The sequence below is a fragment of the Pinus tabuliformis genome, chromosome 8 (assembly GCF_031772625.1).
Source record: "Pinus tabuliformis cultivar Carrire ecotype Pingquan chromosome 8, CPIR1, whole genome shotgun sequence".
NCBI classification, from domain to species: Eukaryota; Viridiplantae; Streptophyta; class Pinopsida; order Pinales; family Pinaceae; genus Pinus; species Pinus tabuliformis.
This window is the reverse complement of record NC_142294.1, coordinates 1,122,469,094-1,122,541,182: the sequence shown is the minus strand read 5'-3', so window position 1 is coordinate 1,122,541,182 and position 72,089 is coordinate 1,122,469,094. Positions and strand designations below refer to the sequence as shown.

At 38.1% G+C, this 72,089-nt stretch overlaps 1 protein-coding gene and 1 pseudogene across 1 annotated transcript; one reads left to right on the top strand and one right to left on the bottom strand.

Annotated features, from left to right (window-relative positions):
* Nucleotides 1–32,045: 32,045 nt before the first annotated feature.
* On the bottom strand, nt 32,046–37,159 carry LOC149239287 (small ribosomal subunit protein eS21y). Its single transcript, XM_089373384.1, has 3 exons — nt 36,926–37,159; nt 36,687–36,819; nt 32,046–32,466 (listed from the first exon to the last, which is right to left on the bottom strand). The coding sequence occupies exons 1-3, from the start codon at nt 36,973–36,975 to the stop codon at nt 32,404–32,406; spliced, it is 246 nt and encodes an 81-aa protein (XP_089229510.1). The 5' UTR covers nt 36,976–37,159; the 3' UTR covers nt 32,046–32,403.
* Nucleotides 37,160–59,552: 22,393 nt separating this feature from the next.
* LOC149239286 (uncharacterized) lies at nt 59,553–60,058 on the top strand (annotated as a pseudogene).
* The last annotated feature ends 12,031 nt before the right edge of the window (nt 60,059–72,089 follow it).

Genomic DNA, 72,089 nt, shown 5'->3' with positions numbered 1-72,089 from the left:
GTAATGAAGTGAAATAAATCTCACAAAATTTTAGGAGGGAAATATTTTCGCGAAATTTTTTGGGTGGAAAATTTTTGGAGGGAAATATTTTTGCGAAATTTTTTGGGAGGGAAATTTTGGAAGGAAAATTTCATTCTCTAAGCTATATAATATCTTTAGGAGACTCTCCATTTGTATCATTCAACATCTTCTATTTGAAAGGGATGGATTGTCTTGATAGTGAAGTTTCGATTTATACAGCATCAACATCTTCATCGCGTAACAACTCTATTCATATGGATGAATATTGCGGGAATTCTTCCACTATGAATAGAAAGTCAATTCTTCCACTTAGTCCTGATCCTAAGGACTATGAGAGCAGCACTGATGAAAGAGGGGATGGAGAATTTCAAATAAATAAAGAGTCACAGATTCCACTTAGTCCGAATTCAAAGGACTATGAAAGCAGTAGTGATGATTAGCTTAATGACAAATTTCAAAATAATGGAGTCTCACTGTGTCCACTTAGTCCTAATTCTTTGGACTATGAAAGCAACAATGATGAAGAGTAAGATGGTGAAGTTCAAAAGAATGGAGTGTCACGATGTCCACTCAGTCCTAATTCTAAGGACTATGAGAGTAGCAGTGATGAAGAGTGTGATAACGAATTTGAAAAGAATGGAGTGTCAAATTGTCCACTTAGTCCTAATTCTAAGGACTATGAGAGCAGCAGCGATGAAGTGCATGATGATGAATTTCAAAAGTATGGAGTGTCACGGTGTCCAGTTAGTCCTAATTCTAAGGACTATGAGAGCAGCTTTGATGAAGAGCGGGATGATGAATTTCAAAAGTATGGAGTGCCACAGTGTCCAGTTAGTCCTAATTCTAAGGACTATGAGAGCAAATTTGATGAAGAGCAGGATTATGAATTTCAAAAGTATGGAGTGCCACGGTGTCCAGTTAGTCCTAATTCTAAGGACTATGACAGCAATAGTGATGAAGAGCGGGATGATGAATTTCAAAATAATGGAGTGTCACGGTGTCCACTTAGTCCTAATTCTAAGGACTATGAGAGCAACAGTGATGAAGAGCGTGATGATGAATTTCAAAAGAATGGAATGTCACAATGTCCTCTTAGTCCTGATTCTAAGGACTATGAGAGCAGCAGTGATGAAGGACAGGATGATGCACTTAGTCCTAATTCTAATGAGTATAAAGGTAGCAGTGATGAAGGATAAGATGATACACGTAGTCCTAATTCTATGGACTGTGAGAGCAAAACTGAAAATGCACATGAGGAAGAATATCCAATAAACATCGAGTCAAAATTTCCATTGAGTCCGAATTCTATGGACTATGACAATAGCACTGAAGAAGGGGAAGATGAAGAATATCCTCCAAGTCAGTATTTGAAAAGCACAGTTGATCATAGTGTGGATAACATTCCTCTTAATGATGATGAAAATCCTTATACAAATGATGATCTAATGATGGAGATGTTGCCAAGAAATATTATATCGAGGAGTAGGAGCAAACCTTTTCGTATCAATGCAAGATGTTCTAATTATACAAGGGATAGAGCAGAATATCTAACGAGAAGACGTTCTATCAGCGCACTCATTTCAAGTGAATGTTGCCAAAAAGATTGCTTGAAACATATGGATTTCAAATTTGCATTAGAGAGCAAGAAGAGATATTTGTCAATGAATAAAAGCATGCAAAATTCATATTTAGTTGGGTGCATGCAATCTATATTGTCAGGTTATGATTATCATATTAAGACTTTATTTATCTATAGAAAAGCTTTCAAAATGTTTCATTCGATTGGGAATTTTCGTCTCTCGAGAATTCAAGAAAATTTGGAAAAGGATCCCACATTTTATTCTTAAGTACGTCATAAAAGACAGTTTGGGCCATTATCAAACACTGCAATGTCATGGATGAAAGATTTCTTTTCAAAGCATGGAGAGTGTATGCCAAATAGAGAGACAATACATATTCTAGATAACTTTTCGAGACGTGAAATCTACAACTTATACAGAGAATATGCAGAAGGTGCTGAGGGACATGGCCGGTTTATTACATATCAATATTTTGTGAAGATATGGAAGAAAGAATTCAACAACGTCCGTATTCCTAAGAAGACAAGGATGGGGATTTGCAGTACATGTGCTTCTCTTAAATCAAAAAGGAACAAATGTGAAGGGTCCGAAAGAGGTAGGCATTCATAACTTTAACTTTTAAAATTGTATATTCATCAAGTATGAAAACATATTTCTTAATGGCTTTCTTTTATGTTGTGTAGATTCAATTGTTAAAGAACTTCAGGAGCATCGCAAACAACAAACAAATGAATGGAAAAAGTTGTACAAGCATCGAAAGAAGTGTTATGATAATCCGAATAAATATTTGGGTTTGATAATTGATGGTATGGACCAGAAGAAAACACTTTTACCACATTTTGTTCGCACACCCAAAAATTTACAAGAGGAAAATTTTATTTAGTATCACTTGGTCGGTTGTATGGTCTTCAACGGGAAAATGTTGCCAAAGGTGTACTTCACAGCTCCAAATATTCATAATGGTGCAAATCTGACCATAACCATAATTCACGATGTGCTTTCTCACTGGTCTGGTAATCTTCCTAAAGTTTTGTATCTACAATTGGACAACACTTGCCGTGAAAACAAAAATCAGGTTGTTTTTGGATATCTAAACATGCTTGTTGAATTGAGAATTTTTCAGAAGGTAAAGGTTGGTTTCCTTCTTGTTGAGCACACTCATGACCATATTGATCAGATGTTCAGTCGTTTTTCAGTCACAATGAGGAGGAAGGAAGCTGGGGGCTTGTCATCATTAATTGAATGTATTAAAAAATCATACATGCCAAAGCCTACTTTTGATGTGTTGGAAGAAATCGTTGACATGCGAAGGTTTATTATGGTATCATATGGTGAGGGGAAATGCATTGAACAACTTAATGACATTAGCTTCCAACATCAATTTCGTATCAAAAAAATTGATGGGAAAACACTAATATGGGGCAAGAAGTATTCAACTACTACAAAATGGGCACCATCATCAGGTTTGCAATTTTTGAAGTTCATTCCAGGTCATCCAATATTTGCATCGAATGTTGTTATTACAATCAGTTGGTGAAGTTCATAATGCACACAAACAAAACAGAGATATAAATTATTCTGATTGCCTAGAAGAAATTAAAAAATCTATTAGATATACATATGAGTACTTTGACATTGATGATTCAATTTGGTGGGAGTCATTTTTCAATAATCAAAGTGATATCATTTCAACAAGAACAAATGAAGATATACCTTTGAAAAATCCATTTATTTGGCCACAAAATGTGTTGAATGCACATGAGGAAATAAACATTGTTGAACAGCAACAATCTCAAGGTATCATTAATTCTTCACAGGCAGAGGAAAGAGAGATGTATATTGGTTCCAAAAGATCTCGTGCACAACGTGAAGCCATGGAAGACCTTTACAGGGGTTCAGTACAGGATATTAAGGAGGGTTGCATGATTGTAGTGCTAGCAGATGGAGATCTCAATGGCTATCCATTCTGGGTTGCTAAAGTTATAAAGGTCTTTACAGAAAATGAGGATGTTACAAGTGTTGAAGTACATTGGTATGCCACAAATACACACCCATTCAATGGTGTGTATAAGCCAGAGATGGTAGTTGACCAAAAAAAATGGCAAAAAGAGAAAAAGAAAGGGTACGAATATAAATCGTCGCCGCACAGACATATTGAAATTGGAGGATGTTGACATACTTGTTTATGACTTCAATTTAACAAAGAGGGGAACTCTTCGCTTCAAGACGATAGAGATTCTGAAAAGGTTGTTACCAGAAGGAACAGTATTGAGATGGGAGTCTGTTGAAACCAGTGGTAGATCTAGAAGAATTTTGAAACCTGAAATGATGGGCATGCATGTGGACTCAGATGGGGCACTAGTTGACGAAAGAGAAGAATATGGAACATTTTCATCAACATCCAGTCACTCATCTGAAGATGTGAATTTTGATGGCGTGCAAGAAAATATGAGTGATTTTGAATAATTGTTTAAGACAGTTTATCTAACTGATGTATGCGTCGTATCTTGAAATAAAATTTTTGATTTCCATATGGTGTTAAATGAGAAGTTATGAGTCATTTTTATGTTGTTAGGTCATTTTACTAGCATCTTTTTTAAATTTTGAAGATTGACCCTTAAAAAAAAAATCATCATTCCAGTATAATCACTTTTTCGTTTTCAAGCTATATTTTGCACGAAAATTTTGTTTTCACTGCCATTTTTAAAACATGTTCAAAATTGTCCCTAAAAAAAAACATCGTTCCAGTATACACACTTTTCATTTTTAGCACTGTTTTTTATGTTTTTTTGGCCTTTTTTTGCCAGAGTTCCCGTTTTAAGTTTATAGTTACCGTTTCAAAGTTTACATTGTTAAACCCTAAAACTTGCATGAAATGAAAAAAGAATGACTTGAAAAGAAAGAAGAGAGTTTTCGTTCCTACCTGGTCCGGACGGCTTGAGAAATGGTCCGCAGAATCTCTCGCAATTAGCTAGTGAAAGTCGAGGTAAAAACTAAGATCAGAGCACAAAACTGAATGGTAAGTTCCAAATGGTAAAATGTCATGGTAAAAACTTGTTTTATGTTTATTTCATGTTCATTAATCAATTAAACATTAGTACTTACCTATTTTTGCCTATGAAACAGATATTTTTAATCCATTTGCTGATGTCTTGAGCAGGTTTTGCAACTGACCTACAGAATTCAACGTGCTCGATTGTAAGTTGTACCTTTGATCACAAAGAACACTTTTATCTCTTTTCGAGCTCTGTTAAAAACGAAAAGAGAACCCCCTTGGAGTCCTCTTTAAGCTCTTTTCAGACTCTCTAAATATGAAAAGATTGTCGAGTGCTTATCCTTTCCAGCTCGTTAACGAATTGGAAATGATATCTCTCTTGTATTATCTTACGCTTTTTTGGGCTTGAGAGATTAACTTACGAAAAAAAACTTGTGGAGTTTTCTTTTTTTCCCTTTTCAAACTCTCTAAACATGAAAAGGACCGAATTATCTTTGTAGTTAAACTCGTTAAAACATCAAATAGCGACAAACTTGTTCATCTAGACAAGACTGAGTTTTACCTTCGTTAGACTCATTAAAACATCAAATAACGATGGATTCGCCCGAAGGGTGAAATTATACAACAAGCATATGTTATCCTCCTCAAGCTTGATAAAAATAAATAAGTATTGGTCAGCGATGACTGGGGAAAATGGGAAAAGGGGAAAACCACTTTATGGTAGCAGGTCGCTCTTGAACATGACACTTTCACTCCATCACCATGACTATTTGGGTTGAGTCATTAGCTTGATGGTTATCACACCGTTAGTCTATCATACCATCCATCACTTTATTTTGGGTCAATGCTACCAATTCACTTTAGTGTCAACGACATGTTCAAGAGAAATCATTTAGTCAAAATTCATCTTTTGCAATACCATAAACCTTCATTTTCATGACTGCCATTCCTGAATCTTGTGTCGTCAATCAAATTTCATCTCTAAAATCACTACACTCGTTTTGTGTCATTGATGTGGGATACATCTAGGCCCTCCTGCGACGAATCGCTTCTTGTTGACATCAGCTCATTATCCAAGAAGTTGACTTAGAAACACCCATTCAGTACCTTGAAGATTGCATACATCAATGGTAGTTTTCTCGCTTCCGACGATAGGCATATATCAATGGTCTTCGACCGAAAGACTTTGTATGGTGTTCGACATCAAATCATCTATTCACACCATGAAAAATATATTGCAGTACCTTGAGGATCATTATCATTATCTGTGATTTCTCTCGCATCTATTAACAACTCACATCATTGGCTGGTAATTAGATGGTGTCTTCCCATGTTCGACTTCAGATTACATATTCACATGGTTAGACTCGTACTTGAGTGAACGGTTGAATGAGATTGAAGACCTCGAATCTAGTTTCATCCATCCGGACTGCGATTTCAGGAGTACTAAATCATATGTACAATGGCTTTACATTGATAGTGATTCTGATCATGTGTCTATATTTGTAGACGACTATTTATGTACATGTAATGAGAGTTTATAAGTTGAGCATGGGTATGTCTTCCATCAGCAATTCATGAAAAATAAAATATCATGATATATGTATTGCAATTGATGCAGGTCACCTTCCACTTTGATACCTCCTCATCACATCTTAAAGCATTTCATTCGACATTGGCATTTTTTCGACTTCATGCTTTAGGGGGCAGTTGTTACAAATCCATTTGGCCGCATCAAATCCCAACATACAGATCAGTGTTTTAGGGCTCATCAAACCCTAATTTCAATTGCTTCATGCCCTAAACAAGTTACCCCTTTGAATGCCTCCTTCCCAGACAGTTTCATGACTTGAAGACATCCAGAAATAGTCTCTGAAGGGACCAGCGTAGGTAAGCCCTTATGAAGGTGCGTTGCAGAGCAGTTAATTCCACTGCCAGGGTGCTCTGCATAGCACTTAGGCTTCCTTTCACCTGCGCTGGGCGAGAATGAGTGAAATGCACATAAGGTTTGTGGAATATTCTTACATTTTGGAGTCATATAGAAGTTTCCCTCACTTATCAACTCCTATGAGCTCGAAAATGGATGAGGAATGAATTAAGGTGCATCTTATCCTCTCATCACTTCCTCCATGGAACTAATTCTAAGTATGGAAGGCCATTCAATGCCACCATTAATGACAAAACCTCCTTGATCTTCCTATAAATTAACCACTCATCTAAGTGATCAGGGGTTGGATTATTTCGCCAATAGGATTGCAATCTTACCGATACAATGCGAAATTTCATTGCTCAAACTCGCAATTGACCTATTACCCGACACTTATGAAGAAGAAGCACATTTCTTGAAATTAATCCATCTGAATGAAACCCGTTGTGATGTTGCATTAGCTAACAAAGCGCATAAGAAACGTATTAAGGCGCAATATGATAGAAATGTCAAGCCTTGTATCTTCTCAGAAGGAGACCTGGTCTTGCTTTACGATCAGGAAGCTGATAAACTTGGAGCAGGAAAATTTGAACCAATGTGGATGGGCCCTTATGTTGTCAAGCGTGTTCTGGCAAAAGGTGCCTACGAGTTAGTAGATTATGATGGGATTCCATTGTCGCAGCCCTAAAACGGGTTGTACCTCAAACGTTACTATGCTTAATTAAGTGTAGTAAAACTCACTGTATATATGCTTTCATTGCGTGTGTGTGTGTTTCTTTTAGAGATTTTTATTTGGTTAGTAATCCGCTTTGCATTTGTTGCAGATGTCGGAGTCTTTGGAACCTTTTGTTGGTTACACCGATGGTGTTAGTCGTAGTATGCAGAATTTGTCTTCTGCAACATGGGCTATTTTCGCTCCAACTGGCGAGTTAGTGAGTTTCCAAGAGATTTGTATCGGTTAATCAACAACAATATCACTAAGTATAGTGCGTTGATTGAACTACTCTCTGATGCCATTTCACTTGGCATTCGCCGAATCATCGTTAGGCTGGACTTGCAACTCGTTGTACTACAACTAACAAACATTCATACTGTCCTAAATCCAACAATTTTTCGTATGTTCCTTAGAGTTCGTATTTTGGAAATACGTTTTGAACACATCCAATATCAACATATTTCCAGAAATCTTAACACATTAATTGATTCTCTAGCAAATTATGTGTTAAATAGACATTTATTACACATGTAAAAGAAGTATTTTCAATTCACATCATCAATTGAATAGCATTGCATATAACCATAGAAAAACTCTAAAAGTAAAATAGATAGGTGTTTTAAAAAATTTTACAAAATTTGTGCCCAAGACACATTTGGTCATCTGACCAAAAAACTCAAAAATGCATACAAAACATCCTAAGTAGATCTAGTGGTGCTCATGGTAACAGGTCATAACCTATGCTATCATGTGCAAAAGCCTAGCCCAACGGTTAGGAACACCAATAGTATGGCGTTGCAGCTTCATAGGTAACTCCTCGATCCGGATATCCGGAATACCAAGGGTTAATCCCTCTATGTGATCCTGCAACTCTGCTAAGGTTTCGGCCAAATCCAAGTCCTGGAGAACTACTCTCCCGATGTTTCTTTGTGCTAGCCCACCTGCAACCTGTTGGTGTCCCGCAGGTCGAACGGCACCCACATCTGCATGCATAAGAGTAATTTTAGTTTAGTTTTGGAAACATTAAAAACACAAAAAACATGTAGAAACTTGAAAAAATCAAAAAACACTTTGGTCAAACAACTTACCCATAGCACCCCATTGTGCTCCAACTGATAAAATCAAATATAGATCTCCATGGAAATCCATCCCTAAGTATGGATGCTTCTCGATAACAAGATGTTGTCGCTCAAGCGCACTGAAGAATGCAGGGGAGAAAATGATTGTTGACTAACCCGCATTTCAAGCCATCAATTCAAACCACCTCTGCATACGTGGATCTCTAGGACCAGCCACACCCAGTGAAACATGTTGTGGTTGCATCAATGGGATTCTTTCTAAGGCAAAAGCAATTAAGATCGAACCATAGCAGAAATTCTTTGTCTTACCGCTTTTTACCTTAGTCAGTTGTTCTTTCAGCAAAAAAAACACAACCTCGCACCAGCTGAAAACTTTTGGTTCTAGACACTCTAGTGCATACTGCATATAAGATCTGTTCGCCAGATGGAGTGTCACACTGCCAGCCAATTTTGTGATTGTGAAGAGGATCGTTCTTAAAGGAAAATCACCTACATCCCTAATATTTATTTTCCCATCCTTGCTAGGCTGTGTACCTGGCCGACAAAACTGTCTAATATAATCTCTCACCGATTCACCTCCACGGGAAAATCCAGAAAGTGAGATGGGGGCACCTCGCCTCGACAGTCCGGTAAGAAAGTAGATATCCTCAATGGTAATAGGGACCATCTTGTCCCTAATGTGAAAAGTCTGATCTGTCGGATCCCATGCACAAACAAGGAACTGCAGTAGTTCTATTTGTTGCCTCATTCTGGACAACTTAAAGTATTTGAGTAACCCACAATTTTTTAGGGCCTCAACTGTACCCGGATTGTTTAGGGAAACCATGTCTTGTTCTTCATGCTCTCTTTCTCGCCATGTAATTGACATTTTGATCCGATGAAAGCCTGAAACACAATCATAAGCTAAATTAGGATCCTTTCCATGCAAAAAACAGGACAAATTTTGGAGCAAATAGCTAAAACAAACTTGGGAAATGCGCCCAGCGCAGCCTAGACACAGAGACAGTGCACTGCAGAGCATGCAGCCTTCTATCTGGGTGCTCTTTAGTGCAGTTTTCGATGTGAAATCCTGCATTGATCCCAGGGCAAAAAAATGAAACCCTAGGGGCCCCAAAAAACCCTAAAACTTAAATGAAATTACAAAAGAATGACTTGAAAGAAAGAAGAGAGGTTTAGTTCCTACTTGGTCCGGACGGCTCGAGAAATGGTCCGCAGAATCTCTTTCAATCGGCTAGTGAAAGTCAAGGTAGAAACTAATCTCAGAGAAAAAACTGAATGGTAAGTTCCAAATGGTAAAAATGTCATGGTAAAAACTTGTTTTATGTTTATTTCATGTTCATTAATCGATTAAACATTAGTACTTATCTATTTTTGCCTATGAAACAGAGATTTTTAATCCATTTGGTGATGCATTGAGCAGGTTTTGCAACTAATCTACAGAATTCAACGTGCTTGATTGTAAGTTGTACCTTCGACCACAGAGCACGCTTTTTTCTCTTTTTCGAGCTCTGTTAAAAACGAAAAAGGAACCCCCTTGGAGTCCTCTTTAAGCTATTTTCAGACTCTCTACATATGAAAAGATTGTTGAGCGCTTGTCCTTTCCATCTCATTAACGGATTGGAAATGATATCTTTCTTGTATTATTTTACGCTTTTTCGGGCTTGAAAGATTAATTTAGGAAAAAGAACTTGTGGAGTTTTCTTTTTGTCCCTTTTCAAACTCTCTAAACATGAAAAGGACCGAGATATCTTTGTCGTTAAACTCGTTAAAACATCAAATAGCAACAAACTTATCCATCTAGACAAGACCAAGTTTTACCTTCGCTAGACTTATTAAAACATCAAATAGTAGTGGATTCGCCCAAAGGGTGAAATTATACAACAAGCATATGTTATTCTCCTCAAGCTTGATAAAAATAAAGAGGTATTGGTCAGCAATGACTGGAGAAAATGGGAAAAGGGGAAACCACTTTATGGTAGCAGGTCGCTCTTGCACATGACACTTTCACTCCATCTCCGTGACTATTTGGGTTGGGTCATTAGCTTGATAGTTATCACACCGTTGGTCTATCATACCATCCATAAACCTTCATTTTCATGACTGTCATTCTTGAATATTTGTGTCGTCAGTCAAATTCCATCTCTAAAATCACTACACTTGTTTCATGTCGTTGATGTGGGATACATCAAGGCCCCCCTGCGATGAGTCGCTTCTTGTCGACATTAGCTCATTAACCAAGAAGTTGACTTAGAAACACCTATTCAGTACCTTGAAGCTTGCATACATCAATGGCAAGTTTCTCGCTTCCGACGATAGGCATACATCAATGGCCTTCAACCGAAAGACTTTGTATGGTGTTCGACATCAAATCATCTATTCACACCGTGCAAAATGTACTGTAGTACTTTGAGGATCATTATCATTATCGGTGATTTCTCTCGCATCTGTTAACAGCTCACATCATTGGCTAGTAATCAGATGGTGTCATCCCATGTTCAACTTCAGATCACATATTCACATGGTTATACTCACACTTGAGCGAACAGTTGAACGAAATTGAAGACCCCAGATCTAGTTTCATCCATCCAGGCTGCAATTTCAGGAGTACTAAATCATATGTACAATGGCTTTACATTGATAGTCATTCTGATCATGGGTCTATATCTGTAGACGACTGTTTATGTACATGTAATGAGAGTTTATAAGCTGAGCATGGGTATGCCTTCCCTCAGCAATTCATGAAAAATCAAATATCATGATATATGTATTATAATTTATGCAGGTCCCCTTCCACTTTGATACCTCCTCATCACATCGTAAAGCATTTCATTCGACATTGGCATTTTTCTGACTCCATGCTTTAGGGGGCAGTTGTTACAGATCCATTTGGGCACATCAAATATCAACATACAGATCAGTGTTTTAGGGCTCATCAAACCCTAATTTCAGTGGCTTCATGCTGTAAACAAGTCACCCCTTTGAATGCCTCCTTCCCAGATAGTTTCATGACTTGAAGACATCCAAAAATAGATTCTAAAGGGACCAATGCAGATAAGCCCTTATGAAGGTGCGTTGCAAAGCAGTTAAGTCCACTGCCAGGGTGCTCTGTAAAGCACTTAGACTTCATTTCACTGTGTTGGGCAAGAATGAGCGAAATTCACATAGGGTTTGGGGAATATTCTTATCTTTTGGAGTCATCTAGAAGTTTCCCTCACTTATCAACTCCTATGAGCTCGAAAAAGGATAAGAAATGAGTTAAGGTGCATCTTATCCTCTCATCCCTTCCTCCATGGAACACCTATCTATTTTACTTTCAAAGTTTTTCTATGGTTATATGCAATCCTATTCAATTGATGATGTGAATTGAAAATACTACTTTTACATGTGTCGCAAATGTTTATTTAACACATAATTTGCTAGAGAATCAGTTAATGTGTTAAGATTTCTGGAAATATGTTGATATTGAATGTGTTCAAAATGTCTTTCCAAAATACGAACTCTAAGGAACATACAAAAAATTGTTGGATTTCGAATAGTATAAATGTTTGTTAGTTGTAGTACAACGAGTTGCAAGTCCAGCGTAATGATGATTCGGCGAATGCCAAGTGAAATGGCATCAGAGAGTAGTTCAATCAACGCGCTATACTCAGCGATATTGTTTGTCGATCGACCGATACAAATCCCTTGGAAACTCACTAACTCGCCACTTGGAGTGAAAATAGCCCATGCTGCAGAAGACAAATTCTGTGTACTACAACTAGCACCATCGGCGTAACCAACAAAAGGTTCCAAAGACTCTGATATCTGCAACAAATGCAAAGCAAATTACTAACCAGATAAAAATCTCTAAAAGAAACACACAGTCACATGAAATAAAAGCATATATACAGTGAGTTTTACTACACTTAATCAAGCATAGTAACGTTTGAGGTACAGCCCGTTTCGACGCTGTGGAAATGGAATCCCATCATAATCTACTAACTCGTAGGCACCTTTTGCCAGAACACGCAAGACAACATAAGGGCCTATCCACATTGGTTCGAATTTTCCTGCTCCAAGTTTATCAACTTCCTGATCGTAAAGCAAGACCAGGTCTCCTTCTAAGAAGATACGAGGCTCGACATTTCTATCATATTGCGCCTTAAGACGTTTCTTATGCGCTTCATTAGCCAATGCGGCATCACGATGGGTTTCATATAAATGGATTAATTCCAAAAAATGCACTTCTTCTTCAGAAGTGTCGGGTAATAGGTCAATCGCGAGTTTGAGTGATGAAATTTTGCATTGTATCGGTAAGATTGCTTCCAAATCATACACCAACTAAAATTGTGTGAATCCAGTTGCATTTCTCATTGAGGTTCGATATGCCCACAAGGCCGAGTACAGGATTAAGTTCCAGTTTCTCTTATGAACCCCTATTATTCTTTGCAACATCCGCTTCAGGACTTTGTTGATGGCCTCAACTTGTCCATTCGCTTGCGGGTAATACGGGGTAGAACTATTATGTGACAGTCCTAACTTAGCAATTAATTCATCCATCGTGTGATTGCAAAAATGCAACCCATGATCTGTAACTATGGCTTGTGGTACACCAAATGGGGCAACCACATGGTTAAAAAAGAAAATAGCAGTCGTTTCGCCACTGTTGTTCAATGTTGGCATCGCTTCAGTCCATTTGGTAAAATAGTCAACAGCAACTATAATATACCCATGCCCCTCGGCCGAGGTGGGGTTACATGTCATAAAGTCAATGCCCCATTTGGCGAATGGGCCAACAGAAATGACTGGATGCAGTGGTGCAGGTGGTAATCTGGTTTTTCAGTCATATATCTAGCATGCATGACAGCTTCTGACAACAATAATACAATCTTTAAATATAGTTGGCCAGAAGTAACCAGCACGGAGAATTCTCTGTGCGGTCGCATAGCTTGATAAGTGTCCACCACATGCCCTAGAATGGAAATCATTCAATGCTTTCTTGGCTTCCTTGTGCGCGAGACACCTCCGTAAAACCGTATCGATACCACGACGGTAAAGTGTGTCACCAATGATTAGATAATCTTTGGCTTGGTAATGAATACGTCGTTGTTGCGAGCGAGAGGTATCTTGCCGGAAAGTTTGGGTCTGGAGATAGATCAGTATATCTCCATACCATGCGTCAGATGATGAAATTAGAAACAGAGACTCATCCAATATTGATGGTTCAGATGTTGAATCAATGGAGGTCGAGGGAAGGTCACACAGTAATTCAGCAAAAACTAGAGATTTCTTTGATTTGGACTTGATGAATTCCAAATTAAATTCTTGTAAATTAACTATCCATTTTGAGTATTTCCCCCCCAGAAATTGACGTGACAAAATGTATGTCATAGGGTTGAAATCTAAAATTAGACAGTTGTTTTTCGTAACAGGATATAATGGCGAAATCGTTAAATAGCTTGCACAGCTGCCAAAGCTAGTTTTTCGACAAAAGAGTACTTACTTTCTTTCTCATTGAGATTATAGCTCAAGTAAAAATCGAATGTTCAATCCCATTTTATTCCTAGATTAAAACCATGCCAATGGTTGTATCTGCAGCGGCAAGATACAGGTAATAGTCATTTTGGTAATTTTGAGAATACATTAATGAAGCTCTAATCCAGGTATCTTTAAAAGCATCAAAGGAAGCTTGCGCGACCTGATCCCAATGAAAGGGTATCCCTCTTTTCAAAAGACGTGTAAACCTTTAGCCATCTCAACATAATTAGGAATGAACCTCCTCAGAAAGTTTGCTTTCCCTTGGAGTCTCTATAACTATAAAATATTTGAAGGTAGAGGCAAATCCAAAATTGCCTTAACCTTTAATGGATCGAGTCGAATCCCCTCTCTAGACACTACAAATCAAAGCAATTGACCAGAACCAACACAAAACACACACTTATGCGGATTGAGTCGTATCTTGTAGTGTCGACACCGTAAAAATATTGCTCTCAAATGTTGCAGGTGATCAGTGCGCTTTTATGAATGAGCAGGTAAATCGTCAAGGTACGGTTGAACAATGTGCTTGATGTCATGGAAGGCATAATTCATTGCCCTCTGAAAAGTGCCCCGGCGTTCTTCAAACCAAATGGGAGTTTCCTATAGGCGAATGTGCCCCATGGACAAATAAAAGTCGTTTTCAATTGGTCCTGTGGGCGTATATTGATTTTATTGTAGCTGGAAAAACCATCCATAAACGAAAATATTTCGCATCCAGCACATTCGTCAATAATTTGGTCGATAAAAGGAGTAAGATAATTTTCTTTTGGACATGCCTGATTTACATCCCTATAATCGACGCACACTCATATTGTTCCTTGTTTTTTCATGACAGGAACAATATTAGAAACCCAATCAGTAAGAGGAACAGGGTAAATAAAACCAGCCCGCAAAAGTTCCTCAACTTCCACTTTAATTACAGCGGTTTTCTTTGGATGAACGGGTCAAAGCCATTGTCGAACTGGCTTGACATCAGGGTACATTTTGTTTTCGTGTTCAACAATACTAGAGTCAATCCCTGGCATCTCCTCATAAGACCATGCAAAGATATCTCTAAATTCACGAAAGAGAGTACGATAATTATCAAGTTCTGATGGAGAACAAGATTTGCCGACATGAATATTCTCTACAATATTAAGCTTGGTCGAAATATTAATAGAAATAGTTTCTTCAATATTTGACAGGTTTCGCTCAGATTCTATTGTGTCTATGAAAACTGAATTCGATAGGAAATCAACGACTGACAGGTGTTTTAGTTTGTTTGAATAATCTTCGATGTCATCTAGAAGATGGGAACGATGATGATAATTTTCCCATGGTTCTTCTCCTATCATCATTGATTGGATGATTCCTTCATCCATAGAATATATACGTGACAAATGATCCGAGGAAGTACCATATTCTAATGAACGGTCTACCCATACAATTGTTGAGTGCGGATTTGGGTTTGCCGCACAAGCCCGAAAAATTGATTGCTATGATGATTCAATGGGGCTTAACGACATCACCTCAATATTACTATCAACTTCAACCTTGTTGGTAATCCTCCTTAAATTAGATGAGGTGGAGGAAATCATATTACAAGTCTCTACTCTTGCCACTTCCGCCAAATCAGATGGTGATGGTAGGGTAAAAGTACCCATTAGGGAAGGATCTTTAAAGAGACCTACTCCAACACTTTGAAGTGACAGCAAGGGTCCGTGAACCAACAGAATGCTTCCCGTAGCCTGTGAACTATTGGCAAAGAAGGCTAGCTGATCAATCACTGTGATTCCCCCCTTAAAAGCAATAGTACAAAAGTACGTGGAAACCAAAGTAGCCATAGCATATACCCATGGCCTTCCCAATAAAATGTTGTAATCGAGGGGTCCGTCAACTACCTCAACTTCAACAGTAATTGTTTTTCCCCCTAGTTCGATTTGCAGGTTACTCAAAATCCCACAAGGAGTATATGTTCTTCCATCAAAAGCTTTCAACGTGGTTGGTGATCGTGACAACGACGGTGAACCAAATGTTTTCCAGCAACTCATTGACATAATGCAAGTAGATGCCCCCTCATCAATAATAGTTCGGTGAACATTCTTATTAAGAGCTTTTACTTGAATTAGGAAGTCTAACTATGCCAGTAACTGTGGTGTATATGCCGCACGGTTAAAAACCACAAGATTAGAATCTGTAAGATCTACTCTGCCTATTAATGACAGTAAACCCTGCTTCTAGGAGGGACAATTTTGTAACACCTCGAGTGTCAACATAGTAGAAGGTGATTGAGCAAGATCTTCCACTATGTTATAATTCTGAGTTGCTCGAGCCCGAGGGTTAAATGTCGATTTGTGCACAACTCCCTTTGGTGGTTTTATTGTCAATTCTAGTACAATAGGTGGAATATTTTCAGATGAAGTCGAAGTCAAAGGATGAGGTTGATCAGTGGCCTGATTATTCGACGATGACGGTGGATTTCCATAATCTTTGTTTCTCGTTGACACCAAAGCTTCGTTTTGTGGCTTTGTGATGGATAACATGAGTACTTGGGATGTGGAAGCATGGTCTATTGCAACCAAATGTGTCTCCAGGTTTGGAAACGGATCAGTCAACACTGTCGATGTATTTGAAGTCTTTAAAAGTTTAGAGACCTCGGAGCGGTGTGGACAATCTCTCGTAAAATGCTCGTCATTACAGATTAGACATGGATAACAAAGTTTCCTTTCCGAAGCAGAGGAATCAGAGGATTTCTCTGGAGAGGAATTCTCTTGTTTCTTTTTATTTTTCCCCTTTTTCTTGCTCCCTAGTTGCTTTGGATTTTTTCTTTTGTCAGATGACACTGCATTAATTTCGGAAGCAAGAGTATTTTTTGATGCATTGGTAATTTGATTGGTAATGGAAAGGGTTTAACCAGATGGTCTTCCCGCCGTTTGCATGCTCGAAGAACCGATCACACCATCGCCAACATGAGAGTCCTTACTCGATTGTGGAGGAGGAGGAACAGTGAAATCTAGTCGGGGTGTATTGGGAATTTTATCATAAAACGTGCCGGATTGTGTGTAAATCAAATCCACGTATTGGGCACGAGCAATTCCTTGATTTTCTGTGACAACTCCACCTTTTGCCACATCCTTGGTGATTGATGGCAACAAGGATTTTATGAACCACTCAGCTAAAAGCTAATCGAGAACATATGTCTTAACCATTCGACAACAACGTCACCACTCATGAATATGATCTGATATATGGGTAGTAGTCATCTATTTGAAGTTGGTTAGGAGTTCCATTCCAGTCTCGTATCTAATGGATAACTGGAAGTGGGTCAAAAATGTAGTGGCTAAAGTGGTGAAATTGTCGAAAAAAGCTCTTGGTAACTCAATGTACCATTTAGTAGCCGAACCAGTAAGTGTCCTTTGGAAAAGATGAAGTCTAACCGAATCATCATTTAAGGAGTTTTATGAACACCACAAATGAAAGGTCATGACATGATTTGATGGGTTTTCTCCAGGATTTCCGTTAAATATCGGAATGTCAGATGGTAGCTTATGCGGAATTATTGGCCACCAAGGTGCATATAAGATTGGATCATTAGTGAGCCAATTTAAATCTAGTAATTCTAAAGTTGCTACAAATGGCAACTGTTGATTCAAGTCAGGTTGAGCATACCCAGGATATGATGGAATTACCTGAGCAATAGGTCTTTGCATACCGACATAGGGCATCTGCATTTGGTAACCTTGGTATGGTTGTTGTTGAACAAAACTAGCATAAGGTGGTTGTTGATAACCAAGTTGACTGTGTGGTTGTCCATAACCAGCAAAGCCTTGTTGACCAGGACCTTGGTAAACTTGATATTGACCAAATCCAAGTTGAGCCTGTTGAGCAAGTCCAAATTGGGGTTGGAATTGCTGTCTTGGGATTGTTGAAATTGAGGCTGCCACGGCTGTTGAATCAACTGTTGTTGTTGTTGGTACAATTGTTATTGATTTAACGGTTGTTGTTGCCTAGCAATGAAAGGTTGGCCAAGTTGTGAATAAAATATACCAGTGTAAGCTTGGGTCAGTCCAAATAAGGGTATATTAATTTGAAGTTGTTGTTAAACCCCAGAAACAAGTGGTTGTTGTATGGAAACTTGAGGAATTTGAACTTCTTGACCTGAAACTTGTGGTTGCAAGGTAGAAGGATCAGTTTGTACTAGTTGAGATACAACAGTTTGAACTTGTGACTGTGGTATAGTAGTAACAATAGGTGTAGTAGGAATAACTGACACAGTTTGCATTGGTTGTGTTAGATACACAAGCCTGGGTTGAACTGGCATTGTTGGTTGCCATTGACAAACTCTAATTCCAGATTGACCTGAATACTGCGGGATATTACCATATGATGGTCCTCTAGAATAAGGAGAATACGGTGAATAAGCATATTACTCTCCATATGATGGCAATCAAGTATTTAATGGATACATAGGTCTTTGTTTACTAAATTGCACAGCTTGATATTGATATGTAGGATCAAACTGTTGAGTTCCCGTTAAAGAAGAACCAGGTAAAATTCTGGTTGAGGACATAGGTGATGACCATGGTGTATAAGCAAACCATGAGTGGGTTCCAGATAAAGATTGGTAACCAACCGAGATGGACGGTTCACCATAAAGGTGTGACTCAGGTGTGGTAGAAAACATCAAGGAGGTTGCAACAGAAGATTCTGCTACAGCTGCATCAGATGATACAGTCTGAGATGTTGACGGTTGTTCAACCATAGTTAACTGACCCAAAAGTTGTCCTAAAGAATCGACGGGTACTTGAAAATAAGCAGGATCAAATGGAGCAGTAAAATGAGGAGTATGAGGGTAAAGATAAAGCCCAGTTCCAAAGTGGAAAGGGGTTCCAGGTGTAGAATCTTCTTCCAATTCTTCCTCTATAGCAATTAGACCTAGTGGAAGAACTTCACCGTCAGGTCCATAAAAGATTTCTGGTGTTGATAAAGTTGAAGTTTTAGTAGTTACTGATGTCTGAGGGGTAATCAGTTGATCGTCTTCCGGTAGAGTAACAACTTCTCAATGTTCAAATTCGAAGTCCAGAGGTTCAGATAAATGAACAACATTTTCAGTAAAAGGTTCCTGAACAACTTCAAGTTCAAATGTAACTTCCGTTTGAATTGCGATAGATTCTGGATTAACTTCTGGTTGAACTGATTCAAGTTCAGAAGTACTTTCTTGTTGGGTAACTTCAAGTTGAGGATCAACTCGCTGTTGAAAAATATCGGTTATTGTTTCACTAGGATTAGTGCAAATGTCCTCAGGTAATTGTGAAACTTCTTCTTCATAAACAAATGTACCAAAAATGGTTGGAGTAACTGGAATCTCAATACTTACCGAAATAGATGATTCAGGTAATTCAAATGAAGAACTAAGAGTTCTTGATGTACTAGACTCAGTTAAGCAAGACCGCTTTGTCTGAATAGGTGTCGCTTCGGGTGGCAAAGGTGGTTTGCTCGTTGTTCTCCACAAACGACGGGGTAAGGGTTGATGTTCCTCCACGATTGTTGATTAATTTTATTATCAAAAAAGAAATAAACAAAAAGGGGTATACTAGGAAAAAGGTTTACCAAGCAACTGTGAACTACAAAATACCTCCTGGCGAACCAAGAAGTACAGGCAGGCAATCTCCCCGAATGTTGTGTTCGATGTATCACAGTTTACAAGGCAGCCGACTCGGTTACTTAAGGATGGATAGCAACCTAGAGTTGTCCTCCCATATATACCTGAAGGTACGTGGAGGCCCAGTCCGTATAAGCGTTGTCTAATGCAAAACCGCACAGTGAGAGCATTCCCATATACTTTACGTACTGTAACACCGCCCTATATACCCAAAGGTATGTGGACGAGCTACGATATATTCACGTACGTGGAATGAGGGATCACACTCGGGATGTATTGCAGACAAGTTAACGACAGCTGCTTTGTTTTACGACGCCGGAACACGTCTCTAGCCTAGAACCATCGAATGTTCTCATTAATGACAATGCTCCATTAAGTAAATTGATGTTAATTTTAAGTTGATCTTGCTTAGGAATTTGTCTTTCAAGTTGACCACGTGATGTATTCTGAAATTCCTAGGAATGCAACTATCACGATAAGCATTCTTTCCATTCAATTTAACGATGAAAATCCTAGCTACTTAGGGATAGAGCAATCAGATTTCTTTTGATCAAAAATCAAAGAACACAATCTAAATGCAATTTCCCTACACTATTCCTATGAGCACACACAAACTTTTTCAATGCAACATGCATGTATTTCTTTTCGATTTACTTAATGTGAATATGAACAAAAGGAAATATGCACATACAATCAATCAATCTTTCATAAGAACAAAGACTTTTACAACAGTTCTAATTTGAAAGAAGAGAAGACTTTACGACACTTTCTTTCGAATGAAGATTAATCAATTATATCCTAACTTTGACTATTGATTGATAATGACAAAGAAAACATGAAGAAACATTAATCAATCCAATCAAAGTTGGGCTAGACAAGGAGATAACAACTCATTTTTCTTAGACATAACATTCATTGATCAATCAGCAAACAATCAAATAGAGAAAATTTGGCAAAAAACTCTTTCCAAAGGTGGGAAACTGATCCTAGGAGGATCAGCGCAACCCAGAGTAGGAGACAGTGTGCTTTAGAGCATTGTCTCTAAGCCAGGGGTGCTCTACAGCGAACTGTGTCCATCACAAACCTGCACTGGTGACAGTAAGCCATATCAAGAGGCAATTTGACACAGTTTTGACCAATTTTTTAATGTAAACAACTGAATTACAATCTATGAACACAAATAAGGTCTATAAGGATGTCTTAGGAGGTGGGTAAGCTACTAGAAAAGAGGATTCTTCCGCAGTATGGTCGCCAATTTGTTTTGGAGAATTTAGCATCTACAGATACATATTAATTCCCTAAATAAGCAGTTGTATCTAGAACAACAGTTTAAAGTGTTTTAAACTTTTCCTATAAGCAATAGATAAGATGAGAAGATAGAAGGCCTACTTGTAGTTCCACTTTCCTCTCATCTCCCTTGTATCGATTCCATCGTTCCTTCTTGTACTTAATTCGTTTGAGAAGTACCAGTAAACACAACAGAAAACAAAAACCAATCAAAGCATACGATCTATTTAATATAAGTGAAAGGAATCAGAGACAATTCACACACATAAGCATTATGAAACAATACAAACATATGGGAAAAATGTTCACACACTTTATTAGATAGAAAAAGGAATTACAACCATTGGTGTCTGATTCAAAGCCATTCCTCCAGCTTGGATCCTATCCACATCACATCAAAAGCATGACAAACTTGTAGTATCACAATACTTGCTTCAAAGCCAAATCTCATAGCAGCATTATCTCCTTAGAGTTCAACATAATCGAGCCCCTGATCACTTAAATGAGTGATTAATTTATAGGAAGATGAAGGAGGTTTTGTCATTAATGGTGGCATTGAATGGCCTTCCATACTTAGAATTTGTTTCATGGAGGAAGGGATGAGAGGATATGATGCACCCTAACTCATTCCTCATCCATTTTCGAGCTCATAGGAGTTAATAAGCGAGGGAAAGTTCTAAATGACTCCAAAAGATAAGAATATTCCCCAAACCCTATGTGAATTTCGTTCATTCTCGCCCAGCGCAGGGGAAAGGAAGCCTAAGTGCTCTGTAGAGCATCCTGGTAGTGGACTTAACTGCTCTGCAGCGCACCTTCATAAGGGCTTACATGTGCTAGTCCCTTTAGAGACTATTTCTGGATGTCTTCAAATCATAAAACCATCTGGGAATGAGACATTCAAAAGAGTGACTTGTTTAGGGCATGAAGCAACTGAAATTAGGGTTTGATGAACCCTAAAACACTGATCTGTATGTTGGGATTTGATGTGCCCAAATGGATCTGTAACAATGTCCAAAATCATGTAGCACAAATGCACCACATTGTAATGGGAATGTAGGCCAAATGGCTTTCTTCTGTTCTTTCAGTCTTCTACTTAATCCACCTTCCCATGTTATTTGGTAGGTTGTTTCTCTGGCCATTAATTTGTCGGGGACATAATATGGGAGAACATGCAGTGAAGCGATGCTCCTGAATACTCTCATGTAGGTAAAGGTTTCTTCCCCAAACCATCTTGCTACTAGCAAGATATTTACCTCGACCTCTTTAGAAAACCTAAGGGTGGTCAGTTGTACGCTTCTTTATGGATGGGTAGCATGACTCCTTAACAGATTTTATAAAAAAAGGGGGTGAAATTGAGATTCCCACAAAATCTTATGGTACATATGGATGGGAAGCGAGTCCTGTACAGTGCACTTCCATCCCATATTGGGAAATTTAAAACTAAAATAGATTGCATCCATTACAAAAGCACTCATGAAAATGGGAGGAAACACTCTTAGAGAATAATTTCTCTTCCTTCTATATTCTATAATAGCCTTAGCCAAATTGTCTGATAAAATTTGAGCCCAGTTCATTATTGTTACATTCACTGCTGCATCTATCAATGGGAGCCATTTTGGGGAAAACTTAGTGCTATCGAGTTTACTGAACAATCTACATAGAATTGTTGTTGCAACACTATGAGGGGGGAGAAATGGATGTCGTAGAGTACATACCTGTTTTATCCCGTTTGAGCTTGCCTTCGCTTGTTGTCCAGGTTTGCATGACGTCTATTGAGTCTTCATTTTCCATGTCAAATTGCTCAAGGAACTGTTTGTTGTAGAGCTTTTGCGGCTCTGGTAACCAGTGCATTAGTTGTAGGTTGTCCGCTGAAAAATACCCCATGACCTCTTACATCTGATTCCTGAATGTTCGGTCTGCAATGTCGGCCTCATCAATTACCCATTTGACCATGTCCGTATATGGGATTATTTTTTGTCGTGCAGCTATGTGGTGCAAGAAAGAGCATGTCGTTTCGAAATATAAGGCATCGATGACTCTTGGGCATTTGTCGTGGCCTTTGTTTCCAGTGGCCTGAGGCGCTCCTCTTCTAACAAGTTGTACATGGCCTCCCATGTTGTAGTTCCTTCGTCTCTACTACACGTAGTATCGGAGAAAAGAGGGATCATTTCTTATTTCTCGGACGCAGTTGTCTTTCCCTCTTTCCCATTGTTTCTAACAATGCTCCCTACGGATTTACCTTGAAATGGAGCAAAGCGGAAGTTATCGGATAAACACAAATAAGAATGACAATGAGAATGAATGATACAGATAACCTGAAAAGGTGACAAGAAATGAGTTTTAATCAAATGCAGATGAAAAGATATTGTATCACGTCGAGCCGCTTTTTAACATAAATGTCATTAACCTATATTAAATAGCCACTAATGGTCCCTTATCGCTGCCTTTATTGCTCATTAATGTACCGCATCGCTAAATGGGAAGGAAAACTTTTAAGATGGTGGACTTAAGTTGCGAGAATGTCGATTTTGCAATTGCGATGCAATATCGCATTATCGCATATTTGATTGTGCGCTTTCTCAAAGTTCTTTAGGATTCTGCGGGATGCGAGGGGCGAGATAAGCAATATATTCTTTTTACTTAGAGCATAGTTTGTTTGAAAGAGTAATTACCTTATAAAGCATTTTTCACTACGTGGCGGACTTAAGTACCATTTATGACATTGGCTTCTATCGGGTCCGGGCTTCTATCACATTTCGCAAGATCACGCAGTTCGTAAGATTTAATCATGTTTAAGTGTCTTGACGTGATGCGATAAGGTTGACTTGTCCTATCACAATATCACATTTCACACGTTTCAACATGTTTGTCGATTTGCGTCCTTTGTGAGCGCCGATGTGCGATTGTGATACAGGCTTTATTAAATAGGAAATGCCATAGGTCTTATTAACTTTAAATGAAGAGCCCAATGATATTTAAGTTAGGCGCGTGATCATTTTGATCGCAATTCGTGGGTTTTGCTTGTTAGCAAATCTTTTGCCACACTTGGTCCAACGGTATGCGAAAAAGTGAGAATTGCTTGTTTTGAAAGGGTTTTGACTTGATATCTTGCTTTATTCTTAAAAAAACTTAAAAGAAAGTGTCTAAGTGCTAAATTTCTTTTTGAAAGATTTTATCAAGGGTCTCTATTTATTAATAGAATATTAGCTATTACATCAATAAATGGGGGGTTGTTAAATTGCACAACACCTCCTAATGAGTTCACAGGTATCATACCAGATAGATCAGAATGAATCAATTGCAATATGTCGTTAGTCTTGCTATCACTTAAAGGGAATTGTCCTCTTGTATGCTTTCCTTCAGCACACCCCTGACAAACACCATCATGTTCTACTTTAAATTCGGGCATACCTGTCACCATCTTCCTCATATCGAATAGAGCCTTATAATGTAGATGAGCAAACCTCCGGTGCCATAATTCAGATTGAAGTGATGTGTCGCAAGACATCGCTCCCAATGGACTTCCTCCAGCTTGATATGAGCTATCAACCCTAAATCCAAGTGTAAATGCATCTTTGAAATTTGTATCCCACACACGTACATTTCCATCGATGAATGCCCACCTTGAATCCTTTGTCCTCCATCATCGAGATAGATATCAAGTTCTTCTCTAGATCGGGTACATATGATATTTCTTGTAGATGAATGGTGTTACCTTGATTCAATTGAAGAGTAACATTCTCAACTCCCTTTACGGGATAGGTGGCATTGTCTCCAAGGATAATTTGCGAATTTGTATCATTTTCAATCAAATTTGAAAGAGCTTCCTTATACCCAATGAAAAGCCTTGGGGCACCATTATCAATCAACCAATTTCTCAAAGTGTCCGAAGGAGATGCAGTAGAGAGTGCAGATATAAGATTAAATTATTTTTGCTTGTTATCAACAACATTAAATTCATCATACCTAGTGTTTCTTAATCTCTTGGGGGGGCAACCATTTCCTTGATGAGGAGCGGGAGCATTCCTTTTTCCTAGGTTGGTGAATCTGTCATTCCTTTGATTATTGTTGCCCCTAAAATTGTTGTTGTGGTTGTCATCATCATGAGATGTATTCCTTCTATTAAGACACTCCTTAGCATAGTGGCCAAACTTGTTGCAAATGAAGCATCTTCCCTTCCATTTTTGAAACCCAACCTTCCTTGACATTGCTTCTTTGAACCTGCATTGTTCTTCATTTTAGCATGAGTAGAGAATGCAGTAGGATCATTCCTATTTGAAAGCATATCTAGTTCCATCATCCGTGTTTCTTCTAGAGAACATCTAGTCAACGATTCTTCAAAACCTGGAATCATGTTGTTGTTAAGAATAGTGGTGTTGAACACATGCCATTCACGAAAGAGTCCTCCAAGGGCAATAAGAGTAAGCTCCCTATCAACTATAGCTTCTCCAATTGAAAGATCATTTTTTATCTCAGTAATCCTCATGAAGTAGGATTGAATCTCTTCACCTCTTCCCTTTTTTATATTCTTCCGCTTGTTTTTGAGAAAGAGAACTTGGTTTGCATTGCTAGATTTGAACATGCCAACCAACCTGCCATATATCTTCTTTATGTGTTCAAATCGAAGATATAAGCAACTAAATGCTTAATGAATAGAATCCCTTATGATCTTCTTTGGTTTGACTGCACACTTCTTGTACTTTGTCTTAGCAGCAGCAAGTGCATTAAAAAGAGGTTCTAAAATATTTTCCCTACACATAGTCCATAACATCTTACCTTCTTAAAGTCAAATCAAGAGACATCTTCCATGCATGATAATCAGACTTATCATGAAGCTTGTCATCAAAATTGAAGTAGGATGTGGAAGGCATTGAATCTTGTCCTTGATGAGAGGATCTCAATGATTGCTCTTCTTAATGATTGCTCCTTTCATTCTTGCTTGGGCTTTGTCTTCACCTCGGCATACCATGTTAATTTTAGATAACAATATGGTATGTTCTATGCTTAAGAGCAATTTTACTTCAATTTTCTTATTAGCCCAATATCAATATCCATATTAGTAATCACATCAACATGACAGTAAAATGCAGATAGAACATAAACAATAACAGTTGAAGACGAACCAAGACAAGAGGACACAAGATATGGCACCAGCGAGTGACAAACCCCAATGTGGGGAAACCCTCTGATTAATTCTTCTTATTATTCTTCAAAAGTTCAACAGAGAGAGAGAGTACAATATGCAATATTCACTTGCCCAATCACAGTGAAATTTGTCCCAACAAACAAAAGCTACAGAAAACCCTAATCAAAGAGTCAACACTGGTCAACAAGGCAAAGTTTGACCTCCAATACAACTCGGTCAAACTTGGTCACCTCTGCCTCCAACAGCAAATCAAATCAGCCCAAAAACAATCCAAAAATATCCAATCAAACCTAGTCAACAAAAATCAACACTGCATCAAACTCTTCTACAATCAACGTTGGTCAAATAGCCTCGTTTTCTATGCCCAAAAATGTGGCTTATTCAAACAAAGATATCCCTCACAAAACACAATCAAAACAGGTCAACGCTGTTGGTCAAAAACCCTTATGCAACTTCAGTCAACGCTGGTCAATGCAGGGACAAAAAAGAGATGTCTTCTTCGCACGTGTGGAGAGTTGCCTCAGAAATTCATACCCAATCAACAAAGGAGAGAGAAATATGTGAGTAAGTAAAAGTGTCTAAATGAGGAGGAGGCACCTTGTATTTATATACAAATGTTGAGGATGAATAGACGTGATTGTTGGGCTTCTGAGCCTACATTAGGTTGTTGGCCAACCTTGACAATTTGTCCATAAATAGATATATTTTCATAATTCCATTTGTACATGTCATAATGAGATGATCTTTAAATCAATCCTACACCTTTCGGAGAGAGGAATCCAATAAAAATATTTGTTGCCTCATATGAGCTGTCCAAGGTGAAGTTTGGCCCTAGTTGCCAAATTTAACATGAATTGACCCCTAACACTAGCTATTACCCGCAAACTGACGGTCATACGAAAATTGTGAATAAGTGAATTGAACGATATTTGCGCAACTATGTGACAAGTCAGCGAAAGGCATGGATTAAGTGGTTGTACCTTGGGGAACATTGTTACAACACCACCTACCACTTATCCATTGAGATGACACCCTTCAAAGCTTTGTATGGATATGATGCACCATCCTTCAACGACAGAGTTTTTGCTGACAACAAGGCACCCCTTGCCAAAGACTATATACAAGAAAGTTAAGACATTCTCAAAGTACTCAAGGAAAATATACAAGCTACTCATAATCAACAGAAGTTGTATGCATACCAACATTGTACAGAATGCAGATTTGAGGTAGGAGATCTTGTTTTCTTGCGATTGCAACCCTATAGACAGTCTACACTCAAAACGAGTGACAAAAAAAACTGAAGCTGAGGTTCTATGAGCCCTACAAAGTTCTCCGAAGGGTTGAGTGGCATACGAGTTGGAGCTACCTAGTAATAGCGAAATTCACAATGTATTCCATGTTGATACCTCAAGAAGGCAATGGGTCAACATGTCACCACCTCCATCAAGTTGCCACCCTTAGATGAAGACAAAATTGATTCCAGAAACGATCATGGCAGTACAGGAAAAGAAGTTACAAGGAAGAGTAATTCCGAAATACCTCATCACATGGAAAAATTTACCAAAAGAAGATGCAACGTGGGAAGTAAAACAAATTCTACAACACCCAAATTTGCAATTGCTTGAGGGCAGGCAATTGCAGGCAAGGGGGATTGTATCTACAAATTGAGGACGAATGGACTTAGTAGCCTATCCATCCCAATAGGCTATAGTCCTTGTAAAGAGTATAAGAAGGACGAATGGACTTAATAGCCTATCCATCCTAGTCCTTGTAAAGGGTATAAGAACCCCAAAATACGCATTGTTAGGCAAATTTTGAGTCAACTAGGTGAAAAAAAAAAAACAAAAAAGCTTGGGTTTTGAGTAAAGTTCACTCGACCAATTAAAAAGAGATGAAACCCCCTAGAAAATCTACTAGAAAATCTATAAATAGACGAGGCTTGAATGCATTTGGAAACATTAAGTGGGAATCATTTCATTTGTTTTGAACATTGGCTCTGAGGGTTTTAAGACCCCTTCTTCCTTTATCAAATTTCGGTGGTGAAAAATCCCAACCTAATTGACTTTTTCTTTCTTTCTCTCTGTTCTGGCAAAGGGAGTCTTTGAAGGAGATAACGAATTTTTCTGAAGAGTTTCATCCGCAGGTAGCAAAGTTTTCTCTCTTTTATTTGGGCCAAGGATAATTGGGAAAGCAACAAAGTCTACTAGTACCCGTCTGACGCAGAAAGCATAACCGGAAGATAAGCGAAATCACTTGGTGATTCAATCTTGTTTTGGGCAAAGGATCATTGAAGTATTATCATTGGCACAGAAAGGGTTTCCGGACAGATAGCGTAGTTGTGCGTTGATTTTCGAGCTAACACAGAATATCGCATCCAAAAACCAAGCTCGGTCTGCCCATCGCTCTGTCCAGGACGGCCCTGTAATCGAGATCCGATATCTTCAGCTAAGGTAGCGAAGCACGGCTCCGAACCCTGCAATTAGTCAGAGACGGATCAAGAATTCTGGGAATGAGAACCTCTTAAAACTAGCGAGGAGCAATCGAAAGCCTGGAAGTGATACGTGTTGGCACTGGATCGTGATTTGTGAATTCGGCACTAATCTGGATTGAATGCGAAGAGTTATTTCACAGGGAACGTGGGTTTCAGGCTTCTAACAGGCATCATTTCTTGTCACAGAAAGGAACCGTGGTCCCTCAACAAAGTCGAGTTCCCAACAGTCGAAAAGCAACGCCTCCTGGAGATTGTGGTGGTAAATCGCAGAACCAGACCCCAAATTGCAAGAACGAATTAGGAGGCTAACACAGAATATCGCATCCAAAAACCAAGCTCGGTCTGCCCATCGCTCTGTCCAGGACGGCCCTGTAATCGAGATCCGATATCTTCAGCTAAGGTAGCGAAGCACGGCTCCGAACCCTGCAATTAGTCAGAGACGGATCAAGAATTCTGGGAATGAGAACCTCTTAAAACTAGCGAGGAGCAATCGAAAGCCTGGAAGTGATACGTGTTGGCACTGGATCGTGATTTGTGAATTCGGCACTAATCTGGATTGAATGCGAAGAGTTACTTCACAGGGAACGTGGGTTTCAGGCTTCTAACAGGCATCATTTCTTGTCACAGAAAGGAACCGTGGTCCCTCAACAAAGTCGAGTTCCCAACAATCGAAAAGCAACGCCTCCTGGAGATTGTGGTGGTAAATCGCAGAACCAGACCCCAAATTGCAAGAACGAATTAGGAGGATAAAATCTGTTTAGAGTTTTGGATTCGTCAGTTAGAAAGAACTTAGAATTCTTGATTACGTGGACTTTATAGTTGAGCATTGGTCTATGAACTGGAACGGATCCTTTTCTCGTTGAATACAAATGGGACGTGTAGTCTGGAATCGAATTGCCTATTGTTAAATTACATATCACTGTTGCTATTTGCAATTATACTTGAATTGACTGTTATCTTGTGAGAGAGAATTGCCGTACTGATTATTAAAAATTTATAAATGGCCAAATAAGCATACTATCATGCATTATATTGGAACCCCAGAGACAAATTAGGGCAAAACAATTTGCTGCCATTTTACAGATGGGTATGCAAGTTCGCTCTGGTGGAGACCTGTCTGCCTCCACCATACAACAGAATTCAGTGACAAAGGTATCGACATGTGAATGAGAATGGTTACCAATATTTCGATACCTTAAACTGAATATTGATATTAGAGGCATGGCTTAGCAAGAAACAATAAACGCTAATATGCGATCTGCCCACCTACAACCCTACAAGGATTCTGACTACTGGTGTTTAGTAAGATAGCTCCGTACAAAACCCTACAAAGATTCTGACTACTGGTGTGAAGTAAGATAGCTCCGTACAGGAGCGTGAGTTGGAAATTTGTTGATCCGCTTCAAGGTTGTACAGGCTAGAGGGTGAAGAGAGCTGCCCTATTTTAATTACTAAATTTGGAGAATTGAATTGCTGTAACTCTTCATCAACCAAAGGACATTGATCACAACCCATCTTGATTAGTACAGCAACTGGAAATTTACTTCATCATCATCAATCCGATGCCTGTGACAACCAAAATCAGCCATAATCAATATAATGCCTGTGATAACCAAAATCAGCCGCATTGTTGGACTTTCGACATTTGTTTATTCACTCAGAACAACTGCCTATTTTTATCTGCACCATCATTATAGGCTCATTATACATAGTTGCTGAGCTGATTCTATTGATCCGCCTAGCAGTCCTTGCTATTTTTCTTTTGTAGGCAAAGTTCTGAAATTTGATTTTTTTATGAAATGATTATAGCATGCCTGTTGGGGTGGATGACTACGTTTCCCATCGTTAAAGGCACCACATTCTACAAGTCAGCAGCTGTGATTTCTTGTGTCAGTCTTCAGATATGTCAATTCGTTCTCATGGAGGTTGAGGGCTGTCTCGGTGATGAAGAGAGGAGAATCACACAGATTCTAACGGAGCAGTCTAACTGTCAGGTGTTTTTAACTTTTTTTAACTTTTTTCCTGGAATCTGGCTAATAAAAATATTAATGAGAATTATTAATGAGAATGTGTCTTTGTTGTTTAAAATGTGTTTTTAAATGCATAAACGGATTCTGTTTGAAATGTGCTTTTAAATGCATAAATTCATACTCACACACCCTTGGAACACTTGCAATATACAAATTACAGAGACCAAAATTACCATTCCAAGAAATCCCCACCAAATTATTGATTTAATATACAAATTACAGAGCCCAAAATTACCATTCCAAGAAATCCCCACCAAATTTTTGATAAAATCAATAGCCAGAAAAAGATCAAAAAGATCCTCACAGTTAGACTACACGGATTATAACATTGTATCTACTATTTGGCATACGTAGACGACAATTTATCTCATTAAAACCAACTTCACAATCGGCCTCTTACTTACGTAAAGCTTCCACAAGGTCATCGAGTCCATCAAAAAGGAAGTGCATCAAACGACACGCTTAAACTGGCCCTGGGGAGGGGCTTCCAAGATGCACCAGATGGTGGAATTGGCCCCCCCGTGGCTGTAGATTGCAATGATTTATCTTCACTAAATAATATTTGGCCTTTAGATCACCCCCACCTGGGCTGTAAAAAATGCAGCTCTATAGCACAGGCAGTCGAGTACACATGACAAACCTACGTTATGCATCTCAGCCACCACCCGCACTGTCACAAGCGCCTCCCGATGCAACAATTTTCTAATTCAGCACATTCCACCTATATGAAATTCATCGAAGTTCGTAATTTAATTTAAACAAAAAAAACATATCTCATTTCTAAAGGAACCATATGCCATGAACATACGCTATGTCACCTCAGTGTTTTTGTAATTTTGTAATTTGAAAAAAAAAAACACATACCTCATTTATAAATGTGCCATATGCCATGAACATACAGTATGTCACCTCGGTTTTTATTTTTGTTTAAGTGACTGATATTAAAAAAATATCACCAATGCAAAAAAATGATAAAATTCATTGTTATGTGTCCCCCGACACAATCTTACAAAACGTTTGCTTGTCACCTCAATTTATGAGACACTGGCATACTCTGGACCTTCGCATATATTTATGGCAAAATCTGGCATGTAACAAGATCTAGAGTAAATTTTTGCTAATCAAATTCACTAAAATTAGCTTGTTTAATAAACCGCTATGAAATTCAAAAATATAACATCAATTGAAAAAAAAGGAGCGCATGACCAGGTTCACCATTAAGTTCGCCCTGCTGCAATCCTACTAAATGTTTGTTTGTTATGTAATTTTATGAGACACTGGCATAATCTGGACCTTCGCATATATTTGTGGCAAAAACTGCCATATAACAAGATCTAGACTAAGTTGTTGCTATTCAAATACACCAAAACTTTTCCAATTAAACCTAATGAACACCACAGTGACTAGTACGCACATATGCATAGAAGCTATACGGAATTTGATTCATTTGTGTTCCGACAATTTGGTATCCTGATTGAATCTGGTTGTGCTGTTTCTTGTTAGAAAATTGAATTATCATTAATTAATTTGTGGGCAGACCGTAATAGTGACCAGCTCATTTCAATTGTTTTTATCCTGCAAAAAATCATGCATGTAAAAAGACGACATCATCATCATAAATACTAAAAACCTTCACCTTACATGGCTTATCATTCATTTGCTTTTATCCTGCAAAAAAAATGCATGGAAAAAGACATCTTTCACCTTACATGACTTATTTAATCACCACTGCTACTATTATATAGACCATCAGATGAATTTTCGCTACAGTATCAACCAATAAAAGACATGCTCGACAAGGAAAGTTCAGCTATTTTAAATCCAAAATTTGAGTTGGCAAAAATTAGAGTCCTAGGAGATCATATTTAACTATTAAACAGCACCCCAATTGTCTCTATAAATGTATATTGCCATAGGGAAATTTAAATGTTACATCTTCTCATCCAAATCCAACATCTTCGTCATCTTGCAAAATTACTGACCAAGTTCTACTTTCTTCTTCTGCCAGAGCCTATCAAATGCACTGTCAGCATCCCCCTGCAAAGGACAACAGTTGCAAATTACATGATAAAATTATCCAACACAAGTATAGCAAGCCATAAAATAGATCTACAGACAATACATTATTGTGAATCCCAATTACTGAGAAAGAAATGCAATCCCAAGTAGAGAAAAAAAAAATGTATTATGTAAGTTCTCAAGAAGCTGAGTCATTACACAGTTTAATTATTAATACATATAATCATTTGCATGGTAGCATTTTGTCTTAAATTTACTGACATGTATTATTAGGTTAAGGATAATTTCTTAAATTAGGCTAAAAGTAAGTCAACATCTTTTAAGCTTGATCATTAATGGAAAATAATTATTTAAGGCCATGTAAAAAGCATCTATAGCAAGAATATAGTCATATAGATCCTAGCACCACAGAAGTGATATTGCTATGTATATCATGATGATATCTGAAATATGCAATGACTGGCAAGCTTGTCTTTCTAAAATGCTATTACCTATAGGAAGAACATTGTTAATCCTCTTAGCCCAAGGGGTTAGCTAGTTCCATGGCAGCAGGTGGCCAGCCAGTTCAAACCCCCCTGGGTTACACATCTATGTGAACAGGTTTACTACAGATGCCATCCACCAATGTGGGAAAACAATCCTTGGGCTTTCCAACAAGATTTTCATTGAAAAAAACATAACATTACTAATCTTGTCCAAAGCATTTACATTTTCCTTTCCTGCTAATGAAGGCATAATATAGAATTGATGTGAAATGGTTGTGAGGAGAAATTGTTATCCTCTCCACTCAGTTCAAATATGACCTTTTGACATGTTTGCTCTTTAGCCAAATGTTGATGAGCTATATACATTTTATTCATGAGTTGATGACTTGACTTTCAGCCCTGAAGAATATAAAGTTTACCCTCGGTACCATCCTGCAAACGAGGGAAGTGCCAGGGAGGTTTTGCCAGGGATATGTTATTGGAAAAAAATATATTAAATTTGATATTTTCCTTGTGACTTGCATCTAGCAAGGACTTTACTGAATGCAGATCAAATCTATGCTCAGATTCACATCTATATCTTTATTCTCATTTTCTTCTCTTTTCAGAACCTTGGGAATAATGAAGAATATGATGAAAGAGTAGAGGCAGAAATGTGTTTTATCTTGCATTTTGTGCGAAGGGAGGGAAATTGTCATTAAGCTACTTCTGATTTACATTACTGCTCACATTGCATCTCCTTAAAAAGGAGATGGAATTACCATGTATTCTTAGAATCCTTTTTACAAGTTATCCATGCCATCAATTCCATTTTATTTCTAACATTTTTATCCATGTGAAGCACTTAAACTTCACTGTGCTCTCTTTTTATTCCTATGAACAGGTACAGGTATGGTAAAGTAAAAAAATGCTACCGGTTTATAAAAAAAAGGTTTACAGATTATGTAAAAGAAAAGAAACCTCTCCTCAAATGCATGTGTCCCCTTAGTATAGGGATAAAATTACCTTGTATTCTTACAATGCTTCTTACAAATTATTCATAAAATCAATTCCATTTGATTTCTAACATTTTTTATAAGTGAAGCACTTAGACTTTCATTCTGCACTCCTTTTAGTCCTACGAAATAAATGCAGGTAAACTGGTTTGAACAAAAAAGGCCTACAGATTATGTAAAAGAACAGCAACATCTGTCATCACCTTACCTCTCATTTTGAAAATTGGACAAACAGATCTTGCAGAATTCTATAAGCTGAAAAGAGAAACTCAATGTAAAAGGACTACAACATACACATCAAATCTACTACTCATATTACTATTCAGCACAGGCTATCATACTAACTTTTAACACCAGCCTAGATCCATCTTAAATCCGAATCTAACAAGTGCCGTGAGGGATCAAGTCCGGAGTTAAGATGGATCTAAGATGGTACTCTTGCATTCCATAATGGATTTGGTGACAACCATTTTTGTAGCAATTGGGTCATTTGTAGCAATTGGGGCAGCATCCGAAGGAGTAGATCCTCCTAGTGGAATTGGAGTTTTTCTTGCAGATTATTCTACACTAGTGTGAGTGGGATAGTTTCACCCCCAACTCTTCTCATTCCTAGTTCTCAAGGTGGAGCTGACTTATGGAAGGTTATAATCACAATTCAACACATTGGTAAGCTTTACAGGAAAGGTAAAGTCTCTCATCCCAGCCGTTTCATTTATAATGATTCTTAAAAATTCTCTCTTTTTCCAACTTTTTATTTTCTATTTTATTTATACTAGTTTGTTATAATTTCCAAATACTTTTGGCTAGCAAACCTTTAGAAAGAAGGTGCATGAATTTAAAGCTTGACCAAGGGATAGATATATTTGGTTTTTTTGAGTTATTTTGCATATTTTACATCGGTATATCTAATTTTATGTGTGCAAATCAGCAAGTACATGTTGTTGTTCTTAATTTTAAAATTGCAGATTTCACCAAAAAGGTACTTTACAAGCCTCCAAATACCAAGTTAACTGAAAATTTAATTTTAGTGCTTGTCTAAGGCTTAAAATTGGCCTTAACTAGCCAAATTTTAGTTTTTCAACTTTTCCACACTTAGATTTGACATTCAGGAGTGTTTTGGCACTTTTGGGCGACTATTCAAGGGTTTCTCTTGATGATTTTTACATTTTTTACATAAATTACAGACCTGTCAAAAGAGAGTCGCGAGCAAATTTTAGGAAGAAATTCCTCCAACCAATCATTTAAACTTAGAAATCTTTATATATATGGTCAAAATATTTTAGATAAACTAAAATCCATTATTCATACGTTATATATAATGAATATTTTGAAGTTTTATATGTGAATTTACAAACCTGTTAAAATAGGGCAGCAAACATTCCTGTTTAAAAACATGTCTAACCAAGTATTCATTTATAGAATAAAAATGTTTCCTGGTTAGCATATTTTTCGTACACTAATTTTCATCATTTACTTGCTGAGTTTTATTGATTTTCAGTGTGTTTGCGTGCTAGTTTAACTAATCTTGTGTTGCATATTTATATATCAAGTCAACAAGGCAACAAATACAAAATTCCTCCCTTCGGCCATTAAACCCTATTACAAAGCATTGGTTTTGTATTGGTTGGCTGAAGTTACATTTTGGGAAGCCTCCCTTGGCCTTGCGGTAGGAGCTAAGGCCTAAAGAGTGGAGATTTAGGCTGAGGTGACAGTGGGTCTTTGTACTATGTGTGCCAACCATAGTGGATTGTACAATCTTCCATAGTCCACTAAAGAGAGCAGTAACAAGAACCATGAGAATGTGAGGATTGATTTTATGATTTGTTAGCTAACTTAGTGTATACCCTGGATATAGTCCTTATACCATATTTAAATAAGTAAACTGTGGGTTTTTTTCCAATTTATTTTTAATTAAAATCTGGCTTATATTCTATGGTAGTGTCACACCTCGAGGCTTGCATCAAAACAAATCTCAACCACTGGCACCAAACTCTGCTTGGGAACATACTCCGCCAGGCAGAAGACCCAAGATTTAGATTCAGCAAGTTAAAAACATAACGAATATACATATTTATGAAAACAAATAAATTTTCATTTATATCAAATTGTTCCATGCCCGTACAATGCAAAATGTAAATAGATGTCCATAATTGTTGCCTTGTGCATGGTGAAACAAGAAACCAGCACAAACTGCCTCTGTTATGTTGCCCTAGTTGCCATAGTTAAGTTCGTGGATGCCCTAGTTGCTTTGGTGCGCTACTTAGTCCTCTTGATCACCTGTGGTCACATTGACTAAAGGGCAAAACAGAGAAGCAAAAAACGCAGGAAAAAGAGCCAGTTTCGGAGGGTTTCTTGGCACTTACAGGTTAGCCCGAGTTTGACTCCCCTAAGAGTCAAAAATGCTTGTCGAAGGCCAAGCAGAGTCAAGGTCGAGGACTCGCAAGCCTGATAACACTGATCTCAAAAAAGGGAAATAAGCCTTCGTCAACAAAATATAGATTTGAACCTTGAGTGGGATTGGTTTAGTAGCCTCGTTTTAAAGCCAAAGAGAGTCAAATTCAAGCACTCTCAAGCCTGATTAGACTGTTTTCAATAAAGGCAAATAACCCATATTTTAAGAAAATACAGATTTATTTCTCGAGTAGGATAGATTTAGTGGCCTGAGTATAGTGCAGTTAACAAGGAAGTGTTACAATAATGCAAGTGTTTTCCCTTTAAAAAAAATAAATAAAAAATAAAGCTCAGAATTCATACAAACCTGTGCTCGGACAAAGCCGGAGAGAGCAAAGGTTGTGAACTGGCCCGTGTATATTCCGTTCTCGTCTAGGTGTCCGATATTTAGCTGCACCGATGCATGGTCCTTTGAAGTTATCAGTCGATTGGTTGCAGAGCTGTCCAATACATACGAAGTCAATTTCTTCAACCTCCGCCCACAAAAACCAAAAAATTGAAAACAAAAACTGCTGTGAACCCACCATAAAAAGCCAACAATTTTACCATTTTCTTGGAATGTAAAGATCGATATTCTGTCCTTCCTCGTTCTGCATGTTGGTGGCGCAGGAATGACCGCTTCAAGTGCCGACTACCTCTCTATGCCTCACAGATTATGCTGAAGCTGAAGGAGGGCGAAGATAGTAAGACAAGTTAGGAGTAGGGTTTTATAACTATTCCCCTATCAGGAGCAATAAAATACTAGCATAAAACAGATCGTTTTAAGGTTAGGGTTTCATAGTTAAAACTTATGTTAGGAGAGAGGGACTTTATAATTCAGTGGGGAGGAGAGATTTGTATTCTTCTAAATTGTTAAATAAAAAAATAAAAAATATAAATATAAATAAAAATAAAGCATAATATATAGAGTAAATTAAAATATAGCAGGGAGTAAATTAAAAAATAATAAATAAATAAATTTTATTTATTATATTATAATTTTATTTTTATTAATAAAATTATAAAAAAAACTCATAAAAATATAATAAATTGTTGAATTTATTATAAAAATATAATAAATATATATATTAAAATAAATAAGGATTTATATTTGTAATTATGATATATAATTAATAACTAGCAATTGCCCTAAAAGGTGCAAAGAGAGGCCGATAAGATTCTTAAATTGGAAAAAATGTATTTTGGTTTCCATAATCAAGTAACAAATGAACTTTGATTTGGAATATTATATTTTGAATGATGCAATTGTCTTTGAGCTTCACATTGAAGGTAGCAAAGCATGTCCACAGGTGTTCATTGTTATGCTCTTAACCTGCAAGACGATACCAGAATACCAAATATACGAAGAAATATACCCAGGACATAGAACAATGAGAAATAACAGCAAGTATTTTATTATTCAGAAAGCAATGTTCACTTGCCTCTTCGAGGGGGCAACCTCCAATAGAGCTGAACTCAATTACAAAATAAGACACGATGCTCCTCGAGGGGAGTCTTTATCCTTTATATATTCATACATGCAACACCATGGGGCAATTCCATGGTTCTTATTAATACCATCTATCTAATACCATGGCCCATTTGCAACTAACTATGGTCCCTTCATTAAATGCGGGTTAACCACTTACAATTATTAATATGGGCTTTATTGACTCTATAACTATGACTCGATCCTATTACATAAATAAGGGGGTTAGGGTTGGACCCTAACATGCCCTCCCCCATAAGAATAGCCTTGTCCTCAAGGTTGAAGCTGCGGAAACTGCTGAAGGAAAGTAGCTAGTTCCCAGGTGGCATCTTCCGAAGAGGTGTCTTTCCATTTGACGAGGACTTCCTTGATCGTGCAACCACACAGGTGTCATTCTCATGTGTCAAGAACCTGTTCAGGTTGGAGCCAGATTGATCCTTCTTCATCCACTTCAGGTAGATTGGTTTGAATTCTGCAATGGTTCCCAATCACTTTCTTGAGGCATGAGACATGGAAGACTAGATGGATTTTTGCAGTGGGTGGCAAAGCTAGCTTGTAGGCGACTTCTCCAATGCGCTGAAGTACTTGATACGGTCCGTAGAATTTTGGAGATAATTTCTGACAACCCTTGTATTTGAGTGATGTTTGCTTATATGGTTGCAACCTCAAAAATACCTGATCCCCTTCTTGAAATTGGCGTTCTAAGCAATGTTGATCTACCTGTTGCTTCATGTGATTCTGGGCTTGATGAAGATTCTCTCTAAGGTGGGCCAACATGGTTGTGCGGTTCTGTAGGAGTTGATCCACTGCTTGTACCTTCGAGCATCCCTTGATATAAGAAGTAGGGGAAGGAGGGAGTTGACCATAAACTGCTTCATATGGAGTCATTTTGGTGGTGGCATGATAGTTGGTGTTATACCACCATTCGGCTAGAGGTAACCACTGTATGCAGAGATGTTGCTTTTCTGAAGTGAAACACCTAAGGTAGGTCTCCGGACATTTGTTGATTGCTTCAATTTGACCATCAGTTTGTGGATGATAGGAAGTACTAAGTTGTAGTTGGGTCCCTTGTAGCCGGAAGAGTTCCTGCCAAAATTTATTGGTGAAGATCGCGTCACAATCAAACACAATGGAAGTGGGCATGCGATGCAATTTGAAGATCTGATCCATGAAATATTGAGCGACCAAAGTCGGTGTAAAAGGGTGGGGTAGGGCGCAAAAATGAGCATACTTAGAAAGTCTGTCCACAACCACCATGATGACTGACTTGTTTCCTAACTTTGGAAGACCCATAATGAAATCCATAGAAACCTCCGTCCAGATTGAGGCCGAGATGGGCAATGGCTATAATGTGCCTAGGGATTTGACTGTTTCTCCTTTGTGGCGTTGATAGACGTCGCATTCAGCTACAAAAGTAAGAATGTCCTTTTTCATGCCTGTCCAAAAAAATGATCTTCGAGTGCGAGCATACGTCTTCTGAAAGCTTGAATGTCCTGCAGTGGGAGATGAGTGCAACTCCGCCAAAATGCGGCTTTTGAGGGTGGATGTTGGTGATATTACGACTCTGTCCTTGTAGCGAAGAATCTCATCCTGCCACGAGTAGCTCGCTGTGGAATTTGGATCCACCTGCAATTGATTAATGAGTTGGGAGAGCCAGGGATGTGAAAACCACTCCTTGCGAGCCTCTTCAATCCATTCTGGAATGGGAAGGGAAATTGCGAGCAGGGTACTTTCCTCCTCAAATTGGCAGGATAACGCATCTGCTACAATATTTTCGCACCCTTTCTTGTAAATTATCTCATAATCATATCCCAGCATTTTGGCAAGCCATTTATTTTGTTGTGGTGAGGATAGGCATTGCTCCAAAAAATATTTAAGGCTTTGATGGTCTGTGTGGATTTGGAAACGTCGCCCCAATAAGTATGGTCGCCAAGTATCTACTGCATGTAAGATGGCCATCATCTCCTTCTCATAGGTAGATTGTCCCAGATTCTTCCCACTTAGTTGTTGGCTCGTGAAGGCCAAGGGTCGACCTTCCTGGATTAAGACCGCCCCAATACCCGTACCAGAAGCATCACATTCAATCACAAAAGATTTGGTGAAGTCGGGTAGTGCTAAGACTGGAGTGGAACACATGGCATGTTTGAGAGCTGTAAAGGCCTGTTGTGCTTCATCATTCCAAAGGAATGATTTTTTCTTGAGGAGTTGAGTGAGGGGCCTAGCAATGCGACCATAATTGCGGACAAATTTGAGATAGTAGCCTGTGAGACCCAAAAATCCTCTCAGGCTCTTCAAGGTCTTTGGTTGAGGCCAATCCTGCATTCCCTGGATCTTTTTGGGGTCCACCTTGACACCTTCACGCCCCACAATGTGGCCCAAATACTCAACTTCTTCCATGCCAAAAGAGCACTTGGACATCTTGACAAATAATTTATACTTGCAAAGCAATTGCAAGAGCAGATCTACATGTTGAAGATGTGTGGCCCAGGTGCGACTGTAGATGAGGATGTCATCAAAGAAAACAAGGACAAATTTTTTGAGATATGGTTTGAGCAAGTGGTTCATAAGGCTCTGAAAAGTGGATGGGGCATTACAAAGACCAAATGGCATGACCAGGAACTCATAATGGCCTTCATGAGTTCGGAAAGCAGTCTTTGGAATGTCTACTTCTTTCATGCAAATTTGGTGGTAGCCCGAGCGAAGGTCGAGCTTAGTAAAGAATTGAGCCCCATTTAGTTCATCCAGCAAATCATCGACAACCGGGATGGGAAATTTATCTTTGACTGTCAACTTATTGAGGGCCCTGAAGTCTGGACACATACGCCATTCCCCATCTTTCTTGAGCACCATGACCACCGACGAGGAATAAGGACTGATGCTGGGACAAATGACGCCTGCTTCCAAGAGTTCCTTGATTATTTTTTTAATTTCATTCTTTTGGGCGAACAGATATCTATATGGGCGCACATTTGATGGTTGGGCCCCTAGGACCAAAGTAATGCTATGATCATGTTCCCCTCTCGAGGGTGGAAGCTCATGAGGCTTATCAAAGATTGGCAGATGGTTGTTTAAGATCTGTTGCATCTCAGGATGAATATGAAGAGAATTGGGTTTGAAGGCCTGGATGGCATTAAATTGGGCTATAACTCCATGGTGGCCCTTTTTAAACCATTTTTCCATCCGATGTGAGTTGATGATAGAGGGAGCTCTCGCCTGGAGTCTGCGGAGGGTATGTGTGTGGTTGTTCTGCTTAAAGCTCATATATAACTCCTGAAAATCCATTGTGATTGGGCTAAGTGTGCAAAGCCATTCAGCACCGAGGACAATGTCGCACCCTCCCATGTGTATGGCAAACATGTGGGTCTTTAATTGATAATCCCCCATTTGAAGTTTGACATTTTCACAACGGCCTTCACATTTCATTGTCCCCCCATCAGCAATTTGGACCTGGAAGTTAGAAACTGCTCGGAAAAAACAATGCACTGCTTCCGCGACTCTTTGATGGATGAAATTATGTGTACTGCCACTATCAATCAAGACTACTACTGGGCGATGCTTAATAAAACCTCTCAATTTGAGAGTTTGGGGCGAAGAAATCCTTGCCAAAGCATGCAGCGAGATAATTAGTTCTTCAAGTACATTGTCCTGTTGGTTGTCCTCTTCTTCCTCCTCTGGTTCCTCAAGTGGTGGGGCTTCCTCCGATGAACTGTGATCAATAGCATCAATTTGAAAGAATTTGGGCTCCTTGCATTTATGCCCGAGGGAGTATTTCTCATCACAGTAGTAACATAATCCTTGCTTTCTTCTTTCCACCATTTCTGCTGGTGACACCTTTTGAACCTTGAGTGTTTGGATAGTGCTTTAAGCTTGTGTGGGGTGACCCTTGGCGATGAAATTTAGGCGATTGGACTAGGCCACTAACGCACGTTCTACTTCAGAAGCTATCCTGCAAGCATGTAGCCATGATCTAGGGTGGTGCAGTCGGACGTGGGCTTGTATGGCTTCTTTGAGACCACTAACAAAACATTCCATCTAGAACTCATCGTGTAGACCTCCAGTGCGGAAAGCTAAGGCTTCAAAGGCGGCAATATATTCGTTCACTGTTCCTATCTGTCGGAGCTTAGTGAGACGACCCAAAAAATCAGATTCATGGTCAAAGTGATCCATAAGAGCTTTTTTGAATGTCTGCCAAGTCAAGGGTCTTCCATAGCAACGTTGATGCCATTGCCACCATTGCCATCTTTCATTGTCCAAGTACATGATACCCACACTAAGCTGAGTCGCATCATCCAAGATGTAATTCAGTGTGAAATATTGCTCCATTTGTGCTATCCATGCGGCCAGGTGAGAGCCATCAAATTTATACATGTCCAGCTTGGGTGGTTGCAGATGGGATTGTTGGTGGGTGCCAAAGAGGTGAAGAGACTGGCTAGACCTGCCCTCAATGTTTTTATTGCCAATAGATGCCTTCGCGCGTTCCTCCATCTTGCCCTTACAGAGTATTTCATTTAAGTTCTGCAGCTGCAACACGACCTCTTTCAATTGCGATTCAAGGTTTTCAATCCTCTCATTGGCCATAGCTTGAGCTCTAGTTTGTACCATGCACTGATCCGATGTACTTGAAATTTGGGACCGACCGAAATTTTTGGCACTAACAATTGAATGGTACCACCTTGCTCAGCTCGTCATCCAATAAGCGCCCCGGGGGGTCTTAGACTTTTTTTTTTTTTTTACTCCTTGCTTAGGAATACTACAGTAGCCGAATCCCAGAAATGTCAACACTGGCAAAAGTCCTACGAAAATCACACCCAGGTATAGGAACCCACACAATTACTCAGATCTGAATGGTGGATTTGATTGTTGCGACGGCTACAGAGCCCAAACTGCTATATCTGGATGGCGGATCTAATGGATCTGAGAGATCTGAATGGTTGATCTGATAGATCTAAATGACGGAACTGATTGTTGCTGCTGTGACAGAACCCCACTTGCGAGATATGTTCTGGCAAAGATTATGCATGATCCAGAGATAGAGAAGGGAACTATGGTCTCTAGGAGTGTCAGGTGCTACATATTGCAATATACATAAGGGTCTGACAGTAGTACTCAGCCCAATTTTTCAGGGCATTAACCAAGGAGGATCAACTGTACCCTTAGCCGTACAACCTGACTACCCTATCGTACGGGCAAGTAATCTCTCTGAGTGCTATTCTCGGTGTACTATAGCAGCAAGACGGCTGGCGGTTTATCTATGGCGAGGTTTCAAGGGAGCTAGGGGGCTTCCGATATACCCAGAGGGTACTTGGAAGACAGTCTATGTGCGGTTCTGTCTAATGCGCTACTACTCGAAGGGGTACCCACAGGGGTTACAAGGGAGTCCAGCAAGCGTGACCACCTCTTGTATTTCCTGCGTGCATGCCTCCCCAAATCTGCAGGTTTATGTGCTCAACGACAGATCACGTGGTTTAAAGACGCCGGAACATGTCTCTAGCCAAAAAAAAAATTGCTAAAAATTGGAGATCCCATCGGCCCCTGAAAGTGCTCTGATACCACTTGTTATGCTCTTAACCTGCAAGACGATGCCAGAATACCAAATATGCGAAGAAATATACCCAGGATATAGAACAATGAGAAATAACATCAAGTATTTTATTATTCAGAAAACAATGTTCACTTCCCTCTTCGAGGGGGCAACCTCCAATAGAGCTGAGCTCAATTACAAAATAAGACACGATGCTCCTCGAGGGGAGTCTCTATCCTTTATATAGGATCATACATGCAATACCATGGTTCTTATTAATACCATCTATCTAATACCATGGCCCATTTGCAACTAATTGTGGTCCCTTCATTAAATGCAGGTTAACCACTTACAATTATTAATATGGGCTTTATTGACTCTATAACTATGACTCAATCTTATTACATAAATAAGGGGGTGAGGGTTGGACCTTAACATTCATAATACATTGTAGATCACTTTACTCAAAATCATAATGCAGAATAACACATAAAAGATTCTATCCATGAGATTAGAGATTGATAATGAAAAATAACACATAAAATATTATATCCATGAATTTGACAATCTTCTCGACATCTAAACAAGTTTTTCCAACCTAAATTTACTTTTCTTGTTTTTCTCTTTTGGTCGTTCTGTGTACATCATAAAGCTCATATGCATGTAATTTGTGTACATTTTCTATAATACAATGTCAAAGCACACTATACAATATAATATAATTGATAATATTTATTTATTTTTGCAAAAATACTCTAACAATATGCTTCTTATATACACTAAAGAAATACCAAAATTTTCCACTAAATCCCCATGTAAAAGACAAAAACATAATCAAATTTCAATATAAAAAACAAAAATATAATATGAATTCAATTTTTTTTCAAATCTTAATTGATTTAAATAATGGAAATATTAAATTTGTTCCCTAATTAATTATAATTTTTTTATCTTTCTCAAACTTTAAGCTAAAATCACCTATATAAATTTAATAATATAGAAAAAATATTTTTACCTTTCTTACCTTCATGGAAAATGAATATTTCCTAATTTAAAAATATATAAAATAAATTTATAATATTTATACTGTTGGAGCATCTACAGAATGCAGTTGGAGAAAAAGCAAGAGATCATTGTAGCAAATTCCTACCCTTATCTATAGAAACATGTTCCAACATAACTCACAAGCACACTAGCGATCAAATACTGGAGTTGTTGAAGAATCCAAGCCATAAATGCTCTTGTAGATCATAAGCTAACTTGCAAAAATCTCATGGAAAACTTTCTAAGTTGTTTCCTGGCCACCTCCTAGAGGCTAACTATTTTCAACCTAGAGGGGGTGTTTCCAGTCTTCTAATGTGGGATGCACACAGACCCTACAAACTTAAAAAGCACATTGCTAATAAAAAGAAAGAATCATAAAAAGAAACCCTAAAAGTTATGTTTTGTCTTGCATCTTTGCACCTTTCTTTCAGTTTTTAAAATTACAGGTACTACAGCCTTGATAGGTGTCACCATGACCTACTATCACCATAGTCCGCGTACAAGGACAAGTAGCTGCATATTCTGGAAGAAATCAACCCCTAATAGTAGTGGAGTTCTAACAAGGTGGGTGGCTTAGACTAAAACTTTCTGAGTATTGTTGGATGCCTTTGATGTATGGTTTGGAAATTTAATAGGTTTATAATATATGCGGATTTAATATATAATATTTATATTGTTGGAGCATCTACAGAATGCAGTTGGAGAAAAAGCAAGAGATCATTGTAGCAAATTCCTACCCTTATCTATAGAAACATTTTCCAACATAACTCACAAGCACACTAGCGATCAAATACTGGAGTAGTATGCTATATCCATGGTTACAGTTGCTACTTATACCGATTGCAAGGCAAGGAAAATCATATCCACTTCCAGTGTCAGAACCCCTTATATATCCGTGTGTAGTTGGAAGGAGTCATTTTGCAACTGCCTTGAGATCTTCGGAACTCTATCAGGATTGAATAACAATGGTGCTTGAGACCTCTATATTTTGCAGAAGGCTTTGCTGTTGGCAACTGAACTGCGTGTACTCCTTTGTAAGTCATAAAACAAGCTATCAATCTAGCCATTTCGGTTAAAAATGTGCTTCAAGTAATGTTAAGAATCACGGTGTTAAGAAAGTTAAATATGTATCTCTCTGGAATGATGGTCCTATGGGAAATGTAACTGCAAGTGAAGAGCTTATAAAGGTACGTGGCATATAAGCGGCCCCTAAATAATTTGGTAAGGATGAAGGAACACATGCAAACAATCAGAAGAGCAAAAATGATATCAATTCCAAGAATTCTACGGAATTCGGGAGTCAGTATGATCATATGACAGATCAATGCTTGTCATTGACTTAATCATGACAAACGCCACAACTTCAGATCACATGTATATTCCAAATTTTAGACAGCTGAAGAACCTGCAAACCTGTTATTCATTCTCCAAGTCCTAGGAGTTGATTGATTCTTGATGTCTAACTTACCTAGAGTAATTTACTAAATGACAAAACTCACGACTCCTATAGATATTGCATCAAGCAAACTTCAAATTCAATTTGGGTAATGCAACTCTCATATATGACCAAGCGGGCTTCTATGGTTTAGCGTTGTTACTTTTCATAAGGCTCACTAACTAGTTTATACGGTTTTCTCAATAATTATGCTTTAAAGGCAACACCAAGGGAATTAAGAGAGCATAACAAAAAAGCACATTGTTTTCATTCAAACGTACAACTACTGAAAAACAATTTTAAAAATGTAGAGACTCTTTAAGGCACGTAAAATCCCTCAAGAATCTCAGCTATACATATCTTGATGCACAGGATGGCCGAAGCACATTAAACATGGCAAATTTTATGGTGTATGATATATTAGAGCTACAGAAATATTAATTATGTTTTGATTTATCAAACTTTGATTAGATTCCTGGTGAATGGATTTGTTTTAGGGCGGTTTCTAGTCTATTTTATTAGATTCCAACTTTCTGGAATCCTGGTGAATTTTTTTTTTGCAAGTATTAACAATTTAAATGTTTCTGCCTGAAGTCTTGGTTGGTCTATCACGTGCTGATAAATAAGTTTTATTTGCCATTTTGTCTTAGATGTTTGGGTTTTGGGATTTTGATCGTAAGGAGGATGTTTTCATTTGTTTTGCCTGGAAATGAAAAATTAGAAATGGAGTTTCTTGAAGAGTTTCATGATTTGATTTTCTCAATCAGTGGTGTAGGCTTCTCTAAATCTATGGATGTCATTTTTGGTGCAGTCAATTTTATGGAAAGACCATGCAAAGTTCATAGCATTTGCTTAAGAAGTACTGCCCAGCTGTATGAATTATACAGTTTGTCAGAGCTTCATAGTGACAATGGTATGCACTGTCCATTGTGAAAATGCTACAGGGATTTACGATTCCAACTGTGAAGGAGAAACTATTTCTGAAGGAAAAGGTGACCCACTTAATAGGGCCAGCCTCATGAATAGGTCCTTCAATAGTTCTGTAAGTTCAATGGAAGAAGATAGAACTCAAGCATTTGAGGAGGTCAAGGAACCTTACATAGAATCAGTTCACACGCAGAATTTGGCAATATTTGACAAGCTGAAAGATGGGATCCCACATAACATGTTGCAGAGGGATCTGAATGAGTTTCCAAAAGATATTACTAAAGGTGAGTCTCCCAGCAGTGATGAGGATAGTTGGGTTGATGTAAAGCTTTCTGATTCCCTTGGTTTGGATTCTTCTTGTGAGGCTAGAGCTGCATCTTGTCTTGAAATATTGAATGATAGGAGAAATATTGAAGGTGCAATGAACAAGAAACCAGCAATATCAATTGATGAGGATCGTTGGAAGATCAAAGATCTTAATGATAGGACTGGGCATGAACATCCTACTAGTAACATATATTTTCAAGTGCATTCTCTGGTAGAGAACATGGGAATAGTAAGCAGAGCTGAATGTTCAAAAGAAAACAAACGGGTTGAAGAAGCTAGACAAGAGGTTAATTCAATCCCTTCCTTTTTTTCGCAAACAATTTAAGGCCAGAAAAGACATTCTACAAGGCAAAAAGTGAGATAGTAAATGCTAAGCCGTGAATGTCTCTGACTATTCGGCTGCCATCTGCTCAAGACAAACATTTTGTTGAAGTTGAAGAAATTTGTATCCATGCCATCCCTGTTGCAGTAGTCATAGAAGGAATAGAACACATGGGTTTCAGCAGTCATTTCAGTCCTTTTGGTAGCTCAATTGGAGGCTCTTTACTGGCAATGCTTGTTCCAAGTATTTTACAGGTGTCAAAGGGTGGGTTTGGTCAAAGACAAGAAATTTTTTTTGTAGGCCCATTCAATGGCAGCAAAGCGAGTGATTCGTCAGAATGTGAATCTTATCTGTCATGACTTTAGCTACCTCCCAGTGTTCCCAGTATTCCATGACAGAATCACCAGTTTCAACAGGAGAACATGCATCTTATGGTAGGTATCCGAATGGAAGATATTTAACCAATTTACTTTTATATCAAGACTAGGTTATTTATGGTGACAAGGTGCTGATATAAGCACATTGAGAAGTGTCTATCTAATTTGGAGAATCACTCCAATTTTGGGCACTGCTTGAGGAAAAATTTAAGGTCAAAGTGATTGGTACATATCCAAGGAGGTTTGCTAGAGTGTTGGCAACAAAACTATGGGGCGTATGTTTGGATGTTGGTTTCACCAATTCAAACTAAATTCTTTTAAGATAGATGTTTTTTAACCAAATTGGAGGTTATCAAGGCTTGCTCTCTGATTTGTTTGGTTCAAAGCTTATTAGTGTTCAAATTAGTAACAAAACATTCTGCATGCATGCATGCAACTAAAATCTATCCCAAAACTGTTGCCGAAGAGATTTGTAGCTATAACCTGCAATTATTGCAGTGACCCAAAAGCATAATACAATGGATAGAAGTTGAGGAGGACAAATATGGAGTGCTATTTTGTAATGTCTATTTGAAAATGCATCGAAAATTTCTCTTTGACAAAAACATGGAAATATTATTCTTTTTAATGTTCAATGACAGATTTAGGTACCTATCACATGACATTTTCTAAAGGGAGAATGCAATATTCTAAGACACAACACTCCAAAAAATCGGAACAAAGCTTTGGACGCAACTTGCCATTTGATGATGACATGCCTATGTCCAAAATTCTTCTCTGAATTTTGTTGAAATTAAATAAAACACCTTCGATATCACATTTGATTCTTACCTGGAAAAGCTTACTGCTCCATTTCTGGCTATTAGTTATCTATGATTGCACGAGTCACACCATGGCTTGGTAGGTACACTCTGGCTATTCATGAATTTATGATAGTTATGATTAACTTGCTCATAATTTTGCTTTGATGTGGTGCACTCTCCAAATCACCAAAAATCATGACCTGGCCCTACCTTCTGCTGGTGAAATTTAGATATAGAAAAAGCAGACACAATAAAAGTGTTGTAACATTTATATTAGTCTTATATTTGTAGCGCCATTAAAATAAACAAAACAAAAAGCAAGAAGCTCGGTCATGTAAAAGAGACAGAAAAGAACTACACTATTCCCGTGTAGTAAAACGATGTGATTGCATAGAACCTCTTTCCTGGGTTGCAACGTCCCAAATTTGAAACTTGACCTCCTTCCTATCGATCTCCATCAACTAGGTCTGGAATTGTAAGTGTATCATTTCCTTGGAGTCAATTAAAAAGAGAAAAAAAAGTGAAATAATAAATAGAATAAAATAAATAATGTGCATCTGGACCTCATGCAATGGCCCACATTGCATGAGGTCCACCTAGCGTCAACATTGCAGTAATAATAAACTTAATAATAATGATCTTGTCGCTTCGAGGAGACCAGGGCAAGGGTTTGCTGGAGAGCACAGACCAGCAATTCTATCTTAGACGACCACTCATTTGAGCTCGTGGATTTGTTGGATCTTGAGGACACCTTAGACACTAACCACAACAATCACCATAATTTTATGAATAGCAGGAACAATATCCATGGCAATAGTAATGAATATCATAATAATTGTCTGGAGTTTATCGCTTCGGAAGACAAGGGAAAGGTTTTGTTGGAGAGCGTGGATGGGCTTTGCGATCTTGTGTTGAATTTTGTATGTTATGAGAACGGATTGGGATTATTGGAGCCGCAAAATTGTAAGCGACGAAAGTCGTCCAAAGGGCTCGAATTTGATCAGCGGGGCGCTAATAGTCAGAGACCGACGAGTGCAACGAAAATAACCCCATTCAAGCTCTGGTGGACGCTTTCGTGGGATTTTCGGAGGTTTATAGCGGAATCGAAGTCGGTAAAATGGAGCTCTTCACTAAGATGAATCTAGAACTCGCCAAACAGATGTAAAATGGAGCTCTGCACTAATATGAATCTAGAGCTTGCGAGACAGAGAACCACAATGGTGGTGTTTCTGGCTTGAGTTCCGTTTTAGTTTCTTCAAGCTCTGCATCTTCATATTCAGAATAAGAATAACTGCAGTTAATTCCTTGTTGTCCATTGCATTAAATGCCAGAGTGGTTGATTGAGGCGTTTGTTGAATGGGCTCGAACTTGAGACCGGTTGATATGGTGGTGGAGTCATTATTATATCCACTGACAAGTGAACGCACAACCCAATTCTTTGGCCTTTTTTACTTCATCATGCCACTCGATACGATCATGGCACTACCAACGGTTGAAATTTCCACTGTATTCGGAGAATGGGGTCGTTTCACTTCAATAGCGGCAATTGGAGCAACTTCCAGAAGGGACTTCATCATGCCACTCGATACGATCATGGCACTACCCGCGATTGAAATTTCCACTGCATTCGGAGAATGGGGCCGTTTCACTTCAATAGCGGCAATCAGAGCAACTGCCAGAGGGGAGAGAAGCTTACTGTTGTGTTCTCCCTCCACAAAATCGTTGTCCTCCTGTTATGAAAAACCAACAACGAGAGTTGTTTTCGAATCCTCATTTCCATTTAAAAAAAAATAGTGTGCCACATGTCAATCAGATTAGAGTATGCCACATGTCAATAAGAAAATAGAAGTGTTGACAACCGAACTAATTCAAAAGAAGGCCTATCTGCCTAAATATATAATTAGAAATTAAAAAATAAAAAATAAAAATAAAAATAAATAAATAAAAATAAAATAAAATTAATAAGGTCATAGGTTCAAAACGAGAGGGGTAGAGTATGTATGCTTTCATAGACTTAGTAGTCAAATCGTTGCATGGAGGTGGCTCCCTTGTCCCATAATCAAGGGGGTCTCATACACCAATTTGGTGTATAGCATAACAGTGACCTTAAAATTGGATAATAATAATAATAATATAAAAATGTAAAAAGGTTTTTTTCGTAAATATTGTATTTTTTTTCCAATTGAGATTTACATGGATAAGCTGATGATGTTAGGCTTGCTAGTCTTTCACTAGGGAGAGAGGACCATAGCCAAAAGTGCACTCTTCGCTGAGAAGCTAGTGAGATCATGATTTACAAAATGAGTAGAGAGTGCATACATAGAACTGGCCAAATTTGCCTAAAGATATAACTATTTGATTCAAAAACAAAATGACCTTTGAACATAGCTAACAAGTCTAAGAATCAAAATCTATAGTAACCACCTGAATTGTTTTTTTCATGTTGTGGGGGGTGCTGCTAGCTGGTGGAGGAATGTTCATATGGTGCTCAATGTGGCTCATACACTTATCAATGTCCCATAAATGCCTGTGGAGGTGCTCCATGGAGTGTAGAATGTCAGCCCTCTGTTGAGTGTGGTCCAACAATATTTTTTCTAGGAGGAAATTCGAATGCTAGTACAAATCAATAATGTGCATATATTGGTTAAACCTACCATGAATGTGCCCCCCATCGAGTATCCAATTAGCGAAGTCCACCAAAACTTCAATGTCTGAAATATGTTATCAATGTGAGTTCCCTTCTCTTTCCAAGCAAGTCAGTTCCTCATAGATTGGTCTCAGGGTGAGGTCTCAAAACCAGACAACAAATTCCCGAAGCCTGTGGTGCACACGTTTAAATCCCCAAGAGACACGTTCCTGATAATAGGCAACCCCTTGGCGAGTGCGCCCACTGACAAGGCATGATGTCAAACCAATCACTAAAACTGATAGAGACAAAGGAGAATGCAAACATGTGGGTGTTGACTGCAGGAAAGGGAGCCACAAAGAAAAGTGGGGTAGATACATAACAAAGAATATTGTACAAATTAGTGAAGGGGAAGAAGAAAAGTCATTAGTTAGTCTGATGCAGCGAAACTGCATCGAACACAAATCCCATAAATTAAATTAATTAAACCCCTGTTTAATTAACTATCAAACCCCGATCTCTTGTGTGGACTCCAAATTAAGCTATTCTGCTAAAATAGCAGAACTATTTAAATTTCCCGATATATGGCAAACCTTTACTTTTACCCATGGAACCAAAAGGAAATAAAATGCCAGTTCATAACTTTCTCGGGTCCGAATTCTAAATTAACCAGCACACATCTTCCGGAGCGATATTCATCGGATCTCGTCCATTCACAATGAACGGTTACGATCGATTTGGAACTCAATGGATTAAACCACAGTTCATAACATATTGCGTCTGAAATCTAGATTAAACTCCGTGCATTTTTCGACGCGATTACCATCCAATCTGAGCTTTTCAAGTGGACGGTCATGATTAACTGAGTTATTAACTCAGATTTATAAATGATCGTGTTCGTTTTGGAATTAACCTCTACGCTTATTGGCACGCGATGACCGTAGATCTGTTGGATGTGTTGATCGGACAACCATGATCTTCTTCCGAGTTTCTTCACAAATTTATCAATCAACTCGATCTTGTAATGTTTTGGGTTCGTTTCATGTGTTAAGGGGCGTGCGCATTCACCAGTGAACACCGTTGATCTTCAAACAAAGACTCCACTAAAGGTTTAATTTCACACACAATTTCCTGGATTTAACAGAGATTCAACCTACGATTAAAGAATCAAATCACATAATAAAAACCACGAAGAAACCACTTTTAAACACAAAACTCCTTTCTTCATTCATAACAATATTTACATATATGTTCAGAACCTCTCGTGCTCTGATCTATTCACTCCACTACTTAACTCTCTCTAACTCTCCTAACACTTTCTAACACTCTGTAACACTCTATGTTCCACACTCTCCTTGTAGGCTTACATTTATATCATAATTACATAATTATGGATTATACTAAATCCATGATATTTTCCATAATTCACTCAACTAATTCCTATTCGAGGATCTCGTAATCCCTAAGATCTCTACGAGATCTACACATATCAATTACCCTTGATATTCTCACATAGTTGAGAATATTTCACAACTGAAACCTCACACATAGATTTCTCACTCAATCTATACAATATTCCTAAAAATAATTAAAAACATCACCCCCTAAATCAACCAAATGAACAATAATACTTTGAGCATGATGCTCCTGCATCAGACTCCCGATGTAGAAAAAAATCATAGACTCCTGTCTATGAGGTCTGTCACTTTTCTGTAGTAATGTGATAGCTACAAGTCTGAATGACTTGCTACCTCCAGGATTCCAAACTCTATTTTGTTGATGGTCCTTCAAAGGAATAACTTCATCAGGTAGTCTGGCATTAAATTTGCAGAATAATATCTTCAGAGAATGATTAAACGTGATTCTCGACTTTCCATACTTCATCATCCTCTGTTCTGGAAATATAGACTTGTGAACTGCATGTGGAAACTTGAATACCCATTTTCCTGGTTTCCAAATTTTGAACAAGTCTCGAACCGGTTCATCGTTTGCAGCTATAGCTTTGCTAAGTAACTCTGTCGTGCTGAGATTAGTGAGAACTAAATCTGAAAGTTCACCATCATTATCACTCGAACTGTCAACCAAATTCAGTATATCAGTAAGGCAATTTTCTCTACCATGCTCTAGGAGTAATTCCTCTTTGTTAATCACATCAACACAGTTGATGTTCTCTATGGTGTCCTTTCCTCCTTTTGTTACAGCTTCTCTTGTCTCAACTTCTTCGGCCTCTAGCTCTTTGTCTGTTGCTTCTTTCTCCAATTGAGCTGCAAACTCAACTTCATGGAATGAAAAACAATCATCCCAATTTCCTTCAGGTTCACAAAAGACTTCTTGATCATAATAATGGTCATTAGCTGTCTCTATAGCAATAAATTCCTTATTTAGTACCATAAGTGCATTCACAGACAAACTATCAGTTTTAAAAATATTAGACCTTTCGGTCTCTTTTGATGCTTCAAGCACCAAATTCCCACCATGGAATTTATGGGTTTCAGCAAATCCTCTTTGCTATGACTCAATTCCTATGAGTCTCTCCTTCTCCAACAAAGAAATATGTATTTGTTCAAGTTTGTTCATCAACATAGCATTCCATTTATGTTGCAATAGATTCCACTTGACCCGTTTCCTTATTCTCCATCCATGTCTTCGGTCTTCATTCTCTTTCTCTTGAAACCATTCCTGTAGTATATTCAACTCTGCTCTCATCACTGCAATACTTATCCTACACTCTTCATCACTCATCTGACATTTATTTGAACCTTTCCTAAGTTTCTCCATGTTCATTTTCACTAATTCTTCAAACTCAAATCAATATTTGAAATTCAATAAAAGAAAATATTTACCTCAATCAAATTCTAAAACTGACTCCTCTTCTTTTCCCTTTGCTTCCGCTGCGCCTCTGATTTTCCTTGTCATATGCTTTCTTGTCTTTCTAACAGCTTTAACTTGTGAGCTGCAATTAGTCTCTGTAGTAACAAGTCTCCCTGCTACATGATACCTCACTAAAATTTCCTCCTCTGAGCTCAGTCTTTTGGCATCTCTCTGGTTCTCTCCTCTGGAACCAATTGAGCACTCCTTGCTCTAGGCTGCTGCAAATCTTCTCACCTTCCTCTGTTGTTACTTTGCACAAAAATTATAAAGACTAACACTGAAAAATATACTCATACTTCACGCAAAATCTTCTTCTGCTCTGATACCACTTTGATGCAGCGAAATTGCATTAAACACAAATCCCGGAAATTAAATTAATTAAACCCCTGTTTAATTAACTATCAAACCCCGATCTCTCTTGTGGACTCCAAATTAAGCTATTCTACTAAAATAGCAGAACTATTTAAATTTCCCGATATATGGCAAACCTTTACTTTTACCCACAGAGCCGAAAGGAAATAAAATGCCAGTTCATAACTTTCTCGGGTCCAAATTCTAGTCCAAATTCTAAATTAACCAGCGCACATCTTTCAGAGTAATATCTATCGGATCTCGTCCATTCACAATGAACGGTTACGGTCGATTCGGAACTCAATGGATTAAACCACAGTTCATAACATATCGCGTCCGAAATCTGGATTAAACTTCGTGCATTTTTCGACGCGATTATCATTCGATCTGAGCTTTTCAAGAGGACGGTCAGGATTAACTGAGTTATTAACTCAGTTTTATAAATGATCGTGTCCGTTTCAGAATTAACCTCTACGCTTATTGGCACGCGATGACCGTAGATCTGTTGGATCTATCGATCAGACGAACCTGATCTTCTTCCAGGTTTCTTCATGAATTTATAAAATTACAGGTACTACAGCCTTGATAGTTGTCACCATGACCTACTATCACCATAGTCCGCGTACAAGGACAAGTAGCTGCATATTCTGGAAGAAATCAACCCCTAATAGTAGTGGAGTTCTAACAAGGTGGGTGGCTTAGACTAAAACTTTTTCAGTATTGTTGGATGCCTTTGATGTATGGTTTGGAAATTTAATAGGTTTATAATATATGTGGATTGAAAATATAATATTTATATTGTTGGAGCATATACAGAATGCAGTTGGAGAAAAAGCAAGAGATCATTGTAGCAAATTCCTACCTTATCTATAGAAACATTTTCCAACATAACTCACAAGCACACTAGTGATCAAATACTGGAGTAGTATGCTATATCCATGGTTACAGTTGCTACTTATACCAATCGCAAGGCAAGGAAAATCATATCCACTTCCAGTGTCAGAACCCCTTATATATCTCTGTGTAGTTGGAAGGAGTCATTTTGGAACTACATTGAGATCTTCATAACTCTATCAGGATTGAATAACAATGGTGCTTGAGACCTCTATATTTTGCAGAAGGCTTTGCTGTTGGCAACTGAACTGCGTGTACTCCTTTGTAAGTCATAAAACAAGCTATGAATCTAGCCATTTCAGTTAAAAATGTGCTTCAAGTAATGTTAAGAATCACGGTGTTAAGAAAGTTAAATATGTATCTCTCTGGAATGATGGTCCTATGGGAAATGTAACTGCAAGTGAAGAGCTTATAAAGGTACGTGGCATATAAGCGGCCCCTAAATAATTTGGTAAGGATGAAGGAACACATGCAAACAATCCGAAGAGCAAAAATGATATCAATTCCAACAATTCTACGGAATTCGGGAGTCAGTATGATCATATGATAGATCAATGCTTGTCATTGACTTAATCATGAAAAACGCCACAACTTCATATCACATGTATATTCCAAATTTTAGACAGTTGAAGAACCTGCAAAACTGTTATTCATTCTCTAAGTCCTAGGAATTGATTGATTCTTGATGTCTAACTTACCTAGAGTAATTTACTAAATGACAAAACTCACGACTCCTATAGATATTGCATCAAGCAAACTTCAAATTCAATTTGGGTAATGCAACTCTCATATATGACCAAGCGGGCTTCTATTGGTTTAGCGTTGTTACTTTTCATAAGGCTCACTAACTAGTTTATACAGTTTTCTCAATAATTATGCTTTAAAGGCAACACCAAGGGAATTAAGAGAGCAAAACAAAAAAGCACGTTGTTTTCATTCAAACGTACAACTACTGAAAAACAATTTTAAAAATGTAGAGACTCTTTAAGGCACGTAAAATCCCTCAAGAATCTTAGCTATACATATCTTGATGCATAGGATGGCCGAAGCACATTAAACATGGCAAATTTTATGGTGTATGATATATTAGAGCTACAAAAATATTAATTATGTTTTGATTTATCAAACTTTGATTAGATTCCTGGTGAATGGATTTGTTTTAGGGCGGTTTCTAGTCTATTTTATTAGATTCCAACTTTCTGGAATCGTCGTGATTTTTTTTTTTGCAAGTATTAACAATTTAAATGTTTCTGCCTGAAGTCTTAGTTGGTCTATCACGTGCTGATAAATAAGTTTTATTTGCCATTTTGTCTTAGATGTTTGGGTTTTGGGATTTTGATCGTAAGGAGGATGTTTTCATTTGTTTTGCCTGGAAATGAAAAATTAGAAATGGAGTTTCTTGAAGAGTTTCATGATTTGATTTTCTCAATCAGTGGTGTAGGCTTCGCTAAATCTATGGGTGTCATTTTTGGCGCAGTCAATTTTATGGAAAGACCATGCAAAGTTCATAGCATTTGCTTAAGAAGTACTGCCCAGCTGTATGAATTATATAGTTTGTCAAAGCTTCATAGTCACAATGGTATGCACTGTCCATTGTGAAAATGCTACAGGGATTTACGATTCCAACTATGAAGGAGAAACTATTTCTGAAGGAAAAGGTGACCCACTTGATAGGGCCAACCTCATGAATAGGTCCTTCAATAGTTCTGTAAGTTCAATGGAAGAAGATAGAACTGAAGCATTTGAGGAGGTCAAGGAACCTTACATAGAATCAGTTCACACGCAGAATTTGGCAATATTTGACAAGCTGAAATATGGGGTCCCACATAACATGTTGCAGAGGGATCTGAATGAGTTTCCAAAAGATATTACTAAAGGTGAGTCTCCCAGCAGTGATGAGGATAGTTGGGTTGATGTAAAGCTTTCTGATTCCCTTGGTTTGGATTCTTCTTGTGAGGCTAGAGCTGCATCTTGTCTTGAAATATTGAATGATAGGAGAAATATTGAAGGTGAAATGAATAAGAAATTAGTAATATCAATTGATGAGGATCGTTGGAAGATCAAAGATCTTAATGATAGGACTGGGCATGAACATCCTACTAGTAACATATATTTTCAAGTGCATTCTCTAGTAGAGAACATGGGAATAGTAAGCACAGCTGAATGTTCAAAAGAAAACAAACGGGTTGAAGAAGCTAGACAAGAGGTTAATTCAATCCCTTCCTTTTTTTCGCAAACAATTTAAGGCCAGAAAAGACATTCTACAAGGCAAAAAGTGAGATAGTAAATGCTAAGCCGTGAATGTCTCTGACTATTCGGCTGCCATCTGCTCAAGACAAACATTTTGTTGAAGTTGAAGAAATCTGTATCCATGCCATCCCTGTTGCAGCAGTCATGGAAGGAATGGAACACATGGGTTTCAGCAGTCATTTCAATCCTTTTGGTAGCTCAGTTGGAGGCTCTTTACTGGCAATGCTTGTTCCAAGTATTTTACAGATGTCAACGGGTGGGTTTGGTCAAAGACAAGAAATTTGTTTTGTAGGCCCATTCAATGGTAGCGAAGCGAGTGATTCGTCAGAATGTGAATCTTATCTGTCATGACTTCAGCTACCTCCCAGTGTTCCCAGTCTTCCATGACAGAATCACCAGTTTCAACAGGAGAACATGCATCTTATGGTAGGTATCCGAATGAAAGATATTTAACCAATTTACTTTTATATCAAGACTAGGTTATTTCTGGTGACAAGGTGCTGATATAAGCACATTGAGAAGTGTCTATCTAATTTGGAGAATCACTCCAATTTTGGGCACTGCTTGAGGAAAAATTTAAGGTCAAAGTGATTGGTACATATCCAAGGAGGTTTGCTAGAGTGTTGGCAACAAAACTATGGGGCGTATGTTTGGATGTTGGTTTCACCAATTCAAACTAAATTCTTTTAAGATAGATGTTTTTTAACCAAATTGGAGGTTATCAAGGCTTGCTCTCTGATTTGTTTGGTTCAAAGCTTATTAGTGTTCAAATTAGTAACAAAACATTCTGCATGCATGCATGCAACTAAAATCTATCCCAAAACTGTTGCCGAAGAGATTTGTAGCTATAACCTGCAATTATTGCAGTGACCCAAAAGCATAATACAATGGATAGAAGTTGAGGAGGACAAATATGGAGTGCTATTTTGTAATGTCTATTTGAAAATGCATCGAAAATTTCTCTTTGACAAAAACATGGAAATATTATTCTTTTTAATGTTCAATGACAGATTTAGGTACCTATCACATGACATTTTCTAAAGGGAGAATGCAATATTCTAAGACACAACACTCCAAAAAATCGGAACAAAGCTTTGGACGCAACTTGCCATTTGATGATGACATGCCTATGTCCAAAATTCTTCTCTGAATTTTGTTGAAATTAAATAAAACACCTTCGATATCACATTTGATTCTTACCTGGAAAAGCTTACTGCTCCATTTCTGGCTATTAGTTATCTATGATTGCACGAGTCACACCATGGCTTGGTAGGTACACTCTGGGTATTCATGAATTTATGATAGTTATGATTAACTTGCTCATAATTTTGCTTTGATGTGGTGCACTCTCCAAATCACCAAAAATCATGACCTGGCCCTACCTTCTGCTGGTGAAATTTAGATATAGAAAAAACAGACACAATAAAAGTGTTGTAACATTTATATTAGTCTTATATTTGTAGCGCCATTAAAATAAACAAAACAAAAAGCAAGAAGCTCGGTCATGCAAAAGAGAGAGAAAAGAACTACACTATTCCCGTGTAGTAAAACGATGTGATCGCCTAGAACCTCTTTCCTGGGTTGCAACGTCCCAAATTTGAAACTTGACCTCCTTCCTATCGATCTCCATCAACTAGGTTTGGAATTGTAAGTGTATCATTTCCTTGGAGTCAATTAAAAAGAGAAAAAAAAGTGAAATAATAAATAGAATAAAATAAATAATGTGCATCTGGACCTCATGCAATGGCCCACCTTGCATGAGGTCCACCTAGCATCAACATTGCAGTAATAATAAACTTAATAATAATGATCTTGTCGCTTCGAGGAGACCAGGGCAAGGGTTTGTTGGAGAGCACAGACCAGCAATTCTATCTTAGACGATCACTCATTTGAGCTCGTGGATTTGTTGGATCTTGAGGACACCTTAGACACTAACCACAACAATCACCATACTTTTATGAATAGCAGGAACGATATCCATGGCAACAGTAATGAATATAATAATAATCGTCTGGAGTTTATCGCTTCGGAAGACAAGGGAAAGGTTTTGTTGGAGAGCGTGGATGGGCTTTGCGATCTTGTGTTGAATTTTGTATGTTATGAGAACAGATTGGGATTATTGGAGCCGCAAAATTGTAAGCGACGAAAGTCGTCCAAAGGGCTCGACTTTGATCAGCGAGGCGCTAATAGTCAGAGACCGACGAGTGCAGCGAAAATAACCCCATTCAAGCTCTGGTGGACGCTTTGGTGGGATTTTCGGAGGTTTATAGCGGAATCGAAGTCGGTAAAATGGAGCTCTTCACTAAGATGAATCTAGAACTCTCCAAACAGATGTAAAATGGAGCTCTGCACTAATATGAATCTAGAGCTTGCGAGACAGAGAACCACAATGGTGGTGTTTCTGGCTTCAGTTCCGTTTCAGTTTCTTCAAGCTCTGCATCTTCATATTCAGAAGAAGAATAACTGCAGTTAATTCCTTGTTGTCCATTACATTAAATGCCGGAGTGGTTGATTGAGGCGTTTGTTGAATGGGCTTGAACTTGAGACCGGTTGATATGGTGGTGGAGTCATTATTATATCCACTGACAAGTGAACCCACAACCCAATTCTTTGGCCTTTTTTACTTCATCATGCCACTCGATACGATCATGGCACTACCAATGGTTGAAATTTCCACTGTATTCGGAGAATGGGGTCGTTTCACTTCAATAGCGGCAATTGGAGCAACTTCCAGAAGGGACTTCATCATGCCACTCGATACGATCATGGCACTACCCGCGATTGAAATTTCCACTACATTCGGAGAATGGGGCCGTTTCACTTCAATAGCGGAAATCGGAGCAACTGCCAGAGGGGAGAGAAGCTTACTGTTGTGTTCTCCCTCCACAAAATCGTTGTCCTCCTGTTATGAAAAACCAACAACGAGAGTTGTTTTCGAATCCTCATTTCCATTTAAAAAAAATAGTGTGCCACATGTCAATCAGATTAGAGTATGCCACATGTCAATAAGAAAATAGAAGTGTTGACAACTGAACTAATTCAAAAGAAGGCCTATCTGCCTAAATATATAATTAGAAATTAAAAAATAAAAAATAAAAATAAAAATAAAAATTAAAAATAAAATAAAATTAATAAGGTCATAGGTTCAAAATGAGAGGGGTAGAGTATGTATGCTTTCATAGACTTAGTAGTCAAATCGTTGCATGGAGGTGGGTCCCTTGTCCCATAAACAAGGGGGCCTCATACACCAATTTGGTGTATAGCATAACAGTGACCTTAAAATTGGATAACAATAATAATAATATAAAAATGTAAAAATGTTTTTTTCGTAAATATTGTATTTTTTTTCCAATTGAGATTTACATGGATAAGCTGATGATGTTAGGCTTGCTAGTCTTTCACTAGGGAGAGAGGACCATAGCCAAAAGTGCACTCTTCGCTGAGAAGCTAGTGAGATCATGATTTACAAAATGAGTAGAGAGTGCATACATAGAACTGGCCAAATTTGCCTAAAGATATAACTATTTGATTCAAAAACAAAATGACCTTTGAACATAGCTAACAAGTCTAAGAATCAAAATCTATAGTAACCACCTGCATTGTTTTTTTCATGTTGTGGGGGGTGCTGCTAGCTGGTGGAGGAATGTTCATATGGTGCTCAATGTGGCTCATACACTTATCAATGTCCCATAAATGCCTGTGGAGGTGCTCCATGGAGTGTAGAATGTCAGCCCTCTGTTGAGTGTGGTCCAACAATATTTTTTCTAGGAGGAAATTCGAATGCTAGTACAAATCAATAATGTGCATATATTGGTTAAACCTACCATGAATGTGCCCCCCATCGAGTATCCAATTAGCCAAGTCCACCAAAACTTCAATGTCTGAAATATGTTATCAATGCGAGTTCCCTTCTCTTTCCAAGCAAGTCAGTTCCTCATAGATTGGTCTCAGGGTGAGGTCTCAAAACCAGACAGCAAATTCCCGAAGCCTGTGGTGCACACGTTTAAATCCCCAAGAGACACGTTCCTGATAATAGGGAACCCCTTGGCGAGTGCGCCACTGACAAGGCATGATGTCAAACCAATCACTAAAACTGATAGAGACAAAGGAGAATGCAAACATGTGGGTGTTGACTGCAGGAAAGGGAGCCACAAAGAAAAGTGGGGTAGATACATAACAAAGAATATTGTACAAATTAGTGAAGGGGAAGAAGAAAAGTCATTAGTTAGTCTGATGCAGCGAAACTGCATCGAACACAAATCCCAGAAATTAAATTAATTAAACCCCTGTTTAATTAGCTATCAAACCCCGATCTCTTTTGTGGACTCCAAATTAAGCTATTCTGCTAAAATAGCAAAACTATTTAAATTTCCCAATATATGGCAAACCTTTACTTGTACCCATGGAGCCAAAAGGAAATAAAATGCCAGTTCATAACTTTCTCGGGTTCGAATTCTAAATTAACCAGCACACATCTTCCGAAGCGATATTCATCGGATCTCGTCCATTCATAATGAACGGTTACGATCGATTTGGAATTCAATGGATTAAACCACAGTTCATAACATATTGCGTCTGAAATCTAGCTTAAACTCCGTGCATTTTTCGACGCGATTACCATCCAACCTGAGCTTTTCAAGTGGACGGTCATGATTAACTGAGTTATTAACTCAGATTTAGAAATGATCGTGTTCGTTTTGGAATTAACCTCTACGCTTATTGGCACGCGATGACCGTAGATCTGTTGGATGTGTTGATCGGACAACCATGATCTTCTTCCGAGTTTCTTCACAAATTTATCAATCAACTCGATCTTGTAATGTTTTGTGTTCGTTTCATGTGTTAAGGGGCGTGCGCATTCACCAGCGAACACCGTTGATCTTCAAACAAAGACTCCACTAAAGGTTTAATTTCACACACAATTTCCTAGATTTAACAGAGGTTCAACCTACGATTAAAGAATCAAATCACATAATAAAAACCACGAAGAAACCACTTTTAAACACAAAACTCCTTTCTTCATTCATAACAATATTTACATATATGTTCAGAACCTCTCGTGCTCTGATCTATTCACTCCACTACTTAACTCTCTCTAACTCTCCTAACACTTTCTAACACTCTGTAACACTCTATGTTCCACACTCTCCTTGTAGGCTTACATTTATATCATAATTACATAATTATGGATTATACTAAATCCATGATATTTTCCATAATTCACTCAACTAATTCCTATTCGAGGATCTCGTAATCCCTAAGATCTCTACGAGATCTACACATATCAATTATCCTTGATATTCTCACATAGTTGAGAATATTTCACAACTGAAACCTCACACATAGATTTCTCACTCAATCTATACAATATTCCTAAAAATAATTAAAAACATCACCCCCTAAATCAACCAAATGAACAATAATACTCTGAGCATGATGCTCCTGCATCAGACTCCCGATGTAGAAAAAAATCATAGACTCCTATCTATGAGGTCTGTCACTTTTCTATAGTAATGTGATAGCTACAAGTCTGAATGACTTGCTACCTCCAGGATTCCAAACTCTATTTTGTTGATGGTCCTTCAAAGGAATAACTTCATCAGGTAGTCTGGCATTAAATTTGCAGAATAATATCTTCAAAGAATGATTAAACGTGATTCTCGACTTTCCATACTTCATCATCCTCTGTTCTGGAAATATAGACTTGTGAACTGCATGTGGAAACTTGAATACCCATTTTCCTGGTTTCCAAATTTTGAACAAGTCTCGAACCGGTTCACCGTTTGCAGCTATAGCTTTGCTAAGTAACTCTGTCGTGCTGAGATTAGTGAGAACTAAATCTGAAAGTTCACCATCATTATCACTCGAACTGTCAACCAAATTCAGTATATCAGTAAGGCAATTTTCTCTACCATGCTCTAGGAGTAATTCCTCTTTGTTAATCACATCAACACAGTTGATGTTCTCTATGGTGTCCTTTCCTCCTTTTGTTACAGTTTCTCTGGTCTCAACTTCTTCGGCCTCTGGCTCTTTGTCTGTTGCTTCTTTCTCCAATTGAGCTGCAAACTCAACTTCATGGAATGAAAAACAATCATCCCAATTTCCTTCAGGTTCACAAAAGACTTCTTGATCATAACAATGGTCATTAGCTGTCTCTATAGCAACAAATTCCTTATTTAGTACCATACCTGCATTCACAGACAAACTATCAGTTTTAAAAATATTAGACCTTTCGGTCTCTTTTGATGCTTCAAGCACCAAATTCCCACCATGGAATTTATGGGTTTCAGCAAATCCTCTTTGCTATGGCTCAATTCCTATGAGTCTCTCCTTCTCCAACAAAGAAATATGTATTTGTTCTAGTTTGTTCATCAACATAGCATTCCATTTATGTTGTAATAGATTCCACTCGACCCGTTTCCTTATTCTCCATCCATGTCTTCGGTCTTCATTCTCTTTCTCTTGAAACCATTCCTGTATTATATTCAACTCTGCTCTCATCACTGCAATACTTATCCTACACTCTTCATCACTCATCTGACATTTATTTGAACCTTTCCTAAGTTTCTCCATGTTCATTTTCACTAATTCTTCAAACTCAAATCAATATTTGAAATTCAATAAAAGAAAATATTTACCTCAATCAAATTCTAAAACTGACTCCTCTTCTTTTCCCTTTGCTTCCGCTGCGCCTCTGATTTTCCTTGTCATATGCTTTCTTGTCTTTCTAACAGCTTTAACTTGTGAGCTGCAATCAGCCTCTGCAGTAACAAGTCTCCCTGCTACATGATACCTCACTAAGCTTTCCTCCTCTGAGCTCAGTCTTTTGGCATCTCTCTGGTTCTCTCCTCTGGAACCATATGAGCACTCCTTGCTCTAGGCTACTGCAAATCTTCTCACCTTCCTCTGTTGTTACTTTGCACAAAAATTATAAAGACTAACACTGAAAAATAATCATACTTCACGCAAAATCTTCTTCTGCTCTGATACCACTTTGATGCAGCGAAATTGCATTAAACACAAATCCCGGAAATTAAATTAATTAAACCCCTGTTTAATTAACTATCAAACCCCGATCTCTCTTGTGGACTCCAAATTAAGCTATTCTACTAAAATAGCAGAACTATTTAAATTTCCCGATATATGGCAAACCTTTACTTTTACCCACAGAGCCGAAAGGAAATAAAATGCAAGTTCATAACTTTCTCGGTTCCAAATTCTAGTCCAAATTCTAAATTAACCAGCGCACATCTTTCGGAGTAATATCTATTGGATCTCGTCCATTCACAATGAACGGTTACGATCGATCCGGAACTCAATGGATTAAACCACAGTTCATAACATATCGCGTCCGAAATTTGGATTAAACTTCGTGCATTTTTCGACGCGATTATCATCCGATCTGAGCTTTTCAAGCGGACGGTCACGATTAACTGAGTTATTAACTCAGTTTTATAAATGATCGTGTCCGTTTTGGAATTAACCTCTACGCTTATTGGCACGTGATGACCGTAGATCTGTTGGATCTATCGATCAGACGATCCTGATCTTCTTCCGGGTTTCTTCATGAATTTATCAATCAACTCGATCTTATAATGTTTCGGGTTTGTTTCTTGTGTTAAGGGGCGTGCGCATTCACCAGCGAACATCGTTGATCTTCAAACAAAGACTCCACTAAAGGTTTAATTTCACACACAATTTCCTGGATTTAATAGAGATTCAGCCTACGATTAAAGAATCAAATCACATAATAAAAACCACGCAGAAACCACTTTTAAACACAAAACTCCTTTCTTCATTCATAATAGTATTTACATATATATTCAGAACCTCTCGTGCTCTGATCTATTCACTCCACTTCTTAGCTCTCTCTAACTCTCCTAACACTTTCTAACACTCTGTAACACTCTGTGTTCCACACTCTCCTCGCAGGCTTACATTTATAGCATAATTACATAATTATGGATTATACTAAATCCATGATATTTTCCATAATACACTCAACTAATTCCTATTCGAGGATCTCGTAATCCCTAAGATCTCTACAAGATCTACACATATCAATTACCCCTGATATTCTCACATAGCTGAGAATATTTCACAACTGAAAACCTCACACATAGATTTCTCACTCAATCTATACAAGATTCTTAAAAATAATTAAAAACATCACCCCCTAAATCAACCAAATGAACAATAATACTCTGAGCAGGATTCTCCTGCATCACAGTCACAGGGAAGTAGAGAGTTCACAGAGAAGGATGAGAGCACGTGACGAGATGGCCAGTGAGGGTGGCGTCAAGGGTAAAGCTATTGCAAGATGAGGGACAAAGAACTATAGCAGAAAGCTAGAGGATATGAGAAGGAGAATAGAAATTCAAGGGTGAAGAGAATGAGGAAAGGATAACATGAGTAAGCCCAAGGACAAAATTTGAGGGAAAGATTATTTGCAAACCTGAGAATGTTGAGCCAAGGGATGCTACCAGTAATTGATTGCCACGAGAGGAAGTGATGACCTTGTTGTTGCCTCCTACTTCCATCCTAGCATTCCAGCCTGCATGTCGAGAGGATGAGTTCAGGAATAGAAACAGTAGGCCTGAGCTTGCCAGCCACAAGGCCAAAAGGAAAGTAACTAAGCAACGCCAAAATCATTAAATAATGCAACCGGATTTCCAATTATCAGTAACAGGGCTTGATTGAGTTTCACTTAGATGAGTCAACTAGAGCCCTCAGTGGAAGGAGCTCTCACAAATAATGTAGATACAAACCACAACGTGAAGTGGAAAGCAGTGGCAAGCAAACGGGCTCACTCTAAAGGAGGGCCATGTTTATAAGTAGGCCAGTGCAATCCATTTCCCACGCGAGGATCAAACCATCCTAGCATAGCACTTGCTTCGTAAGGCATTTATGATGCATGTTCTTGGGATCAAACTTGGGGCATACTACTTGCCTCAGGCGAGATGTTAATATCTTAGCAAACACTAATTCCCTTAAGGGGGTCATGTGTTGCCACGTCCCCTGGCCACTTGGCTAGGAGGGGTGGTGGCAACTTGTCCCTCCTCCTTTTTCCGGAAAAATAGCCCATTCGAGATTATAAAAATGTAAAAACAATAAAAATAATAAATAGAAAATATAAATTAAGATCTTTTTTTTTCATTGGAAAAAAATAGTAATTCTATTTTTTTAAAAGAGACAAAATTACATTATGTATATACACAACTATTATGTGTATTTGGTTGAATTTGTGGGATTTAAACTGACTTCAAAAATAAAAGTTTCAAATAGTTGACAAAAGGATAATGTTTCGGCCTCTAGCCTGTAGCATATTCCACATTATTAAACCAAAAATTGAAGTTTTAAACTTCATTTTGTATGTTGTACCAATATATGTGTATATGAATTGTTGAAAAAGTAGGAAAGCAATAGAGAGTAATGTATGCTTGTTGTCAATGGTTGATAGTGAATTTGAAACCGCTTATGTAAGGCCTGTGGTAGAATTAAAAGAAATTGTTGTCTCGAGTCTCTGAAATTTAGCATTGATTTTGTTCAAATGTTAAGCCGTCTTTTGAGAGGTGGTTCGCTTCAATGTTCCTTTCCATATAGATATGTGAACAAGTGAAATTTTCAAATGTAGGTTTTATCCTCAATATTTCCTCCCAAATTGGAACAAGTAATAAGTTTCTACATTGTTGTGCACCATTGATCCAATTTATCACAACAAGAGAATAATCTAAAAACTTGCAAATGTTCACATCCTTTCTCTTTTGTAAAAAAGCATCAAAAAATTGATAGCCATGAGGTCTGCATGATTGTTTGTCCCTCTACTAAAGCCCATATTTACATGAAAGGAGTGATTTGGTGCAAGGTGGAGAATGAATCCACCCCCACATGCTTGATTATTTTCTTGAGAAGATTTGTCAAAGTAATCCCATTAAATGGACGTATCAGGATCTTCAACAATGACACAGTGTGGCAAAGGAGTGTCCTTACATTGAGGGAAGTGAGATAAAATGGCAAGACCTTCCGCAACAACACGAGTGAGAAAGGAAGCCACATCTTGAAAGGTTGATTTGTTTTAGGCCAACCAAATCCCCCAACAAACAATAAGCAACATAGCTCTAAAATATTTGACAGAAGGAGAAGAAAGCCAAGTTTGCCAAGAGTCTTCAACATTGTTTCCAATCCAAACACAAGCCTAACCCAAAGCTAAAAAAGAAGTATTCCATACCAAAAGAGTGAATGGATAGTGGATGAAAAGATGAGATATATTTTCCCCATTTGATTTGCATAAAGTACACTAACTCGGGCCTATCTGGAATCTTTTTGCATTACATCCCAAGTAGGGGCTTTGTTCTCTAGAAGACACCACATAAATATTCTAGATTTAGCCAGGCATTTTGACCGCCATAAAGTATTCCACCACCATTTAGGAGCTACATTAAATCGAGTCATATTCAAATGAATATAACCTAGTTTAGGAGTGTAGATTCTGAAAGGGGAAGTAGTCCATAATAATTCATCCTCCCTATTGACAGTCTGATGTGTCTATTTTTTAAGGCTTCTAAATAGATAGCCCAAAATTCAGTGAAAGTAACCTTTAACCTTAGATCTTTTGTTGATTTCCACCCCTATGACCATAAGGTAGAGGCTTCTGGTTTATTCAAATGAGAAATTTTTGAGATCCCATTATCTCAAAGGAAATCAATGAGGGGTTGAGGGAGAATGTGACTTTGTCCACTACCCACCCAGGGTCAGTTCATATCCTCATCCCGTTCCTCTTTCCAACACGTGAAACAAAATTTGAGCCTATAATGTCAAAGTAGTTCAAAATATCTCTCTAGATGAGTGAGATGTTTGATTGGGACTTGTTTTAACTTCTAATCCATTCCTCAAGAGAACTAGGAACAATGTATTTTTTAATCAAAAACATGGTCCAAAGACTGTGTGTTGAAAGGATTCTCCAACCGCACTTTGCTATTAGAGATTTTGAGAAGAGAAATATATTTTTGAGGCTCCAACCTCTGAGGAGATTGGAACCATAATGTGTTCCCACCTTACCTACGGGAGGACCTTTTGTACTTTATTTCTAGCCCATAAAAACCTAAAACAAATTCTTCTGGCCTTTTCCATAATGCACCCTGGAATCCAAGCTAACGACATCCAATATGTTGGTATTACTTCTAGAACATATTTTACTAAGACCAGTCTACCTACCCTAGAAAGCCATCAATGGCTCCAACTTTTTAGTCTTTTTTTTTTTTTTTAAATTTTGCTACGAGCTAGTTCCGATCTTCTTTGATGTAACTATTTGGCTTGAGATGAAGCCCAAGGTACTTTATTCCTTCTTCGATATTTTTAATTTCGCAAGGAATAATATTTTTGATATATTGATTTCCCTTTCTTCTAGATTGTGAAAGGAAATGGTGGATTTCCTATCATTGATGAGCATTCCAATAGATTTCCTGAAAACATATAATAAATCAAGGATAATAGTAACATCTCTTCTAGAACCATTACAAAAAACAAGAACATCATTGACAAAGAGAAGATGTGTGATAGCTAGGGCTTGTGTTGTGATGGTACCTTGGAACTCATCTTTGTGCTTAGCCTCGATCAACATTCTACTAAAACCTTCTGCCACCAGCAAGAAAACTAGAGGGAAAATAGGATAGACTTGATGGAGGCCCCTCTAGGCATGGAAAAATGGATAGCTCGATATGTTGATAAGTACAACAAAGGACATTGTCTAAAGGCAACTCATAATCCAGATAATGACTTCTAGGTCGAATCCAATGTGAGTTAAAAGGAGTCTGATGTAGAGTTGGTTAACCCGACCATATGCTTTAGAGAGGTCTATTTTTAGTACAACTCCTTTTAATTTATGAACTTTTAGACTATGCAGACCTTCCTGTGCCACCCCAATGGCCTAATGAATTTGTCGACCCTCTAAGAAACCAAATTATTCTTTAGAGATATTCCTTGAGAGGATGGGCTTTAATATTTTGGCAATCTCTTTAACAATGATCTTATAAACACAGTTACATAGAGAGATGGGTCTAAAGTCTTTGAAGGAGAGGGGGTTATCCACTTTTGGAATGAGAGCGATAAAAGTAGAATTAAAGGCTGATAGAATCCAACCCTCCCTTCTAGATTCTTTGACGACATGTAGAAGATCATTCCCAACTATGTTAACAAACCCTATAAAAAATTCCATTGATTGATCGTTAGGGCCTGTAGTTTTATCCTTTTGAAATGAATATAGAACTACCTTGAGTTCTTCCTCATAAACTTTCTCCAAAATATTATTGTGTCTTCCTCCTCCACAATGCTAGGGAAGGATTGAGCCACCCAAATGATTTTTGCAATGGAGATCCCTTCTACCTCTCTAAAAAGACCCTGAAAGTGGCTTTTTCCTAATTTTGCGAGGTCATTGAAATTTGAAAGAAATATCCCCTCCCTGTCTTGCATATTTCAAATCTATTGCACATATTTCTACCTTTTGCATGAGCCTAATTTTTTCATCCCCATATTCCAGCTATATAACCCTACTTTTTAGTCTTCGTTGCATCTTTTGAATCTAGTAGAGATTTCCTTTTTCCTTTTAGCCTAACCAGTGTCTCTTTACTTCGACATCACCAAACCATTCCCCTCCAAAGTTTGATATAGTCTGCAAATCTCTCTCAATCTCTTTGAGTTCTTAATCCTCTCTTTGTCTTTTTTTGAAGTCCCATTCCTTTACAATTCCTTTGATATGTTTTAGATTGGCCTCAATTTTTTTTATTGGAGAAATCCCCTCTTAAGGGGCATATGATTTTCTCTATTGTTAAACTATATTGTTGAAATCTGCATCTTTGAGACAAGACGAGTTCATTTTAAAAGGACTTGCAGGCTTGATTTCTAGACTTTTAATTTCCAAAAGGATTGAGGAATGGTCATATTCCCCTCAAACGTCAACCCATTGTCTGATAAGTGGTAAACAGTCAACTAAGGATTTAAAGCCAGGAAACGATCAAGTCTTTTGGCTATGCAATCTTCACGAGTGCGTTAATTTCTCCATGTTTCTTTGAGCTTTGTAGGTTCAATTTCTACCAATTTGCCATAATAAGTTTGTGGATGGATAAATATTCCTGAGGATTAGGCCTAGCACAAGGGCCCAGTACCTCTGATGTGCCCAGGGAAAAATGAAGATCCCCTCCAATGATGAGAGAGTCTAAGTTGACAAAGGATTTGCAAACACGTTTTCCTAAAACTCTAATCTATTTAGACAGGGTCCATAGATATTTATGAAAGTTAGAGTGGTTCCAAGAACAATGGAGTATAGGTCAATGCCTTATCCATTATCAAAACTCCAAATATTAGAAACATTATTTTTTCTTGAATTCCATCCTATAGTTAAATCCCCTGATTGGCCCCTTACATTCAACCCTATAAAATTCCAACCGCTCACCATGGATTCCAACAATTTTGAAATTGTATCTCCTTCACCAAAATTTTCTTGAAGTAAAATTATGTTTGGCTTATTTAGATCAATTAATCTACTAAAAGCACGTTTTTTTGAGGGACATGATAAACCCCTACAGTTGAAAGAGAGAGATTTCATTAAGAAACTCCACCAAGGGATGTTATAACTACTTTAAGTGCCCCATGAATTGATTGTTGTTTCCTAGTTGCAAGATCCTCCTGAGCTTGGTCTTTTGCTCTAGTTAAGTGAGACCTTTTCCCCGCTCCTCTTCCCCTTTGAGATGAGATGGTCAATTTTCCCAAACCCTTGCAATGTTTTATGAAGGGAAAGATTGTGCCAGAATGTAGATTGTATAGGATTTCCTCTTTCGTATCATCCTTCGAGCAGGGTTTGGAAATAGATACCACAAGAGATGAAAAACTAGACTCAATTTTGGACAAGGACAAGTAGCATAATGAAGAGAGGAATGGGTAACTAATGAGTTAGGAGGGGGGGGGAAGAAAAATTAGATAGAGGAGGGATTCTAATTTCCCCTAAAATTGAAAGAGAGTTTTCCACAATAGAGAAAGAAAAAGAAAAAATATTACAGACCAAAATGGGAGGAGAGCCTTCCATAGATATCGGAATATGTCCCACATTCTCTTATTTTATGCTCATATTCTTCTGAGAAGTTGTGGCCAAAACTTGATCCGTCATTATGTTGGTAGCTTCTATGCCCTAAACCTGTGACGCGATCTCCACGAAAGGAGAATATGCACCTGTAACATGTGGAATAGTCCCAAGAGGGGATGAAAAGACTTTCTTAGAATTGTAGGCCTTATTTTAAAGAGGGAGGTCACAACCTTTTACCAAGTGTCCATACTTATGGCACCTCCTATAGTAAAAAGAAACCCCTTCATAATATAGGGTTTGCCATTTTTCCGCCCCTACTCCAATGTCCATCAATTCGGCTAACCCATCCTATATATGTAAGTTTACAAGAATTCTAGCTAATGATCTATATGCACTTTCCTCATAAGACAAGTCATTGTT

Excerpts from the sequence above, each read along its gene's own strand:
- LOC149239287 (XM_089373384.1), bottom strand. The coding sequence starts at position 36,975 with ATGCAGAACGAGGAAGGACAGAATATCGATCTTTACATTCCAAGAAAA. Across the intron at positions 36,820-36,925 it reads CTTTACATTCCAAGAAAATG|CTCTGCAACCAATCGACTGA; the intron begins GTAAAATTGTTG and ends TGTATTGGACAG. Across the intron at positions 32,467-36,686 it reads CCGGCTTTGTCCGAGCACAG|GGGGATGCTGACAGTGCATT; the intron begins GTTTGTATGAAT and ends TGTCCTTTGCAG.